This window comes from Salvelinus namaycush, unplaced genomic scaffold (assembly GCF_016432855.1).
Source record: "Salvelinus namaycush isolate Seneca unplaced genomic scaffold, SaNama_1.0 Scaffold721, whole genome shotgun sequence".
NCBI lineage: Eukaryota > Metazoa > Chordata > Actinopteri > Salmoniformes > Salmonidae > Salvelinus > Salvelinus namaycush.
This window is the reverse complement of record NW_024061444.1, coordinates 24,646-96,734: the sequence shown is the minus strand read 5'-3', so window position 1 is coordinate 96,734 and position 72,089 is coordinate 24,646. Positions and strand designations below refer to the sequence as shown.

Genomic DNA, 72,089 nt, shown 5'->3' with positions numbered 1-72,089 from the left:
GTTTCTATAGCCGTTGGAATTTTGTCTCTGAGTGGTACAGAACTCAATCTACAGCACTTTTCATGATAGGGAGTCAGATTTCAGACATCCTGGCCCCTGATCTGGAGTCAGTTTAAAGGTCCCTGTAAATGCTATCGAGAAACAGACACGTCTTACGTCTTCCCCTGGATCTCAGTACGTGATGACGCTTTGAATGGAGTCAATTGCGCAATCAGGGGCTGCATAAAAGAGCAAATACCGGAAGTAGCATCCCTTTGCTGCCTGCGTCTTGCGCACGGAGGACGTCGGACTCGCCTCCTTCCAAGCGTTTGTTTAGCCAGTAATATTTCTCTGGTCATGTTTTTACTCGTTAGAGGTGTTAAAAACATCATAAGGTAGTTAATTTAAACCGTTTTATAGCAATTTATATCCGTTTAGTGCGATTTTGACCCATTTATTTCTGAGGCACTTTGAACAGCTGGGCACGTTTCCAGTTCATGCCGAACGTTAGTGGGCATTTCCACATGGCAAGAGGACAGCTTTCGACCAAAAGACGATTAGACCCAAGAAAGGATTCTTTGCCCAAGATTCTGATGGAAGAACAGCTCATAGTAAGAACAATTTATGATGATAAATCGTGTTTCTGTCGAAAAATGTTAAACGCTTATGTCGCCATTTTGTTTCGTATAGCTTCGCTTGGCGCAACCTGTATTGAAAAGTAAGGATAATTTAAAAAATGTAAATCAGCTATTGCATTAAGAACTAATTTGTCTTTCGATTCCTGTCAACCCTGTATTTTTTAGTCAAGTATATGATTAGCTTTCGATTAAACTAGATCACTCTGAAAGATGACGTCCGACATTTTGAGGCTTGATTTGCTAGTATTTTCATTGTATAACCACGGTTTTGTATGGCTAAATATGCACATTTTCGAACAAACTCTATATGTATGTTGTAAAATGATGTTACAGGAGTGTCATCGGAAGAATTCTGAGAAGGTTAGTGAAAAAATTAATATATTTTGGCGATGATTACGTTATAGCTCTCTTTGGCTTGAATCGATGCTCTGGTAACGTTTGCACATGTGGTATGCTAACTTATCGATTTATTGTGTTTTCGCTGTAAAACGCTTAGAAAATCTGAAATATTGTCTGAAATCACAAGATCTGGGTCTTTCCATTGCTATGCTTTGTCTATTTTTATGAAATGTTTTATGATGAGTAAATTGGTCATACACGTTGCTCTCTTTAGTAATTCTAGTCGAGTTGTGATGGTCGGTGCAATTGTAAACTGTGATTTCTACCTGAAATATGCACATTTCTCTAACAAAACCTATCCTATACCATAAATATGTTATCAGACTGTCATCTGATGAGGTTTTTTCTTGGTTATTGGCTATCAATATCTTAGTTTAGCCGAATTGGTGATAGCTACTGGTGGAGAGAAAAAATGGTGGACAAAGAAATTGTGTATTTTGCTAACGTGTTTAGCTAATAGATTTACATATTGTGTCTTCCCTGTAAAACATTTTAAAAATCTGAAATGGTGGCTTTATTCACAAGATCTGTATCTTTCATTAGGTGTCTTGGACTTGTGATTTAATGATATTTAGATGCTACTATTTAATTGTGACGCTATGCTAGCGATGCTAATCAGTGTGGGGGGGGGTGGGGGGTGATCCCGGATCCGGGGTTGAGGTTCTAGAAAGGTTAAGGCGCCAACATCAACGATAGGCTGGGTAAGTCTAAACCACGCCCAGTCTCTACTCTGACAGGCCGGCTCGGAAGTGGGAACTATCTCTGTCCTGAGTATTTATTATAATGTCTTTGTCAGTAACAAGTGTCTTCTCTGTTTTCATCCTGCGTGATGTTACAGTGAACCCGTATATACGGAAATTGCATTTGCCATTTATTACTTAGTTAATAAAAAGTACATAGCATACAATTAGTGACTCATTGTCATACTTGTCCTTATACCAGATTGAATTGACGCAACCCTAACAGGTCATAGGGCTGTTTCAAAGGGTTAAAAAAGTCTGATCTTTCCAAAACATTATACGTGTGATTAGGCAACCCTCATGAACTGTAAATCAATAATTTCTCCCATCAGATTTCCAAGAAAAGCTCACACACACAGCAAGGACGGAGTGACACAGTGTGGGGCTTAGAGACACTTAGAGCCTGCAATAGTTACCTTTGTTCAAACTATCAAAGAACCGTCAGACCTAGAGCTCTGAAACTTTAGAAACCTGTTCTAGAGCTCAAGTCGATAGTTTACGGCGAGTTATGTGGCTCTAGAAGGTTCTCAGACTGAGAAACAGCCTTGTACATTTGCAATAACTTCAATTCATTTTGAAAAATGACATTGACATTGTGAAATAAACACTAAAAATGGCAACACCAGGGTCTTTAGGCCATGCCGATATCAACAAGACACCCCGCTTGACCGTAGATCGCTCTGAGCGCAGCGACTGTGAAAAGAAGTAGGCCCAAAATGAAGCCTGTCCCTAAATTTCAGGTGCTTTTGGGGCACAGCGGCAGAACCGTTAGGGTTAGAAGGACAATTCAACCATAGGAATGTTCCTAAGGTCCTCCCGATCTGTACAAGCATAACCTTGACGTGTATCATTATCCCTTAACAGTGAAAACAGGGTTTTTTAATCTCACAGAATACAATGACATCTCTCACCATAGGAATACATTGCCTGCTCCCCACATTCAACATGAAGCCTATGTGGGTTATGAATGCCATATCAAACTGTCTTCGATGACAATTCAGCAGGCCACTATGAGCTCTACCTGTGTTGAATCTAAGCTTCCTGGAGCAACCGGAAGTGGTTAAATTCACCCTAAATGTCTTTTGATGTACCCAACCTGCAGATTGTGAAAACACTGCATTCAACCCTATGTTATTCAGTCAATTCTTAACGTAACAACTTTAAACTCAGGATTCTGTAAAAGCTTACCTCAATGAGGATATGTGTTTACTTTCAGCTTCCTGTGCCAACCGGAAGTCCCTTAAATTGGGGTCATAGGGCTGTTTCAAAGGGTTAAAAAAAGTCTGATCTTTCCAAAATGTCATATGTGTGATTAGGCAACCCTCGGGAACTGTAAATCAATCAGGCCCAAAAAGAAGCCTGTCCCTAAATTTCAGGTGCTTTTGGGGCACAGCGATGGAACCATTAGGGTTAGAAGGACAATTCAACTTCAAGAATGTTCCTAAGGTCCTCCCGATCTGTACAAGCCCAACCTTAACCGTGTGGCATTAACCCTTAACATCTTATGGCTGCGATCCTATTAACGGGATCGGTATGACAACAGCCAGTAAAAGTGCAGGGCACCAAATTCAAAACAACAGAAATCCCATAATTAAAATTCCTCAAACATACAACTATTTCACAGGATTTTAAAGATACACTTCTTGTTAATCCCACCACAGTGTCCGATTTCAAATAGGTTTTACAGCGAAAGCACCACAAACGATTATGTTATGTCAGAGCCAAGTCACAGAAAAAAAGCAATTTTTCCAGCCAAACAGAGGAGTCACAAAAATCAGAAATAAAGATAATATTAATCACTAACCTTTGATGATCTTCATCAGATGACACTCATAGGACTTCATGTTCATGTTACACAATACATGTAAGTTCATGTTTACATCCAAAAATCTCAGTTACGTTAGGTGCAGTAATGTTTTGCTTCCAAAACATCTGGTGATTTTGCAGAGAGCCACATAAACTTACAGAAATAGTCATCAAAAATGTTGACACGTATGGAATTTTAGATCCACTTCTCCTGAATGCAACCGCGGTGTCAGATTTCATATAAACTTTACGGAAAAAGCAAACCATGCATTATTCTGAGACAACAAATCAACCCAAAGAGATATCCGCCATGTTGGAGTCAACAGAAGTCAGAATTAGCATTATAAATATTCACTTACCTTTGATGATCTTCATCAGAATGTACTCCCAGGAATCCCAGTTCCACAATAAATGTTTGTTTTGTTCGATAAAGTCCATAATTTTTGTTCGATAATGTCCATCATTTATGTCCAAATTCCTCCTTGTTGTTTGCGCGTTCAGTACACAATCTAAACTCACGACGCGCGTGCAAGTCCTGCGGAAAGTACGGACGAAAAGTCCAAAAAGTTATATTACAGTCTGTAGAAACATGTCAAACGAAGTATAGAATCAATCTTTAGGATGTTTTTAACATAAATCTTCAATAATGTTCCAACCGGAGAATTCCTTTGTCTTCAGAAATGCGATAGAACTCAAGCTCACTCTCACATGAACGCATGGTCAGAGCATGGTCAGCTCATGGCAGACCTTACTCAATCCCCTCTCATTCGGCCTCACCTCACAGTAGAAGCATCAAACACGGTTCTAAAGACTGTTGACATCTAGTGGAAGCCTTAGGAAGTTTTCGAACAAAACATAGATTTATTGTATTTTTTTTTTTTTTTTTTTTTTTACCGTTATTTTACCAGGTAAGTTGACTGAGAACACATTCTCATTTGCAGCAACGACCTGGGGAATAGTTACAGGGGAGAGGAGGGGGATGAATGAGCCAATTGTAAACTGGGGATTGTTAGGTGACCATGATGGTTGAGGGCCAGATTGGGAATTTAGCCAGGACACCGGGTATAACATGTTATAAGACTGTCATCTGATGAAGTTGTTTCTTGGTTAGCGACTACTATCTTTATTTGGTCGAATTTGTGATAGCTACCTATGCAGTAAAAAATGGTGAAAATATGCGGTTGAGTCTTTTGCTATTGTGGTTAGCTAATAGAAATACATATTGTGTTTTCGCTGTAAAACATTTTAAAAATCGGAAATGATGGCTGGATTCACAAGATGTGTATCTTTCATTTGGTGTCTTGGACTTGTGATTTCATGATATTTATATGCTAGTATTTACTTGTGGTGCTATGCTAGGCTATGCTAGTCAGCTTTTTTACTGATGAGGATGCTCCCGGATCCGGGATGGTGACTCGTGAGAAGTTAAGCCATGAATCAACCTAGATGGTCTATTTGTCATGTATGATGAGGGAGAAGTGGGACTCTGTTGTTTTTTAACGATTTTTTGAAAAATGTCCAAAATGACCAGGGGCACCCCCTATTGGATTGGCACGGGAGGGGAGTGCTCCCAACCCAACCGTAGACCCCCTTGCTCCCCCCTAAAGGCATTAAAAACGATTTTTAAAATGTGCTACTGGTAACGCATTCCAATCACCAGGCGCACGGTTGTCCATTTGCAATATGTTTCAATGGGCATGTACCATCACGAATTTGACATGCTCAAAAATCCTGCAGAAATGCAAAATTGACTGGCCCGATGAACTCGGGATGGCCGCGCAGTGATAGTGGTTCCTGTCCATCGCTCGTTGTGTTGATTTCATCATGTCCATTTGGTAATGTTTTTTCAATGTTGAATCTTATTGCAAATGTACAGTCCATTTGCAATATGTTTCAATGGGCATTATATATTATCACGGAATTGACATGCTCAAAAAAACTGGAGAAATGCTAAATTTACTGGCCCGATTAACTCGGGATGGCAAAGCAGTGATAGTGGTTCCTCTCCATCGCTCGATGGTGACATGGGAGAAGTGGGACTCTGTCGTTTTTTACAGATTTTATGAAAAATGTCCAAAATGACCAGTGGCACCCCCTGTTGGATGGGCATTTACCATCACAAATTTTACATGCTCAAAAATCCTGTAGGAAATGTGAAATTGACTGGGTCGATGAACTCGGGATAGCTTGGCAGTGATTCTGGTTCCTCTCCATCGCTCATTGGTGTTGATTTCAGAATGTCAATTTGGTGATGGTTCATCACTGTTTAAACAAATTGCAAATGGACGAAAGTCATCCAGCAAGTCAACGTCCATCAGTCAATTAGATATCATTCTGACACCAAACTGATACAAACTGACACCACACCCACTTTTTCAAACACATTTAGAAGCCAACTTTCACATATTTCAGAGCAGGCCCAAAATTCACAGCACCTTCTGTTTTAACCATAATAAAAACATAAAACACATAGTTACATTTTAGCTGCGGGTCCAGTTCTGACATTATGTTTATGCCTAGCTGAGGCGACCCCGAAACCCAAGTTTCGGCTCGATAGGTCATTTGGAGCCCGAGCAGCGACCTTAATTGGTGCTGAAAATCCACATTTTCAGGGCGTTGCTACGGGGTCCTTGAATGAGCTATCGGACAGAAACTTTAGGGTCCGTCTCTATGAGCCGAGGTGGTTTCAATGCACGTAGTCTTGCGACTCTGGGACTTTTCTAAATGTCATCATTTTCGTGATTGTCAAAATGAATTGAAGTTATGGCAAATGTATGAGGCTGTTTCTTGGTCTGAGAACCTTCTAGAGCCACATAACTCACCGTGCACTATCGACTTGAGCTCTAGAACAGGTTTCTAAAGTTTCAGAGCTCTAGGTCTGACGGTTCTTTGACAGTTCAAACAAAGGTAATTATTGCAGGCTCTAAGTGTCTCTAATCCCCACACTGTATCACTCTGTCCTTGATATGTGTGTGAGCTTTTCTTGTAAATCTGATGGGAGAAATGATTGATTTACAGTTCATGAGGGTTGCCTATTCACATGTATGCAGATTTGGAAAGATCTGACTTTTTTATCCCTTCAAAACAACCCCTATGACCCCAATTTAACTTCTCACGAGTCACCATCCCGGATCCGGGAGCATCCTCATCAGTAAAAAAGCTGACTAGCATAGCCTAGCATAGCGCCACAAGTAAATACTAGCATATAAATATCATGAAATCACAAGTCCAAGACACCAAATGAAAGATACACATCTTGTGAATCCAGACAATATTTCAGATTTTTTAAGTGTTTTACAGCGAAAACACAATATAGCATTATATTAGCTTATACAATAGCCAAACACACAACAGCATTCATTCACCGCAAAGGTAGCGATCGCAAAAAAACAGCAAAAGATATAAAATTATTCACTAACCTTGACAAACTTCATCAGATGACAGTCCTATAACATCATGTTACACAATACATATATGTTTTGTTTGAAAATGTGCATATTTAGCGGTACAAATCATGGTTTTACAATGTGAATACGTAGTCAAAATGCACAAAATTGTCCGGAGAAATCTTGGACAGTCATCTAATCTAATCAACTAACCTCTTATGGCTCAAAAATCAGCAGTAAGTATCAGCAGTGGAAAGAGGTGGCCATTTCAAACGGCCTCGTACTCAATTCTTGCTCGTTCAATATGCATATTATTATTACCTTTGGATATAAAACACCTTCTAGTTTCTAAAACAGGTTTAATTATTTCTCTAAGTGAAACATAACTCTTTTTACAGCCCATTTTCTGTAAAAAGTGACATTTCCAAGAAGCTATGTCTCTCTTCAAGATACTCTCTATAAAAGGCCTTGGCACTTAGGACTGTAGAAACACGTCACACATCTTCCCCTGGTTGTCATGCGGAAGTGAGAGAAAAAATGACTTGATTATCTCTGTCAGGGACTGAAAAGAACCTCTTTGAGTGATAAGTGCGCACTTTATTTTTTTTTCTGGGCGCGAAGTAGGAACTGGACTGCGCTCCTGGAAAACACTCGTTATAGGTGAATATGACCTCCAGCTTCGATTTTCTTTGATACATGTCACAATATCATCCTAAAGTATGTTTTTTGAATATACTTTAATTATATTATTGAAATTTATTCTGGACTTTAGACGTGATGCGACGCAAGAATTTTGTCAAGACGGAGAGGTTAGCACGGCATGGCCAGTGTGCCATGCTAATTCAACAGGGACATCGTTCGTTCTAGGTCCAAATGAACACGGTTCTGAACAAAGGACCCTTTGGAGAACATTCTGATGGAAAATCAACAAAGATAAGGACCCAATTTGGGATGCTTTTTCATATATCTGTCGAACTGTGCTATCGCTAGCGTTTGACTAGAATCAATGCTGCTGTGTGTTAGCTATTGTAGTAAGCTAATATAACGATATATTGTGTTTTCGCTGTAAAACACTTCAGAAATCGGAAATATTGTCTGTATTCACAAGATCTTTCTCTTTCATTAGCTATCCACCATATATTTTTCTGAAATCTTTTCTGATGTGAAATTAGTAGTTGACGTTGGTGTCTGTTTTCTCTGGCTACTGCCGTGTGATTTCTGACTGTAGCTATGATGGTGGCTAAGATGGTAGCAGTAATGTAAAACTGATTTATAGCTAAAATATGCATTTTTTTTTAACAAAACATAGATTTATTGTGTAACATGTTATAGGACTGTCATCTGAGGTAGTTTTTTCTAGGTTATTTAGGTTGGTTTTAGGTTAGTTAGGTTGGCTTGTGCATGCTACTTCATCCTACTTGTGCTGTGAAAAATGTCTGTCCTCTTTTTTATTTGGTGGTGAGCTAACATAAATATATGTGGTGTTTTCTCTGTAAAACATTTAAAAAATCGGACATGTTGGCTGGATTGACAAGATGTTTATCTTTCAAATGCTGTATTGGACTTGTTAATGTGTGAAAGTTAAATATTTTACAAAAATAGATTTTGAATTTCGCGCCCTGCACTTGCAGTGGCTGTTGTCATATTAAGCCCGGTGTCGGGCTTGCAGCCTGAAGAAGATAACTCATCATAAACTTTACTAAAAAATACATGTTGTACAGCAAATGAAAGATACACTAGTTCTTAATGCAACCGCTGTGTTAGATTTTTTTAAATAACTTTAGTACAACATACAGCTTACGTTATAGCGAGACAGCGCCTGCAATGAGGGCGGAAAATAGTACTAAACATTTTCAACAGAAATACGAAATAACATCATAAATGGTTCCTACTTTTGCTGAGCTTCCATCAGAATCTTGTACAAGGGGTCCTTTGTCCAGAACAATCGTTGTTTGGTTTTAGAATGTCCTCTTCTCCTGTCGAATTAGCAAACATAGCTAGCCATGTGGCGCAAACGTGCCCAACTTCACATGACGCAGAGAAAAGAAAATTCAGAAAATCGCAATAAACGTTCAATAAACTGATATAACTCGGTTTAAAAAAACGACTTTATGATGTTTTTATCACATATATCAAATAAAATCAGAGCCGGAGATATCTAACGTCTATACCGAAAGCTTTTCAGAACGCAATCTGGGGTTCCTTCTTGCGCCTTCCAAGACAATGAAAATTCCAGACACGTCATTCCAAAAGCTCTTGTTCGGCCTCAGATCAAGCTAGACACCCCATTCCACCTCTCACTGCCTGTTGACATCTAGTGGAAAGCGTATGCAGTGCATGTAGATCCATAGATTTCAGGCAAATTAATAGGAATGCCCTGGAACAGAGCCTCGATTTCAGATTTTTCACTTCCTGACAGGAGGTTTGCTGCAAAATGAGTTCTGTTTTACTCACAGATATAATTCAAACGGTTTTAGAAACTAGAGAGGGTTTTCTATCCAATAGTAATAATAATATGCATATTGTACGAGCAAGAATTGAGTACGAGGCAGTTTAATTTGGGCACGATTTTTTACAAAGTGAAAATAGCGCCCAGCTATTGACAAAAGGTTTTAAGGAACTTCCGGTTGGCACAGGAAGCTGAAAGTAAACACATATCCTCATTGGGGTAGGCTTTTACAGAATCCTTTACAGTCTTTACATAAAAAATGGACTGATTTACATAGGGTTGAATGCAGTGTTTTCATAATCTGCAGGTTGGTTATATCAAAACACCTTTATGGTGAATTTAACCACTTCCGGTGGCTCCAGGAAGCTTAGAATCAACACAAGAAGAGCTCATAGTGGCCTGATGAATTGTCATCGAAGACAGGTTCATGAGACATTCATAACCCACATAGGCTTCAGGTTGAATTTAGGGGAGCAGGCAATATATTCCTATGGGGAGAGAAGTCATTGCAAACTGTTTGATGTAAACACCCTGTTTCACTGTTAACCTGTCTAGCCCCGGGGTTCCGCTAGCGGAACTCCTCCCACATTCCACTGAAAAGACAGAGCGCAAAATTCAAAAAATATTTTTGAGAAATATTTAACTTTCACACATTAACAAGTCCAATACAGCATTTGAAAGATAAACATCTTGTGAATCCAGTCAACATGTCCGATTTTTAAAATGTTTTACGGCGAAAACACCACGTATAATTATGTTAGCTCACCACCAAATACAAAAAAGGACAGACATTTCTTTCACAGCACAGGTAGCTTGCACAAAACCAACCAAACTAACCAAGAACCAACCAAACTAACCAAGAAACAACTTCATCAGATGACAGTCTTATAACATGTTAACTTCTTGAGAATACAGGGGGTGCTATTTTCCCATTAGCATAATTTGCTCTACAGATTAAACTGCCTCTTATTCAATTATTGCTCTTACTATATGCATATAAATAATACCATTGGAAAGAAAACAATCTCTAGTTTCTAAAACCGTTTCAATTTTGTCTCTGAGTGATACAGAAGTCATTTGACAGCACTTTCCATGACCAAGAAGAAAAAAGCAAGATGTGTATGCCAGCTTCAACTCTCTGCCTATATATGGTCGTGCCCCCTATGACCCGAAACACACCTCATTGGCCTTCCTCTGGGTGTCAAGAGGACGTCAGAGGAAAAATATCTTGTTTATCTGGGACTGACGTGAAATGAGAGCTAATTCTTTGGCGTGACCGACAACTTCCGGTTCTCTAAATCGTGCGACTTGTAGCTGCGATTGTCTTCTGTTGTGCGGCCATTATGGATGAAAACTATCTCCGTCTCGAAGTTTGTTTGATACATGTGACCAGATCATCGTAATGTATGTTTTTTCAATATAGTTTAATCAGATTATTTGAATTTTTTCGGGAGTTTTGTGGTGTTCCGTTGTCTGATTTTATTTACGTTTGAGAGATCCGTGCCACTCGACCAGTACCTGTGCTAAATGGAGTGGGAAAGGAACAATTCTGAACGGAACCAACGACTCATCTTGACAAAGGACACTTTGATCAACATTCTGATGAAAGATCAGCCATAGTAAGACCCAATTTACGATGTTATATCATATCTGTTGTGCATGTGAACTGGCCGTGGGCGCCTAGCCGAATCTGCCTGGTATAGCTATGCTAATTTAGCGCTACATTTTGTTTTCGTTATAAAACATTTAATAAATCTGAAATATTGTTTGGATTCACCAGATGTTGGGCTTTCAATATCTGTACGCTGTGTATTTTTCTGAAATGTTTTAAGATGAGTAATTCGTTATATGACGTTGGTCTCTGTAATTGTTCTGGCTGGGTCAGCACTATTTCAGATTGCAGCTGCAATGTAGAACTGTGATTTATACCTGAAAAATGCACATTTTTCAAAAAAAAAACTATGCTATACCATAAATATGCTTTCAGACTGTCATCTTATGAAGTTGTTTCTTGGTTAGTGGCTATATATATTTTTATTTAGTCGAATTAGTGATAGCTACTGACGCAGGAAAAAACTATTGGGAGTAAAAAAATCGTGTCCTTTGCTAACGTGGTTAGCTAATAGATTTACATATTGTGTCTTCCCTGTAAAACATTAAAAAAATCTGAAATGGTGGCTTTATTCACAAGACCTGTATCTTTCATCTGGTGTCTTGGACTTGTGATTTAATGATATTTAGATGCTACAAGTTACTTGTGACGCTATGCTAGCTATGCTACTCAGTGGGGGGTGGGGTGGTGGGTGCTACCGGATCAGGGTTGGTGACTCGTGAGAAGTTAAACAATAAATCTATGTTTTGTTCGAAAAATGTGCATATTTGAGGTATAAATCATAGTTTTACATTGCAGCTACCATCACAGCTACCATCACAAATAGCACCGAAGCAGCCAGAGTAATTATAGAGACCAACGTGAAATACCTAAATACTCATCATAAAACATTTATGAAAAATACATAGTGTACAGCAAATGAAAGACAAACATCTTGTGAATCCAGCCAATATTTCAGATTTTTTAAGTGTTTTACAGCGAAAACAAAATATAGCATTATATTAGCTTACTACAATAGCCAACCACACAACAGCATTGATTCAAGGCAACAGTAGCGATAGCGACAAAACCAGCAAAAGATATTAATTATTTCACCTAACCTTCATAAACTTCATCAGATGACAGTCCTATAACATCATATTACACAATTCATATATGGTTTGTTCGAAAATGTGCATATTTAGAGCTGAATTCCGTGGTTATACATTGTGAAAATGTAGCAACTATTTTCCAGAATCTCCGGATATATTTCTGATACTCACCTATTCTGACCAAATAACTAATCATAAACGTTACAAAAAAATTCTTGTTGTACAGCAAATGATAGATACACTAGTTCTTAATGCAATCGCTGTGTTAGAATTCTAAAAATAACTTTAGTACGACATGCAGCTTACGTTATAGCGAGAGAGCGCCCAAAATCTGGGCGGAAACTAATAGTAAACATTTTCGACAGAAATATGAAATAACATCATAAATGGGTCCTACTTTTGTTGAGCTTCCATCAGAATCTTGCACAAGGGGTCCTTTGTCCAGAACAATCGTTGTTTGGTTTTAGAATGTCCTTTTTCCCTCTCGAATTAGCAAGCAAAACTTGCCAAGTGGCGCGAAGCTGTCCATCGTGAACAAACGCAGAGAACGGAACACGCCAAAACTCCCGAAAAAATTTCAATAATCTGATAAAACTATATTGAAAAAACATACTTTACGATGATATTATCACATTTATCAAATAAAATCAAAGCCGGAGATATTAGCCGTCTATAAGGAAAGCTTTTCAGAAGCCAAAGCTGATGTCCTTCCCGCGTCTTCCTGAACAAAGGAAATTGGGGTCCTGTCATTCCAAGACCTCTCTTTTGACCATAGATATAGCTAGAATCCCCATTTCACCTCTCACTGCCTATTGACATCTAGTGGAAGGCGTATGAAGTGCATGTTTAGTCATACATTTCAAGCGAATTGAAAGGGAAGCCCTGGAACAGAGCCTCAATTTCAGATTTTTCACTTTCTGACAGGAAGTTTGCTGCAAAATTAGTTCTGTTTTACTCACAGATATAGTTCAAACGGTTTTAGAAACTTGAGAGTGTTTTCTATGCAATAGTAATAATAATATGCATATTGTACGAGCAAGAATTGAGTACGAGGCCGTTTGAAATGGGCACCTTTCATCCAAGTTACTCAATACTGCCCCTGCAGCCCAAAGAAGTTAAGGAGAAGCATATCTTTAAATCTGAAATTAACATTTGTACCTTTTATCAATGTTTATTATGAGTATTTCTATGATTTGGTGTGGCTCTGTGCAAATTCACGGGATGTTTTGGAGGCAAAGCCAAATGTAAACTGAGGTTTTTGGATATAAATATGAACTTGATCGAACAAAACATACATGTATTGTGTAACATGTTGTCCCGGGAGTGTCATCTGATGAAGAATATCAAAGGTTAGTGATACATTTTATCAATATTTCAGCTTTTTGTGACTCCTCGCTTTGGTTGGGAAATCGCTGTATGCTTTCTGTGACTAGTTGCTGACCTAACATAATGATATGTTCTGCTTTCGCCGAAAAGTTTTTTTTGAAATCGGGCACTGTGGTTGGATTAACGAGAATCTTATCGTTAAAATAGTGTCTAATACTTGTATGTTTGAGAACATTTTATTATGAGATTTCTGTTGATTGAATTTGGCGTCCTGCAATTTCATTGGCTTTTGGCAAGACAGGTTAAACAGGTTGAACAGGTTAAACAAATCAGGTAAACACGTAAATGTTTCTCTCACAACCCAAATGGGGGTTGTACTTTCCTATAGAAGCTGAGACCCAACTCATTGGGTTCTTAACTCTGCACCTTTCCTATAGAAGCTGAGACCCAACTCGTTGGGCTCTTAACCTCTCTTGGGCACGTGAGACGGTAGCGTCCCACCTTTTCAACAGCCAGTGAAACTGGTGGGTGCCAAATTCATATACAGAAATACTCATTATAAAAATTCAGAAAACAAAACATATTTTACATAGGTTTAAAGATGAACTGCTTGTGAATCCAACCACGGTGTCAGATTTTTTAAATGCTTTACGGCGAAAGCATACATTACGATTATGAGAACATAGCCCACTAAACAAACCATTACAAACAGAAGCCAGCCAGCTAGAACAGTTACACAATTTAGAAATAGAGATAAAATTAATCCCTTACCTTTGATGATCTACATATGGTTGCAATCAGCAGACAATATTTTCTCAATAAATGTTATTTTTGTTCGATAAAGTATCTTTATACCCAAAAACCTCCGTTTTGTTTGCGTGTTTTCTTCAGTAATCCACAGGCTAAAACGCAGTAAAAACAGGAAGACAAAAAAAATCCAAATTGTATCCGTAAAGTTCATAGAAACATGTCAAACGATGTTTATATTCAGACCTCAGGTTGTTTTTAGCCTATACATATATATATAATCAATAATATTTCAACCGGACAATAACGTCGTCAATATAAAATGGAAACAAGAAACGCACTCTCTCGGTCTTGCGCAGGAAAAAGCTCTTTGACACGACAGGGTCCACTCATTCAGACTGCTCAAACTTCTTCATTTTTCAGAATACAAGCCTGAAACATTTTCTGAAGACTGTTGACATCTAGTGGAAGGCATAGAAACTGCATTTTGAGTCATAAGTCAATGGATACTGTATTGGCATTGAATAGAAAACTACAAAACCCCCCCAAAAACTACTTCCTGATTGGATTTTTCGCAGGTTTTTGCCTGCCAAATCAGTTCTGTTATACTCACAGACACTATTCTAACAGTTTTGGAAACTTTAGAGTGTTTTCTATCCAAATCTACCAGTTATATGCATGTCATATATTCTGGACCCGAGATGCAGGCAGTTTAATTTGGGCATGCATTTCATCCAAAATTCCGAATGCACCTTTCCTATAGAAGCTGAGACCCAACTCCAGTTCGTTGGGTTCTTAACTCTGCACCTTTCCTATAGAAGCTGAGGCCCAACTAGTTGGGCTCTTAACTCTGTACCTTTCCTATAGAAGCTGAGACCCAACTCCAGTTCGTTGGGTTCTTAACTCTGCACCTTTCCTATAGAAGCTGAGGCCCAACTAGTTGGGCTCTTAACTCTGTACCTTTCCTATAGAAGCTGAGACTCAACTCTAGTTCGTTGGGTTCTTAACTCTGCACTTTTTGAGTGATTGTTGACACCTCCAGATTTGCAAATAACAACAACAAAATAAGTTGTTTTGAAGAATCCGCAGTCTCTCTTCCTTTCCACATGTGTCCTACAGTTGCAGAGTGTTACTAATCCATGCGTTTCTGTTGTTGTCAAAGTTGTAATTCAACTACATGGTACTGTAATACTCAGACAGACAGACATACAGTAGTTCAACTACATGGTACTGTAATAGATGCCAGAGGATTGGTCTGCGTCAGAAGTGTAGCATTCACTAGCAAATCACTTACTTATGCACAGTCAAAGTATCCTGCCCATTGGTTAGAGTGTTTTGCCTTACGCTGGGCCGTCTGTGAGTAGTTTAGTCATCGGTTAAGGGGCAAGCCTTTTACTGTATGGACAGACAACAATCTATTAACGTATATCCTGTCCGAAGGAAGCGGTGTCAGCAGTCCTGAAGTCGCAAGGGGAGGCTGGTCTACAGAGCCTCAGCTCACTCAGTCACTGGTGCCATCTGAGAGGTCAGATGTGAGAGTCCTATCCCGTGATGACCTGATATCAAAGCAGCATCAGGATGACACACTCACCAGAGCTGTCTTCTACGTGGCCGGAGACCTTCTAGTAGGGAATGTGGCCATGAACCAATCGAGGCTCTGTGGATCCTGAAGACCTGGGAGAAGCTCACTCTGAAAATGGGTGTACTATGTATACTGCAAAAGTTCGCTGTCAAAGAAGATGCACCAGTATGTAGTACCTACCTCCATGAGGGCGACAGTCTTGAAGGGTGTCCACGATGAAGCCGGTCATCAGGGGCTACAGCGGACGTTGTACCTGACGAGACAGAGGTTCTTATGGCATGGTCTGGAGTCTGATGTGAGAGAGTACATCAAGACCTGCAAGAGGTGTGTGATCAGTAAGGCCCCCGAGCCAGAGGCCAGAGCTCCATTGGAGAATATCATCACGACTGAGCCCCTTGAGTTGGTGTGTGTGGACTTCTGGTCTGCTGAAGACTCCAACAACAAGTCCTTGGATGTTCTGGTCATCACTGACCATTTTACTAAGATGGCCCATGTCTTCTTGTGTCCGAACCAATCAGCTAAAGCAGTGGCCCTTCAGCTGTGGAACAGCATCTTCTGTGTGAATGATTTTCCTCGGCGTATCCACTCCGACCAAGGGGCCAACTTTGAAATTAATTGATTGCTCAGTTGTTGAGTGCTGCAGGAGTCCAGAAGTTGCACACGACTCCCTACCATCCGATAGGGAATGGGTGAGTCGAAAGGTGCAATAGAACACTGGGAAACATGATCAATGGCCTCTTCACACAATTTCTTTATAGTCACGGCCTCCAACGGCCTCTTCACAATTTGTTAACCTTTCTCGCCCCGGGGTTCCGCTAGCGGACACCCACCACATTCCGCTGCCTTCGCAGAGCGCGAAATTCAAAGTATTTTTTTAGAAATATTTAACTTCCACACATTAACAAGTCCAATACAGCAAATGAAAGATAAACATCTTGTGAATCCAGCCAACATGTCAGGTTTTTTAAATGTTTTACAGCGAAAACACAATATATATTTATGTTAGCTCACCACAATAGCCAAACACACAACGCCATGTTTTCACCGCCAACATAGCTTTCACAAAAGCCACAAATAGAGATAAAATGAATCACTAACCAAGAAACAACTTCATCAGATGACAGTCTTATAACATCATGTTATACAATACATTTATGTTTTGTTCAAAAATGTGCATATTTAGAGGTATAAATCGTAGTTTTATATTGCAGCCACCGTCACAAATAGCACCAAAACAGCTAGAATAATTACAGAGAGCAACGTGAAATACATAATACTCATCATAAAACATTTATGAAAAATACATGTTGTACAGCAAATGAAAGATAAACATCTTGTGAATCCAGCCAATATTTCAAATTTTTTAAGTGTTTTACAGCGAAAACACAATATATATTTATATTAGCTCACCACAATAGCCAAACACACAACGCCATTTATTCACCGCCAACATAGCTTTCACAAAAACCAGCAATAGAGATAAAATAATCACTAACCTTTGGACAACTTCATCAGATGACAGTCTTATAACATCATGTTATAAAATACATTTATGTTTTGTTCGAAAATGTGCATATTTAGAGCTGCAAATCGTGGTTATACATTGTGAATAAGTAGCAACAATTCACCAAAATGTCCGGAGATATTTTGGACAGTCGCCTAATCTAACCAAAGAACTCATCATAAACTTTACTAAAAAATACATGTTGTACAGCAAATGAAAGATACACTGGTTCTTAATGCAACCGCTGTGTTAGATTTTTTTAAATAACTTTACTACAACATACAGCATGCATTATTGTGAGACAGCGCTCACCTATTCTCCGCCGTGTTGGAGCCAACATATTACACAAAAATACAAAATAACATCATAAATATTCTCTTACTTTTGCTGATCTTCCATCAGAATGTTGTGCAAGGAGTCCTATTTCCAGAATAAATCGTTGTTCGGTTTTCGAATGTCCATTTCTTCTGTCGAATTAGCAACTTTCGCTAGCCATGTGGCGCGAACATGCCCATCAACTCTTGGCGCCTGGAACGAAAAATTCCAAAATTCCCAATAAACGTTGAATAAACTGGTCAAACTCGGTTGAAAATCCTACTTTATGATGTTTTTCTCATATGTATCCAATAAAATCAGAGCCGGAACATTTTGCCGTGTATACGTAACTTATTTCAGAAGACAATGTGGTGCTCCCCTGCGCGCCGTCGAAAACTGACAAAAGACCGGACCTGCCACTCCAAAAGCTCTCATTCGGCCTCAGATCAAGCTAGACACCCCATTCAACCTTCTACTGCCTTTTGACATCTAGTGGAAGGCGTATGAAGTGCATACAGATCCATAAATATAAGCCAGTTGAATAGGCAGGCCCTGACACAGAGCCTCATTTTCAGAATTTCACTTCCTGTATGGAAGTTTGCTGCCAAATGAGTTCTGTTTTACTAACAGATATAATTCAAACAGTTTTAGAAACTTCAGAGTGTTTTCTATCCAATAGTAAAAATAATATGCATATTAATGATCTAGAACAGAGTACGAGGCCGTTTAATTTGGGCATGATTTTTTCCCAAAGTGAAAATAGCGCCCCCTATTCACTAACAGGTTAATAGTCACTGCCGATGGCTGCCTCTAATGATCTAAAGATCTTTCTGAACCGTTCCTCTGTAGCAACTCCCTCTGTTCACTGACCTATTAAAATAGATCACCTATAAAGCTTCCACAAAGTTTCCAAGATATATTCTGAGATCTCCACTATTCTGGATATTTCCTATATCCCGAAATATTCCCTGGATATTCCTGACTCCCACAAATTAATCCTGGACGAGCCCACAAATTGTCTGCAGGATTAACCATTCAACTCCACCCTGCTTACCCAATAGCAGTCGAGTAATTCCTGGTCATTAACCCCTACAGATCTGCCGCTCTGTCTTACCACTGACCTAGTCTACAGCTAGGGACTGTACCTCAGACTCAACAGTAAGGGCCTTACAGTAAAGTGGGATTTCCTCAGAGCCTAATGCCGATGCTGCCTCACCCTCACTCTATAAACCCTGCACCTCTTCAGGATCATCCAGGACAGAGTTTCTTCCGTAGAAAACTATGATGGGGTGGCCCCTGTAAACTGGGTTGGTTTAGCCCAGAATCCCCCCTCTTATGATATTGTCAAGCATTTCGCTACACCTGCAATAACATCTGCTAACAATGTGTATGTGACCAATAAAATGTGATTTTATTTATACCAGCTACTCAGGTCTCTTCTTGACTAACTAACCAGATGCAAAAAATTCTAAATTATTTAAGTCTATTTCAGAAACTGAAAGTAAAACGACATGCACTTGTATGACTCTTGTATGACACAGGGTTTCAGAACAATAAAGCAAGTTTATTCAAAATTCCAGAAACAAGCATCCCACATAAATCAGTCAATCACAAATCAATATCACCAATCAATGATAAGCAACATCAACAGTAAATAAAGCAAGATAGCACCCTTAGTACACTCCATTATCATTAACTTTTAAAACATTTATTTCCATTTATTTCTAAACATTAACATTCCCTACTCAATTTATAATCCCACTCGATCCTATTCTTCCCATTACTTCCTAAACATTAACATTCCCTACTCAATTATAATCCCACTCGATCCTATTCTTCCCATTACTTCCTAAACATTAACATTCCCTACTCAATTATAATCCCACTCGATCCTATTCTTCCCATTACTTCCTAAACATTAACATTCCCTACTCAATTATAATCCCACTCGATCCTATTCTTCCCATTACTTCCTAAACATTAACATTCCCTACTCAATTTATAATCCCACTCGATCCTATTCTTCCCATTACTTCCTAAACATTAACATTCCCTACTCAATTATAATCCCACTCGATCCTATTCTTCCCATTACTTCCTAAACATTCAACATTTTTAAACCCTTCAATAATTATACCATTTCATCATTATAACATGTCATTACCAACCTCCTACAGACCATAAGGCCTTGTCCTTTAAACCTAACCAACACAGTCTAGAAGCATCGTACCTTAATTAAAGCAACCAACATTAAAACATTCTGAACCATTTTACTGCATTACTTGAATCACCTTGTAATATCTCCCACTATGTTTCCCCAGGCTTTCAATATTTAACATATTTAACCTTTCATTATTATCTTCATAAATTCATAATTAATTTCTTCTTCTTTTCTTTAATCAATGTCACTTCTCTCTCAATGTTCATTCTTCTTTGCGTTCCACGTGTGGGTGTGTGTGTGTGTGTGTGTGTGTGTGTGTGTGTGTGTGTGTGTGTGTGTGTGTGTGTGTGTGTGTGTGTGTGTGTGTGTGAGAGAGTGATTGGGGCCTTCCTAACCATGTCCTCAGTCACTAAAATGTCACAGAACTGGGCCTTGCCTACTACTCTTGAAACCTCTATGTCCATCTTCAACATCCATCTTCTCTTCCTGGACAAAGACCTGATGTTTCACCAGATGTCAAACCTCTTGTCTGTCAGGAAGGGTCTTCTGTCCTGGATTCAGCCTTCTCTTCCTGGACTAAGACCTGATGTTGTTTCACCAGATCTCAAACCTCTTGTCTGTCAGGAAGGGTCTTCTGTCCTGGATTCAGCCTTCTCTTCCTGGACTAAGACCTGATGTTGTTTCACCAGATGTTAAACCTCTTGTCTGTCAGGAAGGGTCTTCTGTCCTGGATTCAGCCTTCTCTTCCTGGACTAAGACCTGATGTTGTTTCACCAGATGTTAAACCTCTTGTCTGTCAGGAAGGGTCTTCTGTCCTGGATTCAGCCTTCTCTTCCTGGACTAAGACCTGATGTTGTTTCACCAGATCTCAAACCTCTTGTCTGTCAGGAAGGGTCTTCTGTCCTGGATTCTATTGTTGAAGAGTCTATAGAACATGATAATTATTACATCATTAGACAACACATCTCCATCCTCCAACAGTTGACCCCAGAAACATACACACCCATATGATCTCACACACACACACACCCTTACCGTACGGTGTGTTGGTAGAGACCAGTTGGAGTATTCTGTCAGTCAGAGCATCAGTGATGTCATTGTGGCTCAGGCTGAGAGAGAGAGAGAGAGAGAGAGAGAGAGAGAGAGAGAGAGAGAGAGAGAGAGAGAGAGAGAGAGAGAGAGAGAGAGAGAGAGAGAGAGAGAGAGAGAGAGAGAGAGAGAGAGAGAGAGAGAGAGAGAGAGAGAGAGAGAGAGACAGAGGGAGAGAGAGAGAGAGAGAGGAGAGAGAGAGACAGAGGGAGAGAGAGGTCACGATCAGATGAGCTCCTGCCTTTTTCAGCATTTTCTTTAAAAAATATACATTTAGAGTTAGATAAACCTGGATTTTTTGTCAGGAACACATACAGGATGCTACCCTCTACAACATAACCCTCACTTCAAATCTAAACTCAAAACCTACAACCTGATTTTGGACGGAATTACGGAATCACCTAAAAAGTTCACAAATACCAAGGATTATAATTCTACACAGCAAATCCTCTGGAAAACAACAGAAACCTGAGAACACCACCCAACCTGGAACTGAGTGAGTAATGTTTAGTCTGAAACTATATTCTATTTCCAAAAGCCAAGAAGAATAATACATGACATTACTTTATAAGGACTGAATAGTAACATAACTCTGCCAAGCTTGATACAACTTCATCTAGCACTTAAGTGTCAAGTGAGAGGTGTCAAAGCCCATTAGCCCAACAATGGCAGGAGAGTCGAATAGTCTACCCCAACCAAATGGAGAGGTCTTAGAAGCTGCCTCCCGCTGTTCAGAGGTAATTAAAATACAGTACCCTGTCATTGTAAAGAATGATAAGGCAAGAAAAGATCACAAAATGAAGCTCCTTATGGAAAATCAAGAGACACTTTTTGCTGACTATTACAAAAATGGGAACATCAGCAACCTTATCTTCTACACAAACCATCCAGTGGCATGGCACAGTGCTATATTAGCACACTACCCCTCTGTTAAGAGAGGGGGGATTAACGAGGGGTGGAAACTCAGGATACTTGACAACGAGGAATCTGAGTCAGCTAATATAAATCTATATAAGTCTGGAACAGTATTGGTACAGGGCAATCACAAACAGTTTCAGCTGGACTTTCACCTAATCAAAGAATTAGCCCAGCAGGAGAAGCTCTCCCTTGATAAAGATACCCCCACCCCAAGCGGGTCAGACCAGACCTCTTCATCATATAACCCCACAGACGAGCAACCCTCAGCAGACAGTCAACCTCCCAGTACAGAGTACTTCTCCCTCATTGAAATGAAGGATAAATTCACCCAGCTGGAGGTAAGGCAGGTGGAGCAGGAACAGCAGGTGATTACACTCCAGTCAGCACAAACCCAGACAATAGTCCAGCTCAACAACACCCCTTTAACCAGACCCGGAGAGCTGGAGGTGGAGAGAGACATATCTGCACTCTGGATTGTGGTGAGACAACATCAACAGGAGAAAGAGCAGGAGAAGAACAGAGCACTAGAGGAGAGGATCAGACTGCTGGAGGAGAGGGAGAGGGGGATGGAGGAGAGGATCAGACTGCTGGAGGAGAGGGAGAGGGGGATGGAATGTGACAGAGAACAACCCACTAGAGAGGTGGCAATCCCCACAGAGACGCCAGCAGAACAGCCCACCTCAGCACCCGACAAAAGTCTCGACACCACAGCAGAACAGTCCACACCAGACCCTGACCATAGAGTCGACATCACAGCAGAACAGACAAAAGAAAAACCCCAAGCCCAGCAGCTCTCACCCCCTCTGAGCACCCCCCCTGTCAGCCACCCTGATAGCCCTCCTGACAATCCCCCCACACCCACTGAGGACAAACACAAGACACAGATTGTCATCCTTATGGACTCAAATGGGAAATATATAGAAGAAAAAAACTTTTTCCCAAACACAGTGTGTCTAAACTCTGGTGTCCAAACATCCAGCGCGCCCTAGACCTTCTGTCTGAGGACAAACTAGGCTCACCTAGCCACATAATAATACACACAGGCACAAACGACCTGAGAGCACAGCAGGAAAGGGTGGCCACAGCACTGAAGGGAGTGATTGATAAAGCTTCTTCTACTTTCCACAACGCACAAGTGGTTATCTCCACCCTGCTACCACGAAAAGACTTCCACCCTGCTACAATGCAGCGGGTAAACGCAAGCATTTCACGTGACTGTGCCTCAAAACCAAATGTTTTTCTGGCCCACCACTCCACCCTGGACTTGAACAGCCTCTATGACCAGGTCCACAAGGCAGCAGTGCCCACCTTTGCCCGGACTCTAAAGGACATCGCTCTCAAACGCAGCCCCAACACTTCACACAGGAGCAACAGATCAAGAGACACCCCACCCAGACCAGCGAGACACCCTCCAAGACCTTCAGGACCCCCCCCTGGACCTACACATAGAGGACCCACGCCAAGAGGACTTACATCCAGACCACAGCACCCCCAGACACACCCCCACCCCAACCAATCAACACCCCCCCACATCAACCATGCCCACACCCAATTTAGGCCCCCTCAGATCAGACCTATGCCACTCCTGCCCACCCCATGCACCCCACCCCCGCAAAGAGGGCATCAACATGGAAGTCACACATACGCCCAGGTAGTGAGCGGGCAAACAGGCCCAACCCCCACTCTTACACTCGCCCAAGCCAACGGCATGTACCAGATGCTCAGCAGGCTCTGCTCACACTTACTGGCCTGAGGCCAAACCACACGGCCAACAACATTGGACACGTTATGGAACAAAAAGCCTTCACTATATCATCCTGGAATATCCAAGGCCTGAGGTCATCTGCCTTTGGCCTAAAGAGCAGGAACCCGGACTTCACCAAAGAAATCGGTAATGCAGACATTCTCATCCTGCAAGAAACCTGGTACAGAGGAGACGGACCCACTGGTTGCCCTCTAGGTTACAGAGAGCTGGTAGTCCCATCCACCAAACTACCAGGTGTGAAACAGGGAAGGGACTCAGGGGGATTGCTAATTTGGTATAGAGCAGACCTAACTCACTCCATTAAATTAATCAAAACAGGAACATTTTCTATTTGGCTAGAAATTCAAAAGGAAATTATCTTAACAGAGAAAAATGTCCTCCTGTGTGCTACCTATATCCCCCCACTAGAATCCCCATACTTTAATGAAGACAGCTTCTCCATCCTGAAGGAGGAAATCAATCATTTCCAGGCCCAGGGACATGTATTAGTCTGTGGCGACCTAAATGCCAGAACTGGACAAGAACCTGACACCCTCAGCACACAGGAGGACAAACACCTGCCTGCAGGTGACAGCATTCCCTCCCCCATATGCCCCCCTAGGCACAACTATGACAACATAACCAACAAAAACGGGTCACAACTCCTGCAGCTCTGTCGCACGCTGGGTATGTACATAGTCAATGGTAGGCTTCGAGGGGACTCCAATGGTAGGTTCACCTATAGCTCATCTCTTGGCAGTAGCACTGTAGACTACTTTATCACTGACCTCAACCCAGAGTCTCTCAGAGCGTTCACAGTCAGCCCACTGACACCCCTATCAGACCACAGCAAAACCACAGTCTACTTGAACAGAGCAATACTCAATCATGAGGCATCAAAGCCAAAGGAACTGAGTAACATTAAGAAATGCTATAGATGGAAGGAATGCAGTTTGGAAACCTACCAAAAAACTATTAGACAACAGCAAATTCAATCCCTTTTAGACAACTTCCTGGGTAAAACATTCCACTGCAATAGTGAAGGTGTAAACTTGGCAGTAGAAAATCTTAACAGTATATTTGACCTCTCAGCTTCCCTATCAAATCTAAAAATCTCAAATAGAAAACCGAAGAAAATGAACAACAATGACAAATGGTTTGATGAAGAATGCAAAAATCTAAGAAATAAATTGAGAAACCTGTCCAACCAAAAACATAGAGACCCGGAAAACCTGAGTCTACGCCTTCACTATGGTGAATCACTAAAACAATACAGAAATACACTACGGAAAAAGAAGGAACAGCACATCAGAAATCAGCTCAATGTAATTGAAGAATCCATAGACTCTAACCACTTCTGGGAAAATTGGAAAACACTAAACAAACAACAACACGAAGAATTATCTATCCAAAATGGAGATGTATGGGTAAACCACTTCTCCAATCTTTTTGGCTCTATAACAAAGAATATAGAGCAAAAACATATACATGATCAAATACAAATCCTAGAATCAACTATTAAAGACTACCAGAACCCACTGGATTCTCCAATTACCTTGAACGAGTTACAGGACAAAATAAAAACCCTCCAACCCAAAAAGGCCTGTGGTGTTCATGGTATCCTTGACCTTTTGTCAATAGGGGGAGCTGTTACCACTATTTTTTTCTTGACGTCTCCAAATTAAACTGCCTCGTACTCAATTCTTGCTCGTACAATATGCATATTATTATTACTATTGGATAGAAAACAATCTCTAGTTTCTAAAACCGTTTGAATTATGTCTGCGGGTGGAACAGAACTCATTCTACAGCACTTTCCTTCCTAGGGAGTGAGATTTCAGAAATCTTGGCCTCTGTTCCCAGGTCAGTTTTTATGTCCCTGTGAATGCTGTGGGGCTACAAACACTGCATACGCCTTCCTCTAGATGTCAGTAAGTGGTGACAATTTGAATGGAGTCGATTGCGCAATCTGGGACCTCACATAAGACCTAAGGGCGGAAGTACCTTTCTTTTCGATCGTGCGCCTGACTCAGGATGGACGTCGGACTGGCCTCATTCCAAGCTTTGGTTTAGCCAGTTCTATATCTCCGGTCATGTTTTTATTCGTTTAGTTGTTAAAGACATCATAAGGTAGTTAATCTAAACCGACTTATAGGAATTTATATCAGTTTATTGCGATTTTCTGGCATTCCTTTGTGACGCGCTCTCAAGATTTGGACACCTTTCCGGTACATGCCGAACGTTAGCAGCGATTTCGACAGGACAAGAGTACATCTTTCGACCAAAAGACGATGGTTCTGGACAAAAGACACCTTTCCCAAGATTCTGATGCGAGTTCATCTAAAAGTAAGAACTATTTATGCTGATAAATCGTTGTTCTGTTGAAAAATGTTAAATGCATAAGCCGCCATTAATTTCAGTGTAGCCTTGCTTCAGCGCACGCTGTATTGCGCAGTAAAGTTAATTTTAAAAATGTAATTCAGCGATTGCATTAAGAACTAATTTGTCTTTCAATTGCTGTCCAACCTATAATTTTTTAGTCAAGTTTATGAATAGTTTTATATAAAAATAGGAGTCTTTTCAAGATGGCGCCGGACCGATTGCTTGAGTAGTTGGACACTATTTGCATTGTATAAGTACGATTTGTGCCGCTAAATATGCACATTTTCGAACAAACTCTATATGCATTGTGTAATATGATGTTACAGGACTGTCATCTGAAGAATTCTGAGAAGGTTAGTGAAAAAATTTATATATTTTGGTGGTGATAACGTTATCGCGCTTTTTGCCTAGAATCAATGCTGGGGTGATGTTAGCTCATGTGGTATGCTAATATAATGCTATATTGTGTTTTCGCTGTAAAACACTTAGAAAATCTGAAATATTGTCTGGATTCACAAGATGTTGGGCTTTCATTTGCTGTACGCTGTGTATTTTTCTGAAATGTTTTAAGATGAGTAATTAGGTAATACACGTTGCTCTCTGTAGTTATTCTAGTCGCTTTGGGTGAGTTTTGTGATAGTGGCTGCAATGTAGAACTGTGATTTATACCTGAAAAATGCACATTTTTCTAAAAAAACATATGCTATACCATAAATATGTTATCAGACTGTCATCTTATGAAGTTGTTTCTTGGTTAGTGGCTATATATATCTTTATTTAGTCGAATTAGTGATAGCTACTGATGGAGTAAAAAACTGGTGGAGTAAAAAAAGTGGTGTCTTTTGCTAACGTGGTTAGCTAATAGATTTACATATTGTGTCTTCCCTGTAAAACATTTTAAAAATCAGAAATGATGGCTGGATTCACAAGATCTGTATCTTTCATCTGGTGTCTTGGACTTGTGATTTAATGATATTTAGATAATTGTATTTACTTGTGACGCTATGCTAGGCTATGCTAGTCATCTTTTTTACTGTGGGGGGTGCTCCCGGATCCGGATTTCGTAGCAAGTAAAAGTTAATGAAATGATCAAATATACAGACAACAAATTCCAATTGGCTATACTAAAACTCTTTAACATCGTCCTTAGCTCTGGCATCTTCCCCAATATTTGGAACCAAGGACTGATCACCCCAATCCACAAAAGTGGAGACAAATTTGACCCCAATAACTACCGTGGAATATGCGTCAACAGTAACCTTGGGAAAATACTCTGCATTATCATTAACAGCAGACTCGTACATTTCCTCAATGAAAACAATGTACTGAGCAAATGTCAAATTGGCTTTTTACCAAATTACCGTACAACAGACCATGTATTCACCCTACACACCCTAATTGACAACCAAACAAACTAAAACAAAGGCAAAGTCTTCTCATGCTTTGTTGACTTCAAAAAAGCCTTCGACTCAATTTGGCATGAGGGTCTGCTATATAAATTGATGGAAAGTGGTGTTGGGGGAAAAACATACGACATTATAAAATCCATGTACACAAACAACAAGTGTGCGGTTAAAATTGGCAAAAAACACACACATTTCTTCACACAGGGTCGTGGGGTGAGACAGGGATGCAGCTTAAGCCCCATCCTCTTCAACATATATATCAACGAATTGGCGAGGGCATTAGAACAGTCTGCAGCACCTGGCCTCACCCTACTAGAATCCGAAGTCAAATGTCTACTGTTTGCTGATGATCTGGTGCTTCTGTCACCAACCAAGGAGGGCCTACAGCAGCACCTAGATCTTCTGCACAGATTCTGTCAGACCTGGGCCCTGACAGTAAATCTCAGTAAGACCAAAATAATGGTGTTCCAAAAAAGGTCCAGTCGCCAGGACCACAAATTCCATCTAGACACCGTTGCCCTAGAGCACACAAAGAATTACACATTCCTCGGCCTAAACATCAGCACCACAGGTAACTTCCACAAGGCTGTGAACGATCTGAGAGACAAGGCAAGAAGGGCATTCTATGCCATCAAAAGGAACATAAATTTCAACATACCAATTAGGATCTGGCTAAAAATACTTGAATCAGTCATAGAGCCTATTGCCCTTTATGGTTGTGAGGTCTGGGGTCCGCTCACCAACCAAGATTTCACAAAATGGGACAAACACCAAATTGAGACTCTGCAGGCAGAATTCTGCAAAAATATCCTCCGTGTACAACGTAGAACACCAAATAATGCATGCAGAGCAGAATTAGGCCGATACCCACTAATTATCAAAATCCAGAAAAGAGCCGTTAAATTCTACAACCACCTAAAAGGAAGCGATTCCCAAACCTTCCATAACAAAGCCATCACCTACAGAGAGATGAACCTGGAGAAGAGTCCCCTAAGCAAGCTGGTCCTAGGGCTCTGTTCACAAACACAAACACACCCCACAGAGCCCCAGGACAACAGCACAATTAGACCCAACCAAACCATGAGAAAACAAAAAGATAATTACTTGACACATTGGAAAGAATTAACAAAAAAACAGAGCAAACTAGAATGCTATTTGGCCCTAAACAGAGAGTACACAGTGGCAGAATACCTGACCACTGTGACTGACCCAAACTTAAGGAAAGCTTTGACTATGTACAGACTCAGTGAGCATAGCCTTGCTATTGAGAAAGGCCGCCGTAGGCAGACATGGCTCTCAAGAGAAGACAGGCTATGTGCTCACTGCCCACAAAATGAGGTGGAAACTGAGCTGCACTTCCTAACCTCCTGCCCAATGTATGACCATATTAGAGACACATATTTCCCTCAGATTACACAGATCCACAAAGAATTTGAAAACAAATCCAATTTTGATAAACTCCCATATCTACTGGGTGAAATTCCACAGTGTGCCATCACAGCAGCAAGATTTGTGACCTGTTGCCACAAGAAAAGGGCAACCAGTGAAGAACAAACACCATTGTAAATACAACCCATATTTATGTTTATTTATTTTAACTTGTGTGCTTTAACCATTTGTACATTGTTACAACACTGTATATATATACTATAACATTTGTAATGTCTTTATTGTTTTGAAACTTCTGTATGTGTAATGTTTACTGTTAATTTTTATTGTTTATTTCACTTTTGTATATTATCTACCTCACTTGCTTTGGCAATGTTAACACATGTTTCCCATGCCAATAAAGCCCCTTGAATTGAATTGAATTGAGATAGAGAGAGAGACAGACACAGAGACATAGAGACACAGAGACACAGAGACACAGGGACACAGAGACACAGAGACATAGAGACATAGAGAGAGAGAGAGAGAGAGAGAGAGAGAGAGAGAGAGAGAGAGAGAGAGAGAGAGAGAGAGAGAGAGAGAGAGAGAGAGAGAGAGAGAGAGAGAGATCAGATATTTGTCATGTAGTCACATGGACAGACACACACACACACACACACAGTGAAAGCCACTCACTCCAGGACTTGTACTTTATGCAGGTGTGTGATCAGGGGCTGTAGGTGGTGGTCTGTGAGTTGACAGTGGCTGAGGTCCAGTTCTGACAGACCCTCTGAGTGTTCCAGAACCAGGGCCAGAGATCCACAGGCCTTCTGGTCCAGCCTGGTCTCACTGAGGTCCAGCTCCCCATCCAGGGCTCTGCACAGGGACTCTGCGTGCCTCAGCAGCCCCTCTTCAATCCCCTCACACACAAGGTCCAGCAGCTGAAGTAGCAGAGCTTTGCTGGAGCTGAGAGGACAAGAAGCAGAGACAACATTATGACACAGAGTAGGTCTAACTCCTACTGATAAACTAGTTGGTCAAATGTTTGTCTCTGTGTGTCTAACCTCAGCTTGACAATATGCAGGATGGGAAGCAGCTCCCTCAGTGCTCTGTCCTCCACCTCACAGTCTCTTAGGATGAGCTGGACCTGGTTCTGGACCAGCTGGGTGCTGTGTTGGTTCTGCTTCAGAACAGAGTTGATGGCCCTGCAGTGGTCAGTGGTCAGACACAGAGCCTTCTCCTGGTCCTGAGCTGACAGGTCCACAGAGGAGGAGCAGGAGAAGTCCAGCCTGTAGTGCAGAGACCTGAGCAGCCATACTGCTGTTGGTGGTGATGATGGTGCCCCCTGCTGGATCTGAGAGGCAGCACAGCACTGGAGGAAACTCAGTAGTAACCTCCTGTCAACACTACAGAGAGAGAGACGTATTTACACAACATCACACATTAAAACACTGATAAAGACAATACAACTCTGTTAGTCAAGTCAACTCCCAGGCGAACCCCTTCAATTCTACCCCTAGCTGAGGTAAACCTCTTCTGGCTAGGGGGCAGTATTCGGAAGTTTGGAGAGCTGGCGTGCCCAAAGTAAAATTCCTGTTTCTCAGACTCAGAAGCTAGGATATGCCAATTGACAATTGAATATGAATATGAATTGACAATTGGTGGATGTGGATAGAAAACACTCTACAGTTTCCAAAACTGTTAAAATAATGTCTGTGAGTATAACAGAACTGATATGGCAGGCGAAACCCCGAAGAAAATCTGACTAGAAAAAAAAGAAATCGCAGGCTTTTATTTTGTAAAGCTATAGAAAACTCCTATGTCCGTCCACCAGATTGCAATTGATATAGCTTCCACTAGCTGTCAACCGTCTTTATTCAAGGTTTTTAGGCTATTATTTTGAAAAATGAATAAGAATTTTGACTTACAGTGTGGTGACTGCTAGGGTCACATCAGTGGTTTTGTGCGCAATGGAGGAGGCGCGCGTGCTAATTTGGCGTTCATATTGAACACAGTCCTTTTGTCACGACTTCCACCGAAGTCGGCTCCTCTCCTTGTTCGGGCGGCGTTTTGCGGTCAACGTCACCGGCTTACTAGCCATCGCTCCTCCATTTTTCTATTATCCATTTGTTTTGTCTTTTTCCCTGCACACCTGGATTACATTCCCAATCACACTGATCCAACATCTTCGTGCCATGATGGATCGAGTTGTCCAGACCATGGACCGCTGGGAGAGACAGCGTCTCGATCAACGCAACAGGGGTTACCTCTAACCTCCTGGATCCAGTCCCAGTGGCATGCGTCTCTCCCTTCCCAGGGAGTATGATGGGACGGCAGCCCAGGGCCAGGGGTTCATATTACAACTGGACCTGTACCTGGCCACCATTCACCCTGCTCCCTCGGGAAGGGAGAGGGTGCCCGCCCTCATCTCATATCTCTCGGGGAGAGCTCTGGAGTGGGCAAACGCCGTGTGGGGAGAAGGAGACGCGGCGTTGGACCACTTCGAAGAGCGGCTCTTCCACTTGAGACAGGGGACGAGGAGCGCCCAGGAGTTTGCCCTGGAATTCCGGACCTTATCTGCCGGAACAGGATGGAACGACAGGGCCCTTATCGACCATTACCGATGCAGCCTGCACGAGGACGTCAGACGAGAGTTGGCCTGCAGGGATGCCATCATCACCTTTGACCAACTGGTGGATCTGTCCATCCGGTTGGATAACCTGCTGATCACCCACGCACATCCAGAGAGGGCTCTGTCGGTTCCATCTTCCAACACCCCCGCTCCGGTGCCCATGGAACTGGGCTGCGCGTAGGGAGGCTGGAGGAGGGGCCTTCACGTGCACCATCTGTGGCCGCAGAGGGCACACTGCCGGTCGGTGCCGGGTTGGTCCCTCTGGGAGTCGAGGCAGCAGGCTGAGCACTCTGGAGTCACCCCAGGTGTCTGCACCACTCTCATCCAGAGTCCTCTGTTGCCCAACTGTTTGTACCTGTTTGATTTCCTGATTTTATCCCCGCATTCCCAGCATGAGGCGCTCGTCGATTCAGGCGCAGCTGGGAATTTTATAGACAGAGCGCTCGCCCTTAGTGTAGGGATCCCCATTATTCCTGTGGTTAGACCTTTCCCAGTACCCGCTCTGGATAGTCGACCATTGGAGTCCGGGCTGATCAGGGAAGCTACTATCTCCCTGGCCTAGGTGACTCAGGGGAGGCACGAAGAGAGAATCAGTCTCTTTCTCATTGACTCTCTTGTGTTTCCTGTGGTACTGGGCCTTCCCTGGATAGCTCATCATGACCCCATAATTTCATGGCAACAGAGGGCTCTCACAGGGTGGTCGCGAGAGTGCTCGGGGAGGTGTGTAGGGGTTTCCGTTGGTGCTACCACAGTGGAAAGTCCAGATCAGGTCTGCACTGTGCGTATTCCCCCCAAATATGCCGATTTGGCTCTCGCCTTCTGTAAAAAGAAGGCGACTCAATTACCACCTCATCGACGGGGCGATTGTGCGATAAATCTCCTGGTAGACGCTGCTCTTCCCAGGAGTCACGTGTATCCCCTGTCTCTGAATCCCTGCGTCAGGGGTACATTTGGTCCCCCACTTCACCCTTCTCCTCGAGTTTATTTTTTGAGAAAAAGAAGGATGGAGGTCTGCGCCCGTGCATTGATTATCGAGGTCTCAATCAAAATCACGGTGAGTTACAGTTACCCGCTACCTCTTATCGCCACGGCGATTGAGTCAATGCACGTGGCGCACTTTTTCACTAAACTGGATCTTAGGAGCGCGTACAACCTGGTGCGTATCCGGGAGGGAGACGAGTGGGAGACGGCGTTTAGTACCACCTCAGGGCATTATGAGTACCTCGTCATGCCGTATGGGTTGATGAATGCTCCATCAGTCTTCAAATCCTTTGTAGACGAGATTTTCAGGGACCTGCACGGGCAGGGTGTAGTGGTGTATATAGATGACATTCTAATATACTCCGCTACACGCGCCGAGCATGTGTCCTTGGTGCGCAGGGTACTTGGACAACTGTTGGAGCATGACCTGTACGTCAAGGCTGAGAAATGCCTGTTCTTTCAGCAAGCAGTCTACTTCCTAAGGGACCGCATTTCAGCCGTAAGTAATTAGCCGACTCCCAAGACGGTAAAGGAGGTGCACCAATTTTTAGGGTTTGCCAATTACTACCGGAGATTTATCCAGGATTTTGGCCAGGTGGCTGCTCCCATTACCTCACTGCTGAAGGGCGGCCCAGTGCGTTTGCAGTGGTTGGATGAGGCGGACAGAGCTTTTGGTCACCTGAGGGCTCTGTTTACCTCGGCTCCCGTGCTGGCCTGTCCGGATCCCTCTTTGGCGTTCATAGTGGAGGTGGACGCGTCAGAGGCCGGGATAGGAGCCGTACTCTCTCAGCGCTCGGGTACGCCATCGAAGCTCCGCCCCTGTGCTTTCTTCTCTAAGACGCTCAGCCCGGCGGAGCGAAACTATGAACTATGAACTTTCCTCATCTGGACTGACCACCGCAACCTGGAGTACATCCGGGCAGCTAGGGGACTGAATCCTCATCAGGCAAGGTGGGCCATGTTCTTTACCCGTTTTTTGTTTACCCTGTGTTACAAACCAGGTTCCCAGAATGTTAAGGCAGATGCACTGTCCCGACTGTATGACACAGAAGAGCGGCCCATGAATCAGACTCCCATACTCCCGGCTTCCTGCTTGGTAGTGCCCGTCGTCTGGGAGCTGGACGCGGACATTGAGCGGACATTGCGTACAGAGCCCGCTCCCCCCCCCAGTGTCCCGTCGGGCGTCTGTACGTTCCGTCTGCTGTCCGGGACCAGTTGATCTATTGGGCCCACACGTCACCCTTCTCTGGTCATCCGGAGATCGGTCGGACGGTGCGCTGTCTAACTGGGAAGTACCTAATGGACCACCTTGGCAAAGGACGTGAGGGTTTATGATTCCTCCTGCTCGGTGTGCGCCCAGTGTAAGGCTCCTAGACACCTGCCCAGAGGTAAGCTACATCCCTTACCCATTCCACAACGGCCGTGGTCACATCTGTCTGTGGATTTTTTGACGGATCTTCCTCCCTCACAGAGAACCACCATGATCTCGCTCTGCCTCTCCTCCACTAACCTCTCCCCCTTTCAATGTGTATTGGGGTACCAGCCGGTTCTGGCACCATGGCATCAGAGTCAGACCGAGGCTCCCGCGGTGGACGATTGGTTCAGGCGAGCAGAGGAGACCTGGGAAGCCACCCATGGTAACGTCACCGCAGTGAGGCCCCGTGTGTTCGCACCAGGGGACCGGGTCTGGCTCTCGACCCAAAATCTGCCCCTCCGCCTGCCCTGCCGGAAGCTGGGTCCGCGGTTTGTGGGGCCATTTAAAGTCCATAGGAGAGTGAACGAGGTTTGTTATAGGTTACAGCTTCCCCCCGATTACCGTATTAACCCCTCCTTCTATGTGTCTCTCCTCAGGCCGGTGGTGGCTGGCCCGCTCCAGGAGTCTGAGGTGTGGGAGGTTCCTCCGCCCCATCTGGACATCGAGGGGACTCCGTCCGTTCCATCCTGGATTCGAGGCGTCGGGTGAGGGGCCTTCAGTACCTCGTGAAGTGGGATGGGTATGGTCCGGAGTAGAGGTGCTGGGTACTGGTGGCAGATGTGAACTGAACCCTGAACTTCTACGGGAGATCCATCGTCGCCGGCCGGATCATCCCTGAGGCCGGTGTCAGTGCGCAGCTGGAGCCACGCGTCAAGGGGGGGGTACTGTCACGACTTTCACCAAAGTCAGGTCCTCTCCTTGTTTGGGCAGTGTTTGGCATCAACGTCATCAGCTTTCTAGCCATCGCCGCTCCATTTTTCTATTATCCATTTGTTTTGTCTTTTTCCCTGCACACCTGGTTTACATTCCCAATCACACTGCATGTATTTATTCCTCTGTTCCCCTCCATGTCGTTGTGTGTGATTGCTTTATGTAGTGCTTGTTGCACGTTTGTTCTGGTGCGCGTCGGGTTTTGTGCCCATATTTTGATTTATATTAAATGGCTAATTGCTGCTAACTAACTGACTTCACTGCCACCAGTTAGAGCATCCGCTACACCTTTCCGTATTAAATGTTATCATTGATTTACATTTTAGACAACCTGAGGATATAGACACGTTGTTTGACTTGTTTCGACAAAGTTTACCGGTAGCTTTTAGAACTTCTTTGTCTGTATTTTTCAAAGAGAGAAACTGGTGGATTACTGAGTCAAGCGCGCCAGCTAAACAGACTTCTTTTGAAAAAAAGAAGGACTTTATCGAACAAAAGGACCATTTGTGATGTTTCTGGGAATCTTATGATTCCAACCAGCTGAAGATCTTCAAAGGTACATATTATCACTATTTCTGACTTTCGTGATGGCTCTGCTTGGATTGAAAATTAATGTATTGCTTTTGTGTGTCCTCAGATAATTTTCGCCGTAAAGCCTTTTTGAAATCTGACACAGCGGCTGTATTAACAAGAAGTGTATCTTTTAAATTATGTAAGACACTTGTATCGTCATGAAGGTTTAATATTATGAAGTTAGTGTTTTTGAATTTGCGCTCTGCAATTTACCGAATGTTGTCAAATCAATCGCATTGACGGGATTCTAGCCATATGGGATTGTAGGGGATCCCTAAGACGTTTTAAGGTTAGTACATTACACTAAGGTTAGGGTTAGAGGTTAAATCAATCAGGAAGTGGAAAGCTTCATAGTTATATCCATTCTAGCAGGGTCAAGGAGTGCCAACTAAACCTGAGTTGGGAGACTCTGTCCAGAAGAGGCAGGATGCTCTCTATCTCCCCCGGTGGTATGGAGGTCCACAGCAGGTTGACTTTGACTTGGTGGCTGTGCTGTAGGGTAAAACACAGAGCAGAACAGTCCACTCTGTCCAGCTCTCTGCTGTTCAGGTTGATCCAATGGTCTGAAGAACTCAACAAACTGGACACACAGTCACTGGCTCTGTCATAGATCTGTCTGATGGTGGACTTTACAAAGCTGGAACTGGACCTGAACAAACATGGAGAATGGAATGTTGTGGTTATGTCAAGGTTTTATAAAGGATAACTCACATAGTAACAACTGTCTGGATAGGACATGAATAATTAAAGTCTATAAATATTGAATAAAGATCTCCCACCTCTTGAATAAAACCCTAATGATAATACAGAGGATAACTCACATAGCAACAACTGGCTGGATAGGACATGAATAATTAAAGTCTATAAATATTGAATAAAGATCTCCCACCTCTTGAATAAAACCCTAATGATATTACAGAGGAAAACTCAGAACAACATCTCACTGGATACAAATAGTTATTTTCTTCTTTCCAGAAAGTCTGAACAGAGAAAGAAGTTCTCCCACCTCTTGAGAGTAACCCTTCCCAGAAAGGGGAGAAGATCTGAGATGTTCTTCTCTAGAAGCCGGTTCTTCCTGAGGTCCACAGTGATGTTGTGGGTTGAATGCTGCAGCAGAGAGAGAAGCACTTCCCAGTCCAGCCTGCAGGAGGTCAGGTCTCCACCAACCTTCTCCAGGAACCACTGAGTCAAGTCCTTGTCCTGAGCTTCATACACAACTACAGTCAGCTGCTGCAGAGTGTCTGAGTTCAGTCTAGGAAGTTGGAACATACAGGCAGTCAGAAATATGAAGAAAAACACATGAATGCTATTTCTACTTTTAAAAAACATCAGCTTCAGACTGACCTGAGAGAGAGAAGTCCCTGGTGACACAGCAGTGTGATGAGAGAGTGACCCTGGATCCAGAAGTCAGTCAGGTCCAGACACTGAACCCTCCAGAGTCTCAGCAGGGACGCCACACTGCTCAGAGCCCTGGATAACACTCTCTCTGCTGTCTGGCTACTCTTTAGGACCAATGAGAGTTCTGGGACAGTCAGTGGAGTAGAACCTCTCTCTATCCTCATAACCAGTCTGGACAGTTTCACTGCCACACCCACATTCAGCCTGGAATGAAAAGACAAAACTCAAGTCACAAACAGACAAACCAGACATTTAGGAAAAAGTGACATCCAAAAGTTGGGACAGTGACACATTAGTTGTTGTTTTGACTTGCACTTTGAAATTATTAAATGACTATGAGGTTAAAGTGAAACGTGAATAATGATGAGTGAGAAAGTTAGAGGCACCAATATCATAGCATGCTAACCTCTCACCATTACAATAACATGGAGGGGTTAGCATTTTATATCATACCCCCAAGACATGCTAACCTCTCACCATTACAATAACAGGGAGGGGTTAGCATTTTATATCCCAAGACATGCTAACCTCTCACCATTACAATAACAGGGAGAGGTTAGCATTTTATATCCCAAGACATGCTAACCAATCACCATAGCATTTGCATTTCTTTGGAGGTTATGATATTTATGTCTCTGTAACTTTCTCACTCATCATTATTCAGGATTATCTGTAACCATGGTAGCGTCCACACTAATGTAGAAGTGTTCAGAAACATAATCTATTCATATTTACAATAGAAGTGACTCCAAAATGAGACAATACATTATTTACCATTCATTTCTGTTGGGCACAAAATAATCTGAAACACAACCAAAACAAACAGCAAATGTATCCAACAAGTTTGTAGAGTCACAAGCTTGATGTAGTCATTGTGTTTTTTTTATTTTATTTTTTATTTTACCGTTATTTTACCAGGTAAGTTGACTGAGAACACGTTCTCATTTGCAGCAACGACCTGGGGAATAGTTACAGGGGAGAGGAGGGGGATGAATGAGCCAATTGTAAACTGTAAACTGGGGATTATTAGGTGACCATGATGGTTTGAGGGCCAGATTGGGAATTTAGCCAGGACACCGGGGTTAACACCCCTACTCTTACGATAAGTGCCATGGGATCTTTAATGACCTCAGAGAGTCAGGACACCCGTTTAACGTCCCATCCGAAAGACGGCACCCTACACAGAGCAGTGTCCCCAATCACTGCCCTGGGGCATTGGGATCTTTGTTTAGACCAGAGGAAAGAGTGCCTCCTACTGGCCCTCCAACACCACTTCCAGCAGCACCTGGTCTCCCATCCAGGGACTGACCAGGACCAACCCTGCTTAGCTTCAGAAGCAAGCCAGCAGTGGTATGCAGGGTGGTATGCTGGAAGATGGGACCAAATACTAAACGTTTGATTACTTTAATACACATATCCAAATACTTTTGGTTCACTAAAACAGGTGGACTATGTACTAAACAGTTCACCTGACATTGTCACACCCTGATCTGTTTCGCCTCCGAGGCATCCCAGGAAAGTTCCCAATGGCTCCGTTACCGAGTTCCCCCGAGTGTCTCCAAAGTCTGCCAATTCATCTCTTCTTCCCGAGCCGATGCAACTAGGCAGGGCTGTCTCCAGCCAAACGGCAATAAAAGAGCCAGAGAACTTACTCACAACCCTTTTCATGCTGTGGAAAAGGGTTGAAATCGAAATCTCTCCAGATACTCATCGACACTGGGGCCGATGAGAGTTTCATGGACGCTACCCTGGTGTCTGAGCTGAACATCCCCACTCAGCCCCTCTCCATTCCCATGGACGTTAGAGCCCTGGATGGGCGCTCTATAGGCCGGGTCACTCATAATACTACTCTCATCAACCTACGGGTGTCAGGGAACCACAGCGAGACGATCCAATTCCTGCTAATTAAGTCTCCTCAGGTTCCCGTGGTATTGGGAATATCTTGGCTCCATCGACACAATCCCCTCATTGACTGGTCTGCTGGTGCCATCATGAGCTGGAGCCCATTCTACCACGCTCATTGCCTGAAGTCAGTGTTCCCTGCACCGGGATGTCTTCCTGGGGCCACGAAAGTTGCCCCAAACCTCTCCGCATTTCCTGCGGAGTACCAGCACCTCTGGGGGGTGTTCATTAAGACCGGGCCTCTTTGCTTCTGCGGCACCGACCCCATGACTGTGGGATTGACCTTCTCCCAGGCACCACTCTGACCCGGGGATGACTGTACTCACTGTAGGGTCGAGAGACCAAGGCTATGGAGACCTATATTGAGGACTCCCTAGCTGCCGGGTTCATCCATTCTACTGCCTCCCCCGCCGGCGCAGGGTTCTTCTTTGTGGAGAAGAAGGACAAAACCCTGTGCCCATGCATCGACTCCCAGGGTCTCAACGGCATCACGGCGAAGAACCGCTACCCGCTACCACTCATCTCCTCGGCCTTCGAGCCGCTCCAAGGGGCCACCGTGTTCTCCAAGCTGGATCTACGGAACGCATACCACCTAGTGCAGATACAGGAAGGGGACGAGTGGAAGACAGCCTTCAACACAGCCAATGGTGTTGATGTTCCAGCTGTGTTCCATGCCCTGGTTAATGATGTTCTCCGTGAAATGTTGAACTGGTTCGTCTTTGTCCATCTCAACGACATCCTCGTCTTCTCCTGCTCTGCTCAAGAACACATCCGACAGGTCCTCCAAAGCTTCCTGGAGAACCAGCTTTTTGTGAAAGCGCTCCAGCATCCCCTTCCTGGGCTACGTCATCACTGCAGGGAGTGTACAGATGGATCCCGGGAAGGATCGGTGAGAGCGGTGGTGGCTTGGCCCCAGCCTACGTCCAGAGTGCAGCTGCAACATTTTCTGGGATTCGCCAACTTCTATCGCCGCTTTATCCGGGGTTAGAGCACCCTGACTTCCCCCCGTCTGCACTCACCCAAGGTTCCGTTCACATAGTCCCCAGCTGCGGACCGGGCGTTCCGGGACCTCAAATACCGTTTCACCACTGCTCCCATCTTGGTTCATCCTGACCCGTCCCTCCAGTTTGTGGTGGAGTCCGATGCTTCGGATGTCGGACTGGGGGTGGTCCTTTACCCAGCATTCGGCCCTGGACCTCAAGTTACATTCCTGCACCTTCTTCTCCCATCACCTCAACGCCACGGAGATGAATTACGATGTGGGGAATCGTGAGCTTCTCTCAGTGAAGATGGTATTGGAGGAGTGGAGGCAATGGCTGGAGGGGGTGGAACAACCGTTAACTATAGCCCCGCAGCTACACCCCCGGAAGTTGAAACCATCCTTCCCACCTCTTGCTTGGTGACGGCACTCAGTTGGGAATAGGGAAGCAGGTCCGGGAGGTGCAGCATTCCCAGCCGAACACCGGAGGGCCCCAGATAATCGGATGTTTGTTTTGACGCTGTCTGCTCCTCGCTCCTCGGTCCTGGAGTCCTCGGTCCTCCAGGCTTGCCTGCCACCCGGGCTCCCACCGGACACTGGCCTTTGTGCGACAATGCGTTTGGTGGCCTGCCATGGTTCCTGACGTCTCTGCGTTCGTCGCCACCTGCACGATATGTGCGCAGAACAAGCTCATCGGCAAGCTCCGGCTGGTTTCCTCCAACCTATGCTTGTCCCTCACTGTCCCTGATCTCACATATCCCTGGACTTTGTCACGGAAATTATGGAAACCCCGCCATCCTGACTGTTGTGGACCGATTTTCTAAAGCCGCCCACTTCATTCCTCTCCGCCAAAGAGATGGCCCAGCTCATGGCACGTCTTCCGGATCTATAGATTCCCAGTATACATAGTCTCCTCCCGGGGTCCTCAGTTTTCGTCCCAGTTCTGGAATGTGTTCTGCACACACATTGGGTCGTCGGCCAGCCTGTCCTCCGGGTTCCACCCTCAGTCTAACGATCAGTCGGAGCCAACCAAGACCTGAAAACGACTCTTCACTGCCTGGCTCCCGGCAACCCCACCACCTGGAGCCAGCAACTAGTGTGGGTCGAATACGCCGGCAACACCCTTCCCTGCTCTGCCACGGGGCTCTTGCCCTTTGAGTGTTCCCTGGGTTATCAGCCCCCACTCTTCCCGGAGTAATAGGAAGAGGTCGGTGTACCCAGATGTTTGTCTCGCCCGGTCGGCTCTTCTCAAGACCACCTCCAGGTATCAACGACAAGCAGACCTCCCAGATCTCGGGCTGTTCACCCGAGATCTGCCCCCCCAGGTGTAGTCCCACAAACTTCCCCCCGGTTTATCGGTCCTTTCTCCATCTCCAAGATCATTATCCCCTCTGCTGTTCGTCTTTTGGTGCCCCGTACCCTCCGTATACATCCCACTTTTCATGTGTCTAGGATCAAACCCATGTCTCACAGCCCTTTGTCTCCTGTTTCCAAAGCTGGAAAACCAGGTAGCGCCCATAGAGGGGGGGGGGGGGGGGGGGTACTGTCACACCCTGATCTGTTTCACATGTCTTTATGATTGTCTCCACCCCCCTCCAAGTGTCGCCCATCTTCCCCATTATCCCCAGTGTATTTATACCTATGTACCTATGTTCTCTTTTCATCTGTTGCCAGTTAGTTTTGTTTGTCAAGTCTTCCAGCATTTTGCCCCTTTCTCCTGTCTTTTCTAAAGTTCCTGTTGTCTAGATTTCTTGGTTTGACCATTCCTACCTGCCCTGACCTGCAGTTCGGTACCTTGTCACACCACCCTGGATTATTGACCTCTGCCTGCGCCGACCCTGAGACTGCCTGCCATTTATGTACATTGTCACACCACCCTGGATTACTGACCTCTGCCTGCCCTTGACCTGCCTTTTTGCCTGCCACTTGTTTTTGTAATAAACTTCTGTTACTTCAACACTGTCTGCATCTGGGTCTTCTCCTGAAACGTGATTCCATAATATGCATGACATTTGGTTCTCTAGAATAGCTATTCTGAGTATAAACTTTCAGGTTTCATGTTGGAAGATTTCTGAAAGATAAAATTCACAAGATATCTAAAAGACAAATGTTAAGCATCACAAAATTTAGATGAGTTCACAAATTCTGTGTGACATTTGGTAATGCAACATTTGTTATGTCAGGAAATCGGCAGATACATGTTACCAGATTCACCAACACTAAGTTTTATGTCAAATGTTTCTAAAAACAATAATCACTAGCATCACATAATCACTAACCACCACACATGTTCAGACTCACCTCAGTTGTGAGATGTAGGGCAGACACTGAAGGAAACTCCTCACTTCACTCTCTTCATCTGACCAGCCCTTCAGCTCTACTGGTTTCTTCTCTGTTTGGAGTTTCAGCACCTCTAGGAGGAGGGAGGCCTTTCTCTCTGAGAGGTCTATAGACCAGACTGCAGGATTGGCTGACTGGTAAACTGGCTGTAATGCTGGAAGGACACTCCTGCCTGTTCGAGTCTCATAGTCCTTCACATGTGAGTACAGATCCAGCAGGAAATGATCTTTCTGATTGTCATATACTTCAGACAGTGACAACACTTTCTCTACAGTTGTTTGTATGGTTCCTCTTTCATGGAGAGCTGCTTGAAGACACAGATTCAGTAGGAATGTCTTCTCTCTCTTTCTCATCTCTATATTATCCATCAGTGGATGAAATCTGAACAAACAGTTTAAAACACAGATGATATACAGGTGAGTGATGAGAACTGATATGAGTAACAGGGTTGGGGAACTGAAAACTAATAGCACCATATGGCTCCATCTTTTAAAACAATACAACTATGAATTGGAATTTTGTTCAATTTAAATTCCTACTGAATTAGAGTTTCTACAGCATCTTCATATGTGCATGTATTAACAAGATAAAGACAGTGTAAAACATAAATAATATCTACACCAGTTCAATGACATATGGACTCTTGTTGGATAAACTCACTCACCTCAGCTGTGAGATGTAGGGCAGACACTGAAGGAAACTCCTCACTTCATTCTCTTCATCTGACCAGCCCTTCAGCTCTACTGGTTTCTTCTCTGGTTGGAGTTTCAGCACTTCTAGGAGGAGGGAGGCCTTTCTCTCTGAGAGGTCTATGGACCAGACTGCAGGACTGGCTGACTGGTAAACTGGCTGTAATGCTGGAAGGACACTCCTGCCTGTTTGAGTCTCATAGTCCTTCACATGTGAGTACAGATCCAGCAGGAAATTACTCTGTTTAGAAGTGTCTCCAATGGGAAAAGGAAAGGCTCTGTAAGTACACACTGATGATACCAGCTTCAGTGTCTTCTCTCCTGTCTGCTCCTCCCACTCTGCTGCTTGAGACAGGAGATCCACCAGGAACTTGATCAGTTTTGAGTGTTCAGACCACCACGGATTAAAGCTGCAACAAGGACAGTAAAAACTGATCCAGACAATATGACACTGTGTGATGTGTACAACATCTATTTAAACTAGTAAACACAAAACTCGGATATTAGCTGATACTGAACTGAGGATAAACAAGGGACAAATTAACATGTTGAAACATGTAGATATTGTTAGAGTTTTGTTACATCATAAACCTGAGAAAACATTACTATGAAAACCAACACACCTCAGCTGTGAGATGTAGGGCAGACACTGAAGGAAACTCCTCACTTCACTCTCTTCATCTGACCAGACCTTCAGCTCTACTGGTTTCTTCTCTGGTTGGAGTTTCAGCACTTCTAGGAGGAGGGAGGCCTTTCTCTCTGAGAGGTCTATGAACCAGACTGCAGGAGCTGACTGGTAAACTGGCTGTAATGCTGGAAGGAAACTCCTGCCTGTTTGAGTCTCATAGTCCTTCACATGACAGTACAGATCCAGCAGGATGTCGTATCTCTCAGTTTGATGTACAGAGAACAGTGACAACAGTGTATTCACAGTTCTCTGGAACGTATCTCTGTGATCTAGTGCTGCTTTTAGACACAAATCTAGTAGGACTGCTTTCTCTTCTGTCTCCAGTTTTTCAGGGGATCCTCTCTGATGCTGTAGAGGGGTAAACCTGTGACCCATAAAACAGTGTCTATGTTCAGATAGATGCAGGGAGAATGTGACTGCTGCCTCTTTAATAGACTGAATACTGTTGTCATGTCTATCTTGTTGTGTTGTTGTAATGTCTTGTTTGTCCGTCTTAGCCTTTGATAGGTTGTCATTGGAAATAAGAACAATATGTTCTCAATTGACTTAAGTAAAGTAATAGTCACAAAGACATTGAGTAAATATACATTCGCTGTGGAAACACTCACCTGAGCTTGTTGATATTTGGTAGACACTTTAAAATGGTCTTGCTGAGAGCTTCACTGAGAACAGTTCTCTGATCCCAGTGTAGACAGAGATGAACCCCCTCCAGACTCTGCTTCATCACTTCTTCTGCTCTCTCAAACACTCGTCTTTCACAATGGACTGGAAAGTGCAACTCATTTCCACAGAGACCAAGTAAAGTGGTGAAGTCCATCTCTGCCTCACTGCTCAGCAAAGTTGTCCAGAGTTGACACAGCATTGAGGGGTCAGATGACTCACCAGAGGATGGTCTTTAAATAATAGATTATAAATTAGATTATACTGATTATTTAAAAGTAGCATGACACAGAAGTGTTTATAACTCTTATAACTCTCTCTAGTATCTGAATGGAAGAGAATATAAGATATATTTTTTATAGATGGTTTGCCTCATCCTCATTTCTCTTTCTTTTACTTGTTAATTGGCTGATTAATTGGCAATTAACTGGTGAATTAGATAACAAAAATATTACCCAAGATGTCTGACGTTCTTCAGAGAGCCCAGTATCAGCCTTACTCCTTGGTCTGACATAGTGCAGCCGTTCAGGTCCAAGCCAACCTTTCTCTCTGCAGACTGACTGGTCACATAAGAGACTGCACAGCACTGGTGAGGATCAAGATATTCTCCACTCAGGTCTAGATGATAGTCCAGTTTGTCCAGGAGAAGCAGACAGGCCTCAGTAGACTGATATTCATACAAGCACTGACACAAAAACAGAAGATCTATCTCAAATTCAGGAGCACCACCTTCTGCATGATCTTGGTTTGTTTGAGATGGAAGAAATGTGTTCACCACTTCCTTGAAGAACCATTCTGACGTCTTCTTGATCTGTTGAGCTGGAACTAGACTGTTAACCAATCTAATATTCCTCTCATTCAGAAGCCCACACAGGAAAGGAATCAAGTGTTTTGTGTGTTTCCATTCTTCAGTCTGGCACTTCTGTAGAACCTCTCTGATTTTGTCTGGATTCTGTAAGAGCCAAAGGGCACCAAAGAACTCCTGCATTGTGTAGTGGAGAAATGCAGAGTAAGTGTCTGACGCTGTGGGTGCAACCTTAACCATAAGTGCCCCCAATAATGCAAAATGGACACTGCTTTCTTCACAACTCAGTGTTGTCAAGTTCATGTTTTTTTCATTTGTTGCATCAAAAGCAATTTCTGCCAATGACAATATTTTCTCTTTGTTTTCTTTGAGACACTTGTCGGTATCCTTACATCGTTTGGCACTGTGTTTTTGCATGCAGTGACGGAGGATGTTGCTGTACATTTCAGTTATAGTACATGTCTGTTTAGGAGCCTCTGAGGTAGGGAAATACATGCAGGCAACCACCATCAGTGCGTACATTGGGACATGGCACAGACTGAACAACTCTAGGTTGTTTAACACACTGCTCAAGGAGTCAGGCTCAGCACTCAGCATCTGTGTTAAGTAAGCCCTGATGGATTCATCACTGAACCCTTTGACCTCCACTCTGAACCAGTCTGCGGGCCATTCTGTCAGGAAGTCTTCAGATTGATCTGGTCTGCATGTGGTCACAATCTTTGCATCCGGGAGGAGGTTCTCCACAAGGTCCTTTACTACCGACAGATAGGAGAGGTCTGTGATTCCATCAAATATGATGACAACGTTTTCAGAGTTCTTCTTAATATCCTGTAACACTTCTTCTTTGCTTTCTTTTGGCTCACTGTTCATGTTAAAGAGAAGGTCCTCCAGGCTCATGGGTTTTCTGTGTGAAATGTCTCTCACACCAAAATAAAACATGTAATCTAGTTCTCTGTGATCTTTCTCTGCCCAGAGGTTCAACATTTGATGGGCGACTGTTGTTTTTCCAATTCCAGGTTTTCCAACCAGGAGGATTTTTTTCTCATGTGTTTTAAGCAGCTCAGCTGGAGATGTTTCCTGTTTGGCCATGGGGATGAAGCTCTTTAGCTTTTTAGGGCGAACTTTCTTGCATCTTTTATTCTTCATTTTAATTTTAGAGTCAGATGAATCCACATGTGTATCTAACACAAGAGGGGTGTAAGAGAAAGTCCCCTCATTTCTAAATCTCTCTGGTAGGAGACTACAGCTTTGTTTCCATGCACCCTCTGTGATCCTCCGTGCTTTACATTTCAGCTGTGTCTGATATCTATGACAGGGTTTTGAACCTAAATAAGGGTATTAAGGGAAGAGAGAGTAAATGCACTGTGCCAACAAATCAAACCAATCTAAAGGATGAGAGAATATCAGGATAGAAAGCTACAAGGATACACTGGTAGATCTTCATAGATTGAAGGTGATCTTTTGGGGATAAATGGTCATCAAAAACAAGAAGGACCAAGGGGCACTAAAAACAAAGTTAAAATGCCTTTATTATGATGGCATGTTCAATAGAACAATATCTATAAAAACTCTGACACATTTCAGCATAGCCTTCATGAAGGAGGACAATAACACAATCTCTATTGAACATGCCATCATAATGAAGGTTTTTTACTTCATGAAATGGACATTGGTCGTCCTTGTTTTTGATGAACAATCTAAAAAGGTACATTAACCCCCTTCAATGTGCGCTTCAAATAGCTTCCCCAGCAGCATGGAACCAAAAGTACAAAACCTGTTCACAGAGTGCATATATTTGAAAGACACATTTTACCCGGTCTGCTATTTTCTGCCCAGCAAATTGTATACTATATAGTGCATACTATACAATCACTTACCAACAAAGTAGTCTGTCATCTCTGGGTCTTCCTTGAAGGGGAAGTAGCTGATCCATTGCTGTAAGTCAGCGTCGCCTAAGGTCCTCTTCCTTGTGATGTCTAGAATCGTCAGTAACTCATAGCATGCAGCCTCTCCTTTGGCCGAGACCCAGTCCAGTATTTTTCTGGTTTGGTCAAAACGGTCAACTTCAGCCTGAATTTTACTGACTTCCTCCTCGTGAAGAACCTTGCGCTGGAACAGGTTTTCCACAATGAGGGGCAGATTCTGGAGCCTTCCAATGAGACGTAACCTTCCATTTGTAATGTACTCTAAAGCAGATTGTCTTGTAGAAGCCATGTCTCAGGTTGTTTCTGCAGCATCACTGGTATGTTTCAACACGTAGGATCTCTGGAAGAAGACAGTACATAGTCAATAGTAGAACAGTCAAGTAATGATTAGGATATTAGGAAGCAGGATATTAGGAAACAGATGATATCATTTCCCATAAGCACATAGCCAACCTAATCTACTAGACAGCTGTATATACTAATTTACTGTAGGTCTATAGCCAACCTAATCTACTAGACAGCATTATGGGGCGGCAGGGTAGCCTAGTGGTTAGAGCGTTGTGCTCGTAACTGAAACGTTACAAGTTTGAATCCCCAAGCTGACAAGGTACAACTCTGTTGTCCTAACCCTGAACAAGGCAGTAAACCCACTGTTCCTAAGCAGTCATTGAAAATGAGAAATTGTTCTTATAGTCCAAGCTACCATATAGTCTTATAATCCTAGCTACCATATAGTCTTATAGTCCTAGCTACCATATAGTCTTATAGTCCTAGCTACCATATAGCCTTATAGTCCTAGCTACCATATAGTCTTATAGTCCTAGCTACCATATAGTCTTATAGTCCTAGCTACCATATATTCTTATAGTCCTAGATACCATATAGTCTTATAGTCCTAGATACCATATAGCCTTATAGTCCGAGCTACCATATAGTCTTATAGTCCTTGCTCCCATATAGTATTATAGTCCTAGCTACCATATAGTCTTATAGTCCTAGCTACCATACAGTATTATAGTCCGGGCGGCAGGGTAGCCTAGTGGTTAGAGCGTTGTGCTAGTAACCGAAAGGTTGCAAATTCAAATCAGAGTGAAGGAAAGCAATCAACAAGTGCTCAGCATATGTGGGAACTCCTTCAAGACTTTTGGAAAAGCATTCCAGGTGAAGCTGGTTGAGAGAATGCCAAGAGTGTGCAAAGCTGTCATCAAGGCAAAGGGTGGCTATTTGAATAATCTCAAATATAAAATATATTTAGACTTGTTTAACACTTTTTTCACTTCTTCATATAGTGGTTGGCAGGGTAATATTTCTGAATAATTGAAGAAGAAACGTCCTTAATTGTAGGTATGTGTGTGGCAACATCCAAACTTTTTTTTTAATGTAAGGAATAGATATAACATTGAAACAAGGTTCCTAGAGAGATTAAAGTAGATGTCACGCGTCAAAATGTTGATTGATGACCCTATGTCCTGCTGACGTGTGCATGCCCATATTTGGGCTTCCTGTCCTGACCCCCCTGTTGGTTTGAGGGGGGGCTTGGTTTATGCCCCTATGAATGGTGCTCCTGTTTCTCACGGCTTAGAGTGTGAAAAGAGTTTTATGATGTTTTTGAAGTTGTCATGTTGTTTGATGTTTAGTGTCCTGTTTGGACCGGGTTGGGTGTGTAATGAACATTTCAAAGAGTAAGGCCCCCCCCCCCCCTATTTTATAGCTTATAGCCCTCCGGGGTTGTTGTCTATGAAACACGAATGTCCGGGGGTATTGGGCTTTGCAGACGCCTTATAAAGCCCCAGAACAATCCCTGTTTAGAGCTGTACATGATAACCCACTGAATATTAAACAAAAATGGTGTGTGTGTGTGTGTGTGTGTGTGTGTGTGTGTGTGTGTGTGTGTGTGTGTGTGTGTGTGTGTGTGTGTGTGTGTGTGTGTGTGTGTGTGTGTGTGTGTGTGTGTGTGTGTGTGTGTGTGTGTGTGTGTGTGTTAGAAACAAGGTCCCTTCGCATTGTGGACATTTCAAGCTTTCAACAACAATAAAACAGCCATCTAAATAATGTTTCTAGGCCTAACACCCTGTTGAGTTTCCTATTTAGTTGTCTTTATATGTACATGCACCGAGCTTCCAGGTTGCGCCATCCTATGGTTGTTCAGTGCACCAGGTACACCGGGGAGATTAGAACCCCAAAGAAAGATCCTAAAGGTCATTTCAGATTCAGGTTTAGGGTATAATAACTTTAGTGAAACAGCATTTCACCCTATGTACAGACATAGAGAGCCAACACATAAAGGTGTAACAGGGATGAATGGATATTCAATGTACAACAGGGGTCTTCTGTAACAAGCAATACGTGTTAAATATGGGGCCACAGTCAATCATGACAGCCTCTTTAGGAAAGGCCTTTACTTATGACTTAAACAGAATAATTTTATACCCAGCTTATTCATTAATGCTGTGGGATAAATCAGGTGTTTCTAGGTGGGCTTAAACAAATCTACAGTGAAACAAAAGTGTACATTTTACACACATGTTTATTGACTTTTAAAAAGACCACGGTAACATGACAGATATAGTGGAGATGCTCCAAAAATCGTCTATTGGATATTCAATGTACAACAGGGGTCTTATGTAACAAGCAATACGTGTTAAATATGGGCCACAGTCAATCAAGACAGCCTCTTTTTCGAAAGGCCTTTACTTATGACTTAAACAGATTAATTTTCTACACATCTTATTCATTAAAGCTGTGGGATAAATCAGATGTTTCTAGGTGGGCTTAAACAAATCTACAGTGAAACAAAAGTGTACATTTTACACATATGTTTATTGACTTTTAAAAAGACCACAGGAACATGACCGATATAATGGAGATGCATGCTACACAAATCTGCTAGTGGATATTCAATGTACAACAATAGTCTTAGGTAACAAGCAATACGTGTTAAATATGGGGCCACAGTCAATCATGACAGCCTCTTTATGAAAGGCCTTTACTTATGACTTAAACAGATTCATTTTCGACCCATCTTATTCATTAATGCTGTGGGCATACCCCAGGATTTACATGCCGGACGGATTATCTAACCATGGAGGGAAAATTTACGGAGCTTTGAGGGAGTATGCAAGCGTCTTAGCGATCGGATAATGGTCAGGGCTAACCAGGACCTATATCTGTAAGAAAGGCATAGTAAAAGACATTAATTATGAACGGCTATAAACTGTATGTACTAAATATTTTGAATTTAAAAAAACGGTTTTAAAATTGTATCTCACCTTTTAACGATAGGAATAAGTCCTTTCCATCTATCACCAAGCATGCCCCCGGAGAAAAAAAACTTGCGGAAAAAGACATGTGCGCGCGTGTGTGTGCGGTAGTGGATGTGTGTGGGTGTTTCAAAACAAAGAAAACGGGGCGGGGTGTGTGTTCATAAATGGCTATGCGGTTGCGCTCAAGGCTCTCTCTCTCTCTTTACAATATACGTCAAAAAGAGGCCGACCCCCAAACAAAACAAAAAAAAGTGTGTCTGTGTCTTACGGACACTTACGAATCATTAACAGCCTTTCAAAACCTAATTTAGCTCAAAGTCAAACAGCCCAGCGTTGTTTAGACCGACCCCAGGGCTTGAAACGGACATAGGGGGGCTATTTCCCGGAGGTTGTAGAATATCAAAAGGTTAATACGGTCTCGACACCACAATCCAGTTGTTTGAACCAAATACCAGAGTAATCAAATATACCGGATAGCACCCGAAAAAGAAAAAAGAAACGTCACCCCCTGCTTTGTAAACTCATTCCGTACTATCACTACTTTTGAGCCAAGGCCGCAAACTTCTCAACGAGTCTAGTGAAACAGATAGTTTCCCACTCTGTTCGCATCGTTTTAGAGCAGTTACACACATGCAGGACAGCAGCCCCAGAATAGTTATCGGACAAGATCATCTGTAAATCCTTCCGCTTTCTGAAGGTGAGTTCGTGAAAACGTATATATTAGATTTGGGATGCGGGGACTTGTTTGAACATTAATGATATTATTGTAATATTAAACAGGAGTTATATGTGTTTTAAACCGATGACAACAATTATTATTTTATACTTATGTCATGCAATAAAATGCAAATTAATTACTTAAAAATCATACAATGTGATTTTCTGGATTTTTGTTTTAGATTCCGTCTCTCATAGTTGAAGTGTACCTATGATAAAAATTACAGACCTCTACATGCTTTGTAAGTAGGAAAACCTGCAAAATCGGCAGTGTATCAAATACTTGTTCTCCCCACTGTATATATATATATATTATCTAAGAATGATTGGTATTAATTCTAGGCATTTACATGTATGTTTTTAAAAATGAAGGCTATTTATACAATGAAACATTGTTTTTATTCATACTGTTTGTAAACAATAGCTTCTGACCCCTTAGGGTCTACTTGAACCACTTATTAAATCAGACCTCTCAGACCAGAAAGTATGATTAGAAACCATGGCCAACTATATTCAATGATCTGAGGATCAGGGCTTGACATGTTCCTGGGTAATAAAACAACCCCTCTGAGGGATGCATCTAAAACTAGTACACTATCTTTTTTATTTATTTTTTATTTCACCTTTATTTAACCAGGTAGGTAAGTTGAGAACACGTTCTCATTTACAATTGCGACCTGGCCAAGATAAAGCAAAGCAGTTCGATACATACAACAACACATAGTTACACATGGAGTAAAACAAACATACATTCAATAATACAGTGAAAAATAAGTCTATATACAATGTGAGCAAGTGAGGTGAGATAAGGGAGGTGAAGGCAAACAAAATATATATAAAAATAAATAAAAATATAAAAAGGCCATGGTGGCGAAGTAAATACAATATAGCAAGTAAAAAAAACACTGGAATGGTTGGTTTGCAGTGGAAGAAAGTGCAAAGTAGAGATAGAGATAATGGGGTGCAAAGGAGCAAAAATAAATAAATGAATACAGTAGGTAAAGAGGTAGTTGTTTGGGCGAAATTATAGATGGGCTATGTACAGGTGCAGTAATCTATGAGCTGCTCTGACAGCTGGTGCTTAAAGCTAGTGAGGGAGATAAGTGTTTCCAGTTTCAGAGATTTTTGTAGTTTGTTCCAGTCATTGGCAGCAGAGAACTGGAAGGAGAGGCGGCCAAAGGAGGAATTGGTTTTGGGGGTGACCAGAGAGATATACCTGCTGGAGCGCGTGCTACAGGTAGGTGCTGCTATGGTGACCAGCGAGCTGAGATAAGGGGGGACTTTACCGAGCAGGGTCTTGTAGATGACCTGGAGCCAGTGGGTTTGGCGACGAGTATGAAGCGAGGGCCGGCCAACGAGAGTGTACAGGTCGCAGTGGTGGGTAGTGTAAGGGGCTTTGGTGACAAAACGGATGGCACTGTGGTAGACTGCATCCAATTTAATGAGTAGGGTATTGGAGGCTATTTTGTAAATGACATCACCGAAGTCGAGGATTGGTAGGATGGTCAGTTTTACAAGGGTATGTTTGGCAGCATGAGTGAAGGATGCTTTGTTGCGGAATAGGAAGCTAATTCTAGATTTAACTTTGGATTGGAGATGTTTGATGTGAGTCTGGAAGGAGAGTTTACAGTCTAACCAGACACCTAGGTATTTGTAGTTGTCCACATATTCTAAGTCAAAGCCGTCTAGAGTAGTGATGTTGGACAGGCGGGCAGGTGCAGGCAGCGATCGGTTGAAGAGCATGCATTTAGCTTTACTTGTATTTAAGAGCAATTGGAGGCCACGGAAGGAGAGTTGTATGGCATTGAAGCTCGCCTGGAGGGTTGTTAACACAGTGTCAAAAGAAGGGCCAGAAGTATACAGAATAGTGTCATCTGCGTAGAGGTGGATCAGAGACTCACCAGCAGCAAGAGCGACATCATTGATGTATACAGAGAAGAGAGTCGGTCCAAGAATTGAACCCTGTGGCACCCCCATAGAGACTGCCAGAGGCCCGGACAACAGACCCTCCGATTTGACACACTGAACTCTATCAGAGAAGTAGTTGGTGAACCAGGCGAGGCAATCATTAGAGAAACCAAGGCTGTCGAGTCTGCCGATAAGAATACGGTGATTAACAGAGTCAAAAGCCTTGGCCAGGTCAATGAATACAGCTGCACAGTATTGTTTCCTATCGATGGCGGTTACGATATCGTTTATGACCTTGAGCGTGGCTGAGGTGCACCCATGACCAGCTCTGAAACCAGATTGCATAGCGGAGAAGGTATGGTGGGATTCGAAATGGTCGGTAATCTGTTTGTTAACTTGGCTTTCGAAGACCTTAGAAAGGCAGGGTAGGATAGATATGGGTCTGTAGCTGTTTGGGTCAAGAGTGTCCCCCCCTTTGAAGAGGGGGATAACCGCAGCTGCTTTCCAATCTTTGGGAATCTCAGACGACACGAAAGAGAGGTTGAAGAGGCTAGTAATAGGGGTGGCAACAATTTCAGCAGATAGTTTTAGAAAGAAAGGGTCCAGATTATCTAGCCCGGCTGATTTGTAAGGGTCCAGATTTTGCAGCTCTTTCAGAACATCAGCTGACTGTATTTGGGAGAAAGAGAAATGGGAAAGGCTTGGGCGAGTTGCTGTGGGGGGTGCAGTGCTGTTGACCGGGGAAGGGGTAGCCAGGTGGAAAGCATGACCAGCCGTAGAAAAATGCTTATTGAAATTCTCAATTATAGTGGATTTGTCGGTGGTGACAGTGTTTCCTATCTTCAGTGCAGTTGGAAGCTGGGAGGAGGTGTTCTTATTCTCCATGGACTTTACAGTGTCCCAGAACTTTTTGGAGTTTGTGTTGCAGGAAGCAAATTTCTGCTTGAAAAAGCTAGCCTTGGCTTTTCTAACTGCCTGTGTATATTGGTTCCTAGCTTCCCTGAAAAGTTGCATATCACGGGGGCTGTTCGATGCTAATGCAGAACGCCATAGGATATTTTTCTGTTGGTTAAGGGCAGTCAGGTCAGGAGAGAACCAAGGGCTATATCTGTTCCTGGTTCTAAATTTCTTGAATGGGGCATGCTTATTCAAGATGGTGAGGAAGGCATTTAAAAAAAATATCCAGGCATCCTCTACTGACGGGATAAGATCAATATCCTTCCAGGATACCTCGGCCAGGTCGATTAAAAAGGCCTGCTCGCTGAAGTGTTTCAGGGAGCGTTTGACAGTGATGAGTGGAGGTCGTTTGACCGCTGACCCATTACGGATGCAGGCAATGAGGCAGTGATCGCTGAGATCTTGGTTGAAAACAGCAGAGGTGTATTTGGAGGGCAAGTTGGTTAGGATGATATCTATGAGGGTACCCGTGTTTACGGAATTGGGGTGGTACCTGGTAGGTTCATTGATAATTTGTGTGAGATTGAGGGCATCAAGCTTAGATTGTAGGATGGCTGGGGTGTTAAGCATGTTCCAATTTAGGTCGCCTAGCAGCACGAGCTCTGAAGATAGATGGGGGGCAATCAGTTCACATATGGTGTCCAGAGCACAGCTGGGGGCAGAGGGTGGTCTATAGCAGGCGGCAACGGTGAGAGACTTGTTTTTAGAGAGTTGGATTTTTAAAAGTAGAAGTTCAAATTGTTTGGGAACAGACCTGGATAGTAAAACAGAACTCTGCAGGCAATCTTTGCAGTAGATTGCAACACCGCCCCCTTTGGCCGTTCTATCTTGTCTGAAAATATTGTAATTAGGGATGAAAATGTCAGAATTTTTGGTGGTCTTCCTAAGCCAGGATTCAGACACGGCTAAAACATCCGGGTTGGCAGAGTGTGCTAAAGCAGTGAACAAAACAAACTTAGGGAGGAGGCTTCTAATGTTAACATGCATGAAACCAAGGCTATTACGGTTACAGAAGTCATCAAAAGAGAGCGCCTGGGGAATAGGAGTGGAGCTAGGTACTGCAGGGCCTGGGTTCACCTCTACATCACCAGAGGAACAGAGGAGGAGTAGGATAAGGGTACGGCTAAAAGCTATGAGAATTGGTCGTCTAGAACGACTAGAACAGAGAGTAAAAGGAAGTTTCTGGGGGCGATAAAATAGCTTCAAGGAATAATGTACAGACAAAGGTATGGCAGGATGTGAATACAGTGGAGGTAAACCTAGGTATTGAGTGATGATGAGAGAGATATTGTCTCTAGAAACATCATTGAAACCAGGTGATGTCATCGCATATGTGGGTGGTGGAACTGAGAGGTTGGATATGGTATAGTGAACAGGGCTAGAGGCTCTACAGTGAAATAAGCCAATAAACACTAACCAGAACAGCAATGGACAAGGCATATTTACATTAAGGAGAGGCATGCTTAATCGAGTGATCATAAGGGTCCAGTGAGTAGAGGTTGGTTGGGGTCACGGCGATCCAGACAGCTGGCCGGGTAGATGGCTATCAGTAGCAAGATAGCATAGGATGGAAGTCTATTTTTAGACACCTCGTGCGTTTCCGTCGGTAGATTAGTGGGGTTCCGTGTGGTAGAGGGGATCAATCCAATTGGCAAAATAGTTATAGTGACCCAAGAAAAATTGTCCGATATACTTATTCAGATAGCAGCCGATAAGACAGCTAACGATTAGCGGGCCCCAGATGAGCGTTCAGGTAACGTTGCGACGGAGGTGCCAGTTGGATAACTCCCTCGGGCGAGATAATGTCGGCAGTCAGTCGTGAAGGCCCGATGGGGCTCCGCATCTGCAGCAACAACAACAACAAAAAACGGGTCCGGATAGGTGACTGTAGCCCAGGAGTGGCTGATGGAACTCCTCAGCTGGCTAGCTCCGGAATAATTTAAGTTTGCTCCGGGATCGACGTAAGCCAATAGTCACACGGTTTGCAGCTAGCTAGCTGTGAAATCAAGGTGCAAACGTCCAGAGCCTGCGGCTGAAATCCGGGGACACTGAGAAAAATAGTCCCGGTATGCTCCGGTCCGAGTCGCGTTGCACAAAAGTGCCGATAGATTATCGAGCTAAAGGAATAGCTGAAGACCACAAACGTGGGCAGCTGAAACACCAACGCTAGCCAGCAAACCGGCTAACTTCTAGGCAGCTTCAGATCAGCTACTGGCTAGCTTCTAGTTAGCTTCTGGTTAGCCTCTGGCTAGCTTCTAGTTAGCTTCTGGTTAGCCTCTGGCTAGCTTCCACTGTGGATTTTCAGATTTGAGGTAAATAACACTTTTTTTGTAATTTGTGAGGTGGGTTGCAGGAAAGCTTTTGTAGTTGAGTTCTTGGATAATAAAATATATAAAGATATGCGAAGAAAGGTGTAAATATATATATATACAGGACACGACAAGACGAGGACAAAAAAAGAACGTCTGAACTGCTATGGCATCTTGGAAGCGAGATGATGAAACAGATGGTGTTTAGGTGTTACAGGGATCTTGTAACGTGATAAGAATTCCTTATAATGGAGTAAAATACCCTTCCATTCATTCAATCTTCTATTCATTCTTATTTCTCTGTTTACCACTATATTAGGACGCTGCGCATGCGCGCATTGGCGTCCTTGGTGGCTACAATGTGAAGCCTGGAAAATAACTGGCAAAATTGTGTAGGCGGGTAGGCTACTTGTTTCCTAAAATCCTGTTATTGAATATCGATAATCCGTAACTCCTTGTCCGTCGGTCAGGGTTCTATCATGTGTGGATATCTGTAGACCTATAGAAACCGTCTGAACCGAACGTTTCTCCAAACCGGCACCGTGGCTGTGGTAGACAGCGCGCAAGACGCGCTTCCTCGTAGCCTAATACAGCCAAGTTATAGGTGCCGGTTTGGAGAAAAGTTCGGTTCAGACGGTTTCTATAAAGTATTTTCTAAAGATATCCACACACAATCCGGTCCAACGGACAAGGGATTATAGACACATATGCCTTCAGTAACAGGGTTTTCGGAAACAAGTAGGCTACCCCCCCTAAAGAATTCACCTGTTATTTTCCGTGCGCTGCATTGTAGCCACCTACTGTAGGACGCCCATGCGCTGAGTCCTATATAGGGCTGTACTGGGCACAGGTGATGTCTTCATAAATTATATTCTTCAAGAATCGTAAAATGAAATAGCCATTGAACAGTAATATTGCAGATTGTTGCCTACCTTATCGTTTAATCGTCTTTCTCTCTCCGCCTCGTTTAATCGTCTTTCTCTCTCCGCCTCGTTTAATCGTCTTTCTCTCTCCGCAGCCTGAGTGGAGAATAGCAGGATTCATCCTCATGTTATGTGGATCACTGGATGATAGTAATACAACCTGAAAGGATATTAGGACACACATCAAACTAGACTGTAAATGTGTTGGCATCTCCTATCGACAACTACATCTACTAGTTGTCTGCTGCTACAGTGACCTTGTGTGTCGCTATACCTATTTTACTTTCACTTATACTTCCGTGTATAAAAGTATTATTGGGGCGGTTCAGCAAGACGCAACGTTTTTGAACATTCAGATATAAAGTCCACTATGTAGGACAAACACGTCTCGGACATTTATAATAAGAAATCACGTTAGCTCTATTATTGTCATTTTAATGGCAACATTCGACTATTTTTGGCTACTGAAAATAGTTTTGTTGTAGTAGTCACCAGCAGGTAAGCCGTCTCATACTTTCCAGGGGTGTATTCAATCGTGCAGATCGTAGCAAAACGTTTAGCAACAAAAATGAGCGTTTCTCACTGGACAAGCTCAGGTTAGTTCCTCCCTGTTTCTGACGGTTTGTTTCCGTTTGGTTCCTGATGAATACACCTCAGGGCAACGTTCAGTCACCAAACGTTGTCGAATGTTTCAGAATACCACATATAGAGCCGACCTGATTCATGCATTATGAATGAAGCCGGTCGGTCGGTCTATTAAAAGCTACAGGAGTTATAATCTTAATGACGTGTAAACTATGATGCAGAACTTGTCTCTGGAGTTTCCAGGCTGCTTGCTGAATGAATGAACTACAGCAGTGAGCAGTCAGTGGTCTGTTGCAGTCTGAGTCTGATGCTTTAACTTAGAAGCTTCAGCAGTTTAACATCCAGTCTGTTCTAGAAGGACACTTCATGCACTATTATAACATGTTCTAGTATATAAAGTCTGAATGATCAGTTTTAGCTGAATACAGTCTCTCTTTATTGCAGTTAGCTTGCCCTACACTATCGGGTTACGACATGGTTATTGCTTTGGAGACCAAGAAAGTATTTTGCGTGAATGCGTGAGATATAAGAGATGTGCCATGATTAGAGGGTGAAATGCGTGTCTCACCTCCAGTGGGGGAGAGTTGGCAGCTCTGTTATGACAGGTGTCAGGCGTGTCTCACCTCCAGTGGGGGAGAGTTGGCAGCTCTGTTATGACAGGTGTCAGTAACTGCGCTCATGAGGGTTTTCTATTCTAAAAATCAGTTGCCATTCAACAGTTGTAAATACTGCAGATTGTAGGTCTACCGTTCATAGTTGGTCATCCTCTCTCCCTCTCCCGCCTGAGCGGACAGCGGAGACTCGCAGGTTTCATTCCGATTTGGACCAGTGTGGGGTGAGCAGCAATAGAGGAATCGATAGTTCGCCTTCAAAATAAAAGTCCCCCAAATTTAACTGATGCAAAACGAAAAAAATGCCACAATTGGACAATATAATGCTAAACAATGTTGGAATGTTGCTGTATAAATTCTAAGACAGTAATATTTGTGTGATTTCAATATAATTGTTTGTGTTGGTGTCACTGATTAGGCTGATACCCCATTTCCGTTTCCAATCCATGGGTTAGGCTGTACATATAAGAATTCCGCCAATGCAATTCTGGAGCAGGGATGAGTTGGGGAACCCTGGTGTGGGCTGTATAAAGGCTATATTCTCTAGAGAAACCCTGGCGTGGGCTGTATAAAGGCTACATTCTCTAGAGAAACCCTGGTGTGGGCTGTATAAAGGCTACATTCTCTAGAGAAACCCTGGTGTGGGCTGTATATAGGCTACATTCTCTAGAGAAACCCTGGTGTGGGCTGTATAAAGGCTACATTCTCTAGAGAAACCCTGGTGTGGGCTGTATATAGGCTACATTCTCTAGAGAAACCCTGGTGTGGGCTGTATAAAGGCTACATTCTCTAGAGAAACCCTGGTGTGGGCTGTATATAGGCTACATTCTCTAGAGAAACCCTGGTGTGGGCTGTATAAAGGCTACATTCTCTAGAGAAACCCTGGTGTGGGCTGTATAAAGGCTACATTCTCTAGAGAAACCCTGGTGTGGGCTGTATATAGGCTACATTCTCTAGAGAAACCCTGGTGTGGGCTGTATATAGGCTACATTCTCTAGAGAAACCCTGGTGTGGGCTGTATATAGGCTACATTCTCTGGAGAAACCCTGGTGAGGGCTGTATAAAGGCTACATTCTCTAGAGAAACCCTGGTGTGGGCTGTATATAGGCTACATTCTCTAGAGAAACCCTGGCGTGGGCTGTATATAGGCTACATTCTCTAGAGAAACCCTGGTGTGGGCTGTATATAGGCTACATTCTCTAGAGAAACCCTGGTGTGGGCTGTATATAGGCTACATTCTCTAGAGAAACCCTGTTGTGGGCTGTATATAGGCTACATTCTCTGGAGAAACCCTGGTGTGGGCTGTATAAAGGCTACATTCTCTAGAGAAACCCTGGTGTGGGCTGTATATAGGCTACATTCTCTGGAGAAACCCTGGTGTGGGCTGTATAAAGGCTACATTCTCTAGAGAAACCCTGGTGTGGGCTGTATAAAGGCTACATTCTCTATAGAAACCCTGGTGTGGGGTGTATAAAGGCTACATTCTCTAGAGAAACCCTGGTGTGGGCTGTATATAGGCTACATTCTCTAGAGAAACCCTGGTGTGGGCTGTATAAAGGCTACATTCTCTAGAGAAACCCTGGTGTGGGCTGTATATAGGCTACATTCTCTAGAGAAACCCTGGTGTGGGCTGTATAAAGGCTACATTCTCTAGAGAAACCCTGGTGTGGGCTGTATATAGGCTACATTCTCTGGAGAAACCCTGGTGTGGGCTGTATAAAGGCTACATTCTCTAGAGAAACCCTGGTGTGGGCTGTATATAGGCTACATTCTCTAGAGAAACCCTGGTGTGGACTGTATAAAGGCTACATTCTCTAGAGAAACCCAGGTGTGGGCTGTATAAAGGCTACATTCTCTAGAGAAACCCAGGTGTGGGCTGTATAAAGGCTACATTCTCTAGAGAAACCCTGGTGTGGGCTGTATAAAGGCTACATTCTCTAGAGAAACTCTGGTGTGGGCTGTATAAAGGCTACATTCTCTAGAGAAACCCTGGTGTGGGCTGTATAAAGGCTACATTCTCTAGAGAAACCCTGGTGTGGGCTGTATAAAGGCTACATTCTCTAGAGAAACCCTGGTGTAGGCTGTATAAAGGCTACATTCTCTAGAGAAACCCTGGTGTGGGCTGTATAAAGGCTACATTCTCTACAGAAACCCTGGTGTGGGCTGTATAAAGGCTACATTCTCTAGAGAACCCCTGGTGTGGGCTGTATATAGGCTACATTCTCTAGAGAAACCCTGGTGTGGAATGTATAAAGGCTACATTCTCTAGAGAAACCCTGGTGTGGGCTGTATATAGGCTGCATTCTCTAGAGAAACCCTGGTGTGGGCTGTATATAGGCTACATTCTCTACAGAAACCCTGGTGTGGGCTGTATAAAGGCTACATTCTCTAGAGAAACCCTGGTGTGGGCTGTATAAATGCTACATTCTCTAGAGAAACCCTGGTGTGGGCTGTATAAAGGCTACATTCTCTAGAGAAACCCTGGTGTGGGCTGTATATAGGCTACATTCTCTAGAGAAACCCTGGTGTGGGCTGTATATAGGCTACATTCTCTAGAGAAACCCTGGTGTGGGCTGTATATAGGCTACATTCTCTAGAGAAACCCTGGTGTGGGCTGTATAAAGGCTACATTCTCTAGAGAAACCCTGGTGTGGGCTGTATAAAGGCTACATTCTCTAGAGAAACCCTGGTGTGGGCTGTATATAGGCTACATTCTCTAGAGAAACTCTGGTGTGGGCTGTATAAAGGCTACATTCTCTAGAGAAACCCTGGTGTGGGCTGTATAAAGGCTACATTCTCTAGAGAAACCCTGGTGTGGGCTGTATATAGGCTACATTCTCTAGAGAAACCCTGGTGTTGGCTGTATAAAGGCTACATTCTCTAGAGAAACCCTGGTGTGGGCTGTATAAAGGCTACATTCTCTAGAGAAACCCTGGTGTAGGCTGTATAAAGGCTACATTCTCTAGAGAAATCCTGGTGTGGGCTGTATATAGGCTACATTCTCTAGAGAAACCCTGGTGTGGGCTGTATAAAGGCTACATTCTCTAGAGAAACCCTGGTGTGGGCTGTATATAGGCTACATTCTCTAGACAAACCCTGGTGTGGGCTGTATAAAGGCTACATTCTCTAGAGATACCCTGGTGTGGGCTGTATAAAGGCTACATTCTCTAGAGAAACCCTGGTGTGGGCTGTATATAGGCTACATTCTCTAGAGAAACCCTGGTGTGGGCTGTATATAGGCTACATTCTCTAGAGAAACCCTGGTGTGGGCTGTATAAAGGCTACATTCTCTAGAGAAACCCTGGTGTGGGCTGTATAAAGGCTATATTCTCTAGAGAAACCCTGGTGTGAGCTGTATAAAGGCTACATTCTCAAGAGAAACCCTGGTGTGGGCTGTATAAAGGCTACATTCTCTAGAGAAACCCTGGTGTGGGCTGTATAAAGGCTATATTCTCTAGAGAAACCCTGGTGTGAGCTGTATAAAGGCTACATTCTCTAGAGAAACCCTGGTGTGGGCTGTATATAGGCTACATTCTCTAGAGAAACACTGGTGTGGGCTGTATAAAGGCTACATTCTCTAGAGAAACCCTGGTGTGGGCTGTATAAAGGCTACATTCTCTAGAGAAACCCTGGTGTAGGCTGTATAAAGGCTACATTCTCTAGAGAAACCCTGGTGTGGGCTGTATAAAGGCTACATTCTCTAGAGAAACCCTGGTGTGGGCTGTATAAAGGCTACATTCTCTAGAGAAACCCTGGTGTGGGCTGTAAAAAGGCTACATTCTCTAGAGAAACCCTGGTGTGGGCTGTATAAAGGCTACATTCTCTAGAGAAACCCTGGTGTGGGCTGTATATAGGCTACATTCTCTAGAGAAACCCTGGTGTGGGCTGTATAAAGGCTACATTCTCTAGAGAAACCCTGGTGTGGGCTGTATAAAGGCTACATTCTCTAGAGAAACCCTGGTGTGGGCTGTATAAAGGCTACATTCTCTAGAGAAACCCTGGTGTGGGCTGTATAAAGGCTACATTCTCTAGAGAAACCCTGGTGTGGGCTGTATAAAGGCTACATTCTCTACAGAAACCCTGGTGTGGGCTGTATAAAGGCTACATTCTCTAGAGAAACCCTGGTGTGGGCTGTATATAGGCTACATTCTCTAGAGAAACCCTGGTGTGGGCTGTATATAGGCTACATTCTCTAGAGAAACCCTGGTGTGGGCTGTATAAAGGCTACATTCTCTAGAGAAACCCTGGTGTGGGCTGTATAAAGGCTACATTCTCTAGAGAAACCCTGGTGTGGGCTGTATATAGGCTACATTCTCTAGAGAAACTCTGGTGTGGGCTGTATAAAGGCTACATTCTCTAGAGAAACCCTGGTGTGGGCTGTATAAAGGCTACATTCTCTAGAGAAACCCTGGTGTGGGCTGTATATAGGCTACATTCTCTAGAGAAACCCTGATGTTGGCTGTATAAAGGCTACATTCTCTAGAGAAACCCTGGTGTGGGCTGTATAAAGGCTACATTCTCTAGAGAAACCCTGGTGTAGGCTGTATAAAGGCTACATTCTCTAGAGAAATCCTGGTGTGGGCTGTATATAGGCTACATTCTCTAGAGAAACCCTGGTGTGGGCTGTATAAAGGCTACATTCTCTAGAGAAACCCTGGTGTGGGCTGTATATAGGCTACATTCTCTAGACAAACCCTGGTGTGGGCTGTATAAAGGCTACATTCTCTAGAGATACCCTGGTGTGGGCTGTATAAAGGCTACATTCTCTAGAGAAACCCTGGTGTGGGCTGTATATAGGCTACATTCTCTAGAGAAACCCTGGTGTGGGCTGTATAAAGGCTACATTCTCTAGAGAAACCCTGGTGTGGGCTGTATAAAGGCTACATTCTCTAGAGAAACCCTGGTGTGGGCTGTATAAAGGCTACATTCTCTAGAGAAACCCTGGTGTGGGCTGTATAAAGGCTACATTCTCTACAGAAACCCTGGTGTGGGCTGTATAAAGGCTACATTCTCTAGAGAAACCCTGGTGTGGGCTGTATAAAGGCTACATTCTCTAGAGAAACCCTGGTGTGGGCTGTATAAAGGCTACATTCTCTAGAGAAACCCTGGTGTAGGCTGTATAAAGGCTACATTCTCTAGAGAAACCCTGGTGTGGGCTGTATATAGGCTACATTCTCTAGAGAAACCCTGGTGTGGGATGTATAAAGGCTACATTCTCTAGAGAAACCCTGGCGTGGGCTGTATAAAGGCTACATTCTCTAGAGAAACCCTGGTGTGGGCTGTATAAAGGCTACATTCTCTAGAGAAACCCTGGTGTGGGCTGTATAAAGGCTACATTCTCTAGAGAAACCCTGGTGTAGGCTATATATTACCTCAACTATCCTGTACCCCTGCACACTGACTCCGTACCGGTGCCTCCTGTATATAGCCTCGATGTTGTTATTGTGTTACTAATTTAACTGGCATTTATCGGTCAAGACAACAAGTTAGAACTTCTAAGTTTCCAAGAAATGGAACGTTCCAAAAGGAGATTCCGTCGACATCATTGACCTAATATGGTGCTTCCTGGTAAATGGGCGGGTCCGGCTTTCCCGAGATCGGCCTGTCAGAGGGAGATGTCTTCAACTAACAACTTTTACATCGTCATGAAAAGAAACACACTTGGGGTGGGATCGCTTTCATACCAGCAATAACCTGAAAGTGATGTTTTACTGGTAATGAGTTCAACCTTCAGAGAAAACACAGTAACAAACATCCATCATGTGTCTCATGGTTCATTTATTAAAAACACAAATACTAAATATTCATAAATGATTTACACGGTCAAAAAAAGTAAACTTTTGGGAGGTTTTTCTGTTTTGATATCAGAAAAGAAAGACTTAAAACGTTTTGTTTTATTTGGATAGAGACAAGGACCAACACATCAACACATTAAACAGTCTTCAGATGCACTATAGTGTTTCCAGCCTAAACTCATTTACAACACCTGTCCCTAGATGGTTTTTATGGAAACAAAGGGAATGAAATATATCATCAACTGATAATCACATCACACTTTATTAGTCACATGAACACAACAGGTGTAGAACATACAGTGAAATGCTGGATACAACAGGTGTAGACCTTACAGTGAAATCCTGAACACAACAGGTGTGGAACTTAGTGAAATGCTGAACACAACAGGTGTAGAACTTAGTGAAATCCTGAACACAACAGGTGTAGAACTTAGTGAAATGCTGAACACAACAGGTGTAGAACTTACAAGCACTTAACCAACAATGCAGTTTTAAGAAAACACCCCCGTAAAAGTAAGAGATAAGAATAACAAATGATTAAAGAGCAGCAGTAAATAACAATAGCGAGGCAAAATACAAGGGTTACCGATACATAGTCAATGTGTGCTTAGTTGAGGTAATTGAGATAATATGTACATGAGTTAGAGTTATTAAAGTGACAATCACTGCATTATCACTACATTACCGTTACATTATCGGGACATTATCATTTTATTATTATCACATTATCGTTGTATTGACGGTACATTATCACAACGTTACCGGCACATTATCATCTCATTATCATTGCCGTTGCGTTATCGGTACATTATCGGTGCATTATCATAACATTATCATTGCATCGGTGTTACATTATCGGTACATTATCGTTACATTAATACAATTATATGCACAAAACAAATGTCATAGGCTACAGTTAGATCAAATGGAATACATATTTACCTCTAATATTTACAACAAATGGAGGTACAAGGACCTTTAAGACATGCTCCGGTACTTTAGTGAATAAGAACATGTTTTTTTATTATTTAATCTCACACTTTGGGCTGGATGTTTCAATATGTAGCTAATTCATACATAATCACTGTCTTACCTCAAAAAGACACAAAAATCCCAAGTTGGAAAGCGACTTTTGTTGAAGCTGTGCCGCGCCATTTTCCCTCCATTTCCCTCCACATGGGCAATTAGAGTTCTATCTAATGAGCTTCAGCCCCTCGTATTTGAGTGACAGCTAGCAAGAAGCCAGCCCAGGGTTATCCAATGAGGTTGCAGGGCGGGCCACAGCAGAGAGAGAGAGCAATGACGTGGTGCACATATGTGATGTACAACATTTTCGGGGACCACTTTTGTCTTGTGAGTGTTACTATCAGCACTACTGGCTATAAAGTACACAAAAAGTAGCAGAGAATCTCTTTAATGAGTCTGTTGACTATAGTTTATAAATGATCGGACTGTTCCAGCTGGAACAACCAGTTTGTTGTGTGTCTTTTGTATTAAAATGTTCCATCAGTTTATGTTCCACATTATAGTGTTATTATACAACATTATCTTGTCTGTCAGGAAGGGTCTTCTGTCCTGAATTCAGCCTTCTCTTCCTGGACTAAGACCTGATGTTGTTTCACCAGATGTCAAACCTCTTGTCTGTTCTTCTGTCCTGGATTCTGTTGTTGAAGAGTCTATAGAACATGATAATTATTACATCATTAGACAACACATCTCCATCCTCCAACAGTTGCCCCCAGCAACAGACACACCCATATGATCTCACACACACATGCTCTGCTCACCGTCACACACACCCTTACCGTACGGTGTGTATTGAAGTGTTGGTAGAGACCAGTTGGAGTATACTGTCAGTCAGAGCATCAGTGATGTCATTGTGACTCAGGCTACGAGAGAGAGACAGAGAGACATTTGTAATCTAGTCTCACACACACACACACACACACACACACACACACACACACACATACACACACAGGGAAAGCCACTCACTCCAGGACTTGTACTTTATGCAGGTGTGTGATCAGGGGCTGTAGGTGGTGGTCTGTGAGTTGACAGTGGCTGAGGTCCAGTTCTGACAGACCCTCTGAGTGTTCCAGAACCAGGGCCAGAGATCCACAGGCCTTCTGGTCCAGCCTGGTCTCACTGAGGTCCAGCTCCCCATCCAGGGCTCTCCACAGGGACTCTGTGTGCCTCAGCAGCCCCTCTTCAATCCCCTCACACACAAGGTCCAGCAGCTGAAGTAGCAGAGCTTTGCTGGGGCTGAGAGGACAAGAAGCAGAGACAACATCATGACACAGAGTAGGTTTAACTCCTACTGATAAACTAGTTGGTCAAATGTTTGTCTTTGTATGTCTAACCTCAGCTTGACGATATGCAGGATGGGAAGCAGCTCCCTCAGTGCTCTGTCCTCCACCTCACAGTCTCTTAGGATGAGCTGGACCTGGTTCTGGACCAGCTGGGTGCTGTGTTGGTTCTGCTTCAGAACAGAGTTGATGGCCCTGCAGTGGTCAGTGGTCAGACACAGAGCCTTCTCCTGGTCCTGAGCTGACAGGTCCACAGAGGAGGAGCAGGAGAAGTCCAGCCTGTAGTGCAGAGACCTGAGCAGCCATACTGCTGTTGGTGGTGGTGGTGGTGGTGCCCCCTGCTGGATCTGAGAGGCAGCACAGCACTGGAGGAAACTCAACAGTAACCTCCTGTCAACACTACAGAGAGAGACAGAGAGACAGAGAGACAGAGAGACAGAGAGAGCGAGAGAGCGAGAGAGCGAGAGACAGAGAGAGCGAGAGACAGAAAGAGCGAGAGACAGAGAGAGCGAGAGACAGAGAGAGCGAGAGAAAGCGAGAGACAGAGAGAGCGAGAGACAGAGAGAGCGAGAGAAAGCGAGAGACAGAGAGAGCGAGAGACAGAGAGAGCGAGAGACAGAGAGTGAGTGACAGAGACAGAGAGAGAGAGCGAGCGAGAGACAGAGAGAGACTTATTTACACAACATCACACGTTAAAACACTGATAAAGACAAAACAACTCTGTTAGTCAGGTCAACTCCCAGGCGTTCCCCTTCAATTCCAACCCTAGCCGAGGTTAAGGTTAGTACATTAAACTAAGGTTAGGGTTAGAGGTTACATCAGTCAGGAAGTGGAAAGCCTCATAGTTCTATCCATTCTAGCAGGGTCAAAGAGTGCCAACTAAACCTGAGTTGGGAGACTCTGTCCAGAAGAGGCAGGATGCTCTCTATCTCCCCCGGTGGTATGGAGGTCCACAGCAGGTTGACTTTGACTTGGTGGCTGTGCTGCAGGGTAAAACACAGAGCAGAACAGTCCACTCTGTCCAGCTCTCTGCTGTTCAGGTTGATCCAATGGTCTGAAGACCTCAACAAACTGGACACACAGTCACTGTCTCTACTGTCATAGATGTGTCTGATGGAGGACTTTACAAAGCTGGAACTGGACCTGAACAAACATGGAGAATGGATTGTTGTGGTTATGTCAAGGTTTTATAAAGGATAACTCACATAGTAACAACTGGCTGGATAGGACATGAATAATTAACGTCTATAAATATTGAATAAAGATCTCCCACCTCTTGAATAAAACCCTAATGATATTACAGAGGAAAACTCAGAACAACATGTCACTGGATACAAATAGTTATTTTATTATTTCTAGAAAGTCTGATCAGAGAAAGAAGTTCTCCCACCTCTTGAGAGTAACCCTTCCCAGAAAGGGGAGAAGATCTGAGATGTTCTTCTCTAGAAGCCTGTTCTTCCTGAGGTCCACAGTGATGTTGTGGGTTGAATGCTGCAGCAGAGAGAGAAGCACTTCCCAGTCCAGCCTGCAGGAGGTCAGGTCTCCACCAACCTTCTCCAGGAACCACTGAGTCAAGTCCTTGTCCTGAGCTTCATACACAACTACAGTCAGCTGTTGCAGAGTGTCTGAGTTCAGTCTAGGAGGTTGGAACATACAGGCAGTCAGAAATATGAAGAAAAACACATGAATGAAGTTACTATTTCTACTTTAAAAAAACATCAGCTTCAGACTGACCTGAGAGAGAGAGGTCCCTGGTGACACAGCAGTGTGATGAGAGAGTGACCCTGGATCCGGAAGTCAGTCAGGTCCAGACACTGAACCCTCCAGAGTCTCAGCAGGGACGCCACACTACTCAGAGCCCTGATTAACACTCTCTCTGGTGGCTGGCTGCTCTTTAGAACCAGGGAGAGTTCTGGGACAGTCAGTGGAGTAGCACCTCTCCCTGTCCTCCTAACCAGTCTGGACAGTTTCACTGCCATACCCAGATTCAGCCTGGAATGAAAAGACAAACCTCAATTCACTTGAAACAGAGAAGTCTTGTCAGATAAAATGATCAGTAAGGAAAATCAACTATTCAATAGACCTGTAAAAGCTGTCTTACTGAACATACCTGAGCTTGTGGAGCTTTGACTCATGTCTCAAAAGAAGTGCGGCTCCTTTGAGAGAGATCTTGCTGGGGGTGAGAGTGAGGTCCACTCTGGAGGCACAGAGACCCAGGACTCTCCCCACAGACCTGCAGGTTTTCCTGGGTAACTCTCCTCCCAGTGACAGGGTGGAGCCCAAGGCCTGGAGAAGAGAGGCCAACTGCTGGTCCTCCTCTCTGGACCTCACAGGGATGGATTCACACACAGTCTGGAAGAACCTGTCATCACCACAGCTGAAACAGCAAAACATGGAGGCATCAAATCAGACATTTAGGAGACAGTGACGTCCAGAAGTATTGGGACAGTGACACATGGTTTGTTGTTTTGGCTCTGTACTCCAGTACTTTCTAAATGATACAATGACTATGTGGTTAAAGGTCAGCCTGTCAGCTTTAATCTGAAGGTATTTTCATCCAAATCAGGTGAACTGTTTAGAAATTACAGCACTTTTTGTACATACAGTGTCCTCCATTAGTATTCAATTCCCTGAGACTTTTAGACATGTTATTGTGTGGAATTCAAATGGATGGAATATATTCAAAATACTCTGAAATGTCAAAGTGAACAAAAACAATAAACATATAAAGATGAATCAAATAAAAACACTAATATCACGAATACAGAAACATGTTTTGACTGTAATATCAAAATGTCAAAGTTAAAGATTAATGAAAAATAAAACACTAATATCCTGAGAAACATGTTTTGAAAAAAATTCACGATCATTATTCAGGATTCATTCAGGATCATGGTAGCGTTCACATTCATGTAGAAGTGTTCAGAAATATATTCTATTCTTATTTGCTATAAAAGTGACTCCAAAATGACACAATACATTATTTACCTCATCATTTTCTATTGGGCACAAAATAATCTGAAACAACCAGAACAAACAGCAAAATGCATCCAACTAGTTTGTAGAATCACAAACTTGATGTCGTCAGTGCTATGAATATTGAAGAAGAATTATGGAAGAATTAAACCTGGTTAAAGCTTCTCTAGTGTCCGTGAGTTATTTACTCTGAAAAATAAGAACCTAACACCTCACTGTCACAGAGAAAGTACCATAATATGCATTTGGTTTAATAGATTAGATATTCTGCATATAAATGTATATGGAAAAATTCACAATATCTAGGTAAAATTTGGTAATGCAACATTTGTTATTTCAGGGAATCTAAGTATAAATGTTACCAGATTCAATAACATTTGAAGATTCATATGACAATGTCTTAAAAAAGACAATGACTGCAGAAAGCTACAAACATAGGGCCAGACAACTACAATCCCTGAAATGTACTGATCCAACTCACCTCAGCTGTGAGATGTAGGACAGACACTGAAGGAAACTCCTCACTTCACTCTCTTCATCTGACCAGTCCTTCAGCTTTACTGGCTTCTTTTCTGGTTGGAGTTTCAGCACTTCTAGGAGGAGGGAGGCCTTTCTCTCTGAGAGGTCTATGGACCAGACTGCAGGACTGGCTGACTGGTAAACAGTCTGTAATGCTGGAAGGAAACTCCTGCCTGTTTGAGTCTCATAGTCCTTCACATGTGAGTACAGATCCAGCAGGAAATCACTCTGAGAATTGTCTCCACCGAGAAAAGGAAAGGTGCTGTAAGTCCACACTGATGATACCAGCTTCAGTGTCTTCTCTCCTGTCTGCTCCTCCCACTCTGCTGCTTGAGACAGGAGATCCACCAAGAACTTGATCTGCTTTGAGGTATCAGACCTCAATGGATAGAAACTGCAACAAGGACAGTAACAGCTGATTCAGACATGGATAAACACATGAAACCAGTCATAGTTAAAGATATATGAAGTAGTCCAACATGTGTAGTTTTATACGGAGCCTTCACCGTGTGCTGCCACTTTGCATCAGCAGTCAGAAAGGAGACTCTCTGGGGGGCAGTTTGATAGTGGTGATGCTAAACAACTCTGGTTTATTCTCCCTCTCCCTCTCTCTCCCCCCTCTCTCCCTCTCACCACTCTCTCTCTCTTCCCTCTCCTTCCCCCCTCTCCCTCTTACCTCTCTCTCTTCCCTCTCTCTTCCCATCTTCCCTCTCTCTCCCTATCATCCCTCTCTCTCTCTTCTCTCTCTCTCTCTCTTCCCTCCCTCTTTCTCTTCCCTCTCTCTTTCCTCTCTGTTCCCTCTCTCTCTTCCCTCTCTCTCTTCCCTCTCTCTCTTCCATATCTCTCGTCCACTGGGAGGTAATATAGATTACTGCAAATCATCTAATGTTGATGACTGGGTTCTTTCTTGTAAATTGTTTCTATGAAGTGTCCGATTGCTCTGCCATCATTATTGTATGAGGTATTATTGGTGGGGTTACCCCTGTGCTGTGATGGGTGTTTTATATGGTGTGTCTTATCTTTTCTCTCCACTGGCTATCTGGCTAACAGGCTACACTCTAGACAGTCTCTTCTGCTGATGTGTGTGTGTCTGGTAGTGGGTCTCTCTCTATCCTACTCTTTTCCTTTCTGCAGGGTTAATACCTGCCTGGCGCCCCAACAAAATCTTTACCTTTACCCCTCTCTAACAATACCGCTACAAGATTTACCAACACTTGAAGTTTTATATGTCAAATGTTTCTACAAGATAATAACCACCAACATCACATAATCACTAACCACCACACATGTTCAGACTCACCTCAGCTGTGAGATGTAGGGCAGACACTGAAGGAAACTCCTCACTTCACTCTCTTCATCTGACCAGCCCTTCAGCTCTACTGGTTTCTTCTCTGGTTGGAGTTTCAGCACTTCTAGGAGGAGGGAGGCCTTTCTCTCTGAGAGGTCTATGGACCAGACTGCAGGAGCTGACTGGTAAACTGGCTGTAATGCTGGAAGGAAACTCCTGCCTGTTTGAGTCTCATAGTCCTTCACATGTGAGTACAGATCCAGCAGGAAATCACATTGATATTCCTTACTCTCATCATCATCGTGGACACAGAAGGGGAAAGTGCTGTAAGTACACACTGATGATACCAGCTTCAGTGTCTTCTCTCCTGTCTGCTCCTCCCACTCTGCTGCTTGAGACAGGAGATCCACCAGGAACTTGATCTGCTTTGAGGTATCAGACCTCCATGGACAGAAACTGCAACAAGGACAGTAACAGCTGATTCAGACATGGATGAACACATGAAACCAGTCATAGCTAAAGATATATGAAGTAGTTATACATTTACATAATGTTCTTTGGTTATATGTTAAAGTGTTTAGTTTTAGAGACATTCACATTACACATTACTCTCCTCCCTCTTTCTCCTCCCTCTTTTTTCTCTTCCCTTTCTAATTTATCTTCCCTCTCTCGTCCCTCTCTCTCTTCCCTCTCTCTCTCTCTCATCCCTCTCTCTCTCTCTCGTCCCTCTCTCTCTCTCTCTCGTCCCTCTCTCTCTCTCTCGTCCCTCTCTCTCTCTCTCGTCCCTCTCTCTCTCTTGTCCCTCTCTCTCTCTTGTCCCTCTCTCTCGTCCCGCTCTCTCTCGTCCCGCTCTCCTCTCTCGCTCTATCGCTTCATACTCTTTCTCATCACCTTTCCCATGCCTCTGTTTTTCTCTTCCATCTCTCTCAACTCTCTCTTCCCTCTCTCTCTTTCTCTTTTCCCTGCTCGCCACCTCTATCTTTCTCTGTCGCTCTTCCCTGTCTCTCTTCACTCGCTCTCTCTCTCTCTCGTCCATTTCTCTTCCCTCTCTTTCTCTCTCTCCTCCCTCTTTTTTTCTCTCTCCTCCCTCCCTCTCTCTCGCTCTTCCCTATCTCTCTTCCACTGGGAGGTAATACAGATTACTGCAAATACTCTAATGTTGATGACTGGGTTCTTTCTTGTAAATTGTTTCTATGAAGTTGCCATTAAATTGCTCTGCCATCATTATTGTATGAGGTATTATTGGTGTGTCTTATCTTTTCTCTCCACTGGCTATCTGGCTAACAGGCTACACTCTAGACAGTCTCTTCTGCTGATGCGTGTGTGTCTGGTAGTGGGTCCCCATTTATAACATAACGTTCTTTGTTTCACGGAAACATTAATTAAATACCTCTATGGACCGGAAAGGAAATCACACTACAAACTATCACCCTCAGGCACTTAAGGAAATCATGAATGTCATGGATATATTGGAATTAGTGGATATATGGAGACTTAAATACCCTGACCTAGTGAGATATACATGGAGGA

General features: G+C 43.3%; 1 protein-coding gene across 1 annotated transcript; it reads right to left on the bottom strand.

Moving 5' to 3' along the window:
• Positions 1-20,096: 20,096 nt before the first annotated feature.
• On the bottom strand, positions 20,097-70,860 carry LOC120042585. Its single transcript, XM_038987408.1, has 12 exons — positions 70,849-70,860; positions 70,572-70,576; positions 69,234-69,665; positions 67,887-68,153; positions 67,511-67,768; positions 67,167-67,412; positions 66,662-66,919; positions 65,831-66,175; positions 65,463-65,732; positions 65,273-65,356; positions 65,122-65,143; positions 20,097-20,550 (listed from the first exon to the last, which is right to left on the bottom strand). Exons 1-12 carry the CDS (start codon positions 70,858-70,860, stop codon positions 20,506-20,508), a joined length of 2,244 nt encoding a protein of 747 aa, XP_038843336.1. The 3' UTR covers positions 20,097-20,505.
• Between the last annotated feature and the right edge of the window lie 1,229 nt (positions 70,861-72,089).

What these genes read in the sequence shown, in the direction of transcription:
- LOC120042585 (XM_038987408.1), bottom strand. An exon ending in CAGGGACCTCTCTCTCTCAG is followed by an intron (nt 67,413 to 67,510) that starts GTCAGTCTGAAG and finishes CCAACCTCCTAG; the next exon opens with ACTGAACTCAGACACTCTGC. An exon ending in TCTTCAACAACAGAATCCAG is followed by an intron (nt 20,551 to 65,121) that starts GACAGAAGAACA and finishes GGCTGAATCCAG; the next exon opens with GACAGAAGACCCTTCCTGAC.